The 72,089-nt window shown below is 38.5% G+C and overlaps 1 long non-coding RNA gene across 1 annotated transcript; it reads left to right on the top strand.

The window, feature by feature from the left end:
- Positions 1-44,856: 44,856 nt before the first annotated feature.
- Positions 44,857-48,306, top strand: LOC121907439. The gene is made up of 4 exons (XR_006098872.1): positions 44,857-45,239; positions 45,747-45,760; positions 46,871-46,945; positions 47,889-48,306. It is a non-coding gene; the product is annotated as an uncharacterized LOC121907439 (long non-coding RNA).
- Positions 48,307-72,089: the final 23,783 nt, after the last annotated feature.

Here is a 72,089-nt window from a genome sequence, read left to right as displayed (position 1 = left end):
CCACCCCGGTGTCCATTAGTATCTTTAGTAGACTCAGCACACAAGGGCTGACTGATGTCATCGTTTTCTGTATGACTTTCTTTGTCTTCAGTGACCAGACTCCTGCCGGGGTGCCTCTCTGAATTTATCCCTATGAACTGCCTGAAAAAAAAAGTGTGCTCAGAGAGGGTGTAAAAATGTTTTATTTATTAAGATAATAAGAATAAAAATAATAGTAATGGGACATCATCTAAATAAAATTAAGTTGTTTGGAGACGTTGGAATATAAAACAAAGTGAAATGAAACTCACCGTGTAATTTAGAGCAGTAGAATCACAAGTCCAGCTCCACTTTCAGAAATGTTGACTTGCCACTGTAATGAGAGATTATTTTAGCAACAGTACAGATGTAGCTAGTTAGCAAGACTCTGATTTCAAAACTTAATTCAAGTCCAATGCTTCTCGCATTTGATCTGAATAAAATTCAATTCAAGAAAACAATTTGAGGAAAAACTCCAAAATATCAAGATTGGTTAGTAAGTCAGACAGAATTTGAAAGAATAGATCTCGGGCTTAGTGAAAACTTATATACTAGTACAATAGCTTATTTTGTTTTATGTTGTAATCAGATGGCAAAGTACCAAATCATTATCATGACAGAAGTAAGGGCATATAGCACAATTCAGTTTGATTGGGAATGTAATGTATTTTGTTTATGCTACCAAGCAAAGCAAAAAGGAACTCACCTGTTGATTTGCTGGATGAAGATGGGTGAAAAATCCTGCTCTAATGTTCAGGAGGACATGTGCCAACTCTCTACTGTTGTTTGTGTCCCCAAAATGCAATGCAAAATACTGTTAAGTACTCTTTACTTTCCTCCAAGCAATCAATACTGTAAAATATCATTATCTTTCGTCTGAGCCATGTCATCAACCCAAAGTAACAGTAGTGTACTGCATTTAAAGATAACAGGATTATACTGTTGACATTTTGATGTAAAATAACAGTAATGTACAAAAACAATATAATTCAGGGAGGAGGTCACTATAACATGACAGAGCACGTACTGCAGTGTGGTATAATAATGCAGTGTCTTTGAAATTCCCAGTAGTCATAATGTGCCAGAATTAGCCGCCTGAATCTACTGAAAATAAAGGTGTTTTTTGCCTTCAACAAATTCTTACTTATTTTTTGATATGGTAGGAATTTCAACCAACCAGGATACAAAAGAATCTGACCCAGTAATCAGAATTGGAAATGGATTCATAATTTATAAAATATCAAACAATACCCAACTGTACTTGTCAGTGAGAATACTCTCCAGGTTTGGTGTGATTACGGACTAATTTCCAGTTACTAGAGTCTATGATCCTCTGAAAATGTGTTACAGCTGTGGTTTGGTGTGTGATGTGATATCTGATGGAGAAGCAAATGTGACTGTTTTGATATGGAACCACATGGGTTGAATTACAGTCAACTCTGGGACTTGGATTTACCGTAGGTGCAGCTGATTGAATTAGATTTCAGTGATGCTCACATTGATCCATTTCATGTATTTTGATATCTCACAGTGATAAGAAGGAGGACATTCTTAGAATTAATGTGTTCCTATACCCCTGTCATAACAGGAAAGCTATATAGACAGGTAAGCTTTAGTGAATAAGAGATCTCAGATGAGTCATGCAGTAACTTTGTATGGTCTTTCTGTCTGAACTGTCCCAACAGCATAAGCCAGACATTTATGGCGGTCAAAAAACACAAGCACTTAATTTGCAGCTACAATTTTACCCAGCTTCACTTAAAATTTTATGTGATTGGGAAAATAAATCCCATACCAAGCAGATTTAAATATTTTAAATGAGTGACCTCAGATGAGGTACACCAGTAAAACCAGTTTACTTCACGTCTAATGACATGGGCAGGAGGAGGTACGTGCGTGTGTGTCGGGGGGGGGGGGATGGGGGAATTTTGGGGAACAAAATGTACTGTACTTGTTCTGGCCTGATGCTAAGCACTTAAAGGCTTTTTTATGGTTAGAAGCGCTTTAAGAGTCCAATATCCCTATTCCAATGCTATAGTCCAGCAGAGCTTCAGCCTGTTGCGGTTGTCTTCAGCTGTTTGGAGGCCATAATGTGAGAGCTCTGGGCTTCTATCAGCCTCCCTTTGTCTCGTCCCACAGAGAGGCTCCTGTTGATGACTTATTTTGGAAACCAGAAGCACAGGCCTCTCAGCACTCAGGACTAGATGGCGAGTGACAGGGCCTGGCTGGCTGGAGCTTAAGTGTGTGAAAACTGGGAGCCTGATAACAGTTTTTGGGAACACATCCAAAAAATGACTGTAATTGTGACAGTTTTTTTGTGGCTTTGTGTTTTGTCTTCTTTTATTTTGATTTGTTTTTTTTTTTTTTTCTCAGTGGAACATGCTGTTATCATGCTCAGCGGGGGATTTCCGATGATAAAACAGGAGAACACAATTTACTTTTTAGTGCAGCCAATCACAGGACTTCCTTTTATAAAGTTGTTACTGCTGATGATGTGCTATTGTGTTCCTGTATTAGTCTCACTTGGCTGCATTCAGTTTGAGGTATTACTTGTTATCATTGTTACTGAAAGGATGCTTGTGTGAGCATGATGGGAAATGTTAATGTGGTACTGGTTATGTGGTATCGAGTATGAAACTCACAAATGCAATATAGTATGCAAATTAAATGTAGTTTATGAGTGAGACAGACAGTGAGAAATAAAGATCTAATCTAATCTCACAGCTCACATTTTCTACCAAAATACAGTGAAATTGCTTTTGTGCATGAACCCAAAGCTGGATAATTTTCTGTAGTTAGTCATATTTTTTTCTTTGAATGTAAGCAGACCATTTTAAAAAACTGGTAAAAAAAAACCAAAAAAACCCAAAAGCCCCCCCCCCCCCCCCCAAAAAACAAACAAACAAACAAACAAAAAAAAAATACAACTCTAATTCTGGACTATAAGCAGTTTAAAGGGGACCTGTTATGCTCATTTCCAGTTCTATATTCTTGGCTGGACTACAACAGCAGAGCCAGCCCTACACATGGGAATGTCTGTCCGTCGCTGACTGACTGACTGATTGACTCACTGAGTGATGAAGTTACATCATTGGTCAGCCAGCTGAGTATTGGAGTTTCCCCATTGGCCGTTGCTCTTTCAAAATGAATTAGCGCAAACAGTTTTCTATTGTTTTTCTATGTCCTCATGGTGCATTTACAGCGGTTCCACTAAATGTGGCCCATTCCAAATTTATCACACCCTAAGAGCACCCTGCGGCCGAGCAAGCTGATGCCCTACCTCGGTCTTCACCTGGACTCCCACAACATGGCTGCATGACTGTCGGAGGAGTATGTGGAGGCGTTGCTGTGGCTGACCTGGCACCTGGGCGGCAGGGAGCATCATGTTGCTCCGGGATGATGTCGGCAGCTCACCCAGTTGTGGTGTTCCTGGGGCTGCTGCACATGAAAAACATCCAATGTTGGTTTGCGCAGCCTCGGCTGCATCCAAGCCAGGACAAACAACGCAAGCTTGCAGAGTAGGAGACAAAACAGCTCTCCATGCGCCGGGAGGCATGAGGGAAAGTGCACAGTTACAGCACCCCAAATTGCAATCGCTCTGACAAAACACTCAATACAGAGAGAGTCTTAGAAAAACAGGAGACATCCGCTGATAGAAACAGATAATTAGAATAGTTATTATTAGAAATAAAATAAGTCATCTGCAAATAATAAGAACATTGCAGATTAACACATTATAAACACTACCATTGACTAGCTCTGTAACAAATTGGCCAAAGTTTCGCACAATGACTATACCCAGTCCAGCCATATACCAGTCTACCTAGTCTTATTAATCTGGGACTCCACTAGAGTAGCTTTGCATAATTTACAGTTCAAAAAACTCCTTATTTATCTTATACTGGCCCTTTATGCAGCCCCTCAGTTCAACCTCTGTCTCTTACAGGCAGTTTGAGCTCCTGTCTCTTTAAGGCCCCTCTTCCGATGAGCCCACTCTGTTCTGATTGGCCAGCCTTCTGGAAGCCTGCTGAGGGGCAGCCATATCAGAGTTGTGTTAAGTTACTGCTGATGAAAACCCAACATTTCCTGCTTTACTGCTTCATATTAAAAGCTTTTAAATGACTAAATAACGGGAGATTTTATTTTGAAGAATTTGCAGGAAACGGAACGTGTTCCTCACTGAATTAGCAAAGCTTCGTTTGTGGCGCTAAAAACAACATATTTGGAGCTATTTGTTTAGAGGATCAGTTAGAAGTAATGCAGGAAGGAATTGTACGGGCAGAAATAACCACAGTGATGATGATGTTTGATGAAGAGCTGCAGACAACCAGTACACTTCCATCAGGTAAACTACTTATTTTACTTTGCCGCACTGTGTAATGGAAAAACATTCACAGCATGCTAGCTCAACTCGAGTCATGGCTCGGCGTGACTACCACCTAAACAATGGAAAAACACCATAATGTTAGCAGAGCAGAGCAGTGAACTTGCGCACTGTGTGTGGAGCAGATGACCATATAAGGAAATACGTCACAAGCCGACATCGGCTCAGGCTGAAAGTAGAAAAAACTGTTTGAAATTTAGCAGTCTGTACTTCCACATTCATTTACCTCATTAGTTGACACTTTGACTACTTTTAATATGAACATCTGACATTGTAACATTATATATATGACTGAAAATAAGGAAAAGCATAATAGGTCCCCTTTAACAAGAAAAGTTCACCTTTCCACTCATCATTTAGGTCAATACAATTAAATCTTCTTAACACATTTAATATTGCTAATCTAACATGAAATGACATTAACAGCTTAGTATAAGTGACATTTCCATTATATGTTCTGTTGTTTATGCCACTTGATTGGAATGGAAGCAGACGACTGTGTTCACAGTAGACCATAACGTGAGATAAATAAATATACTAATTATCCATGTCTTTCCAATGGTGTGAAACTGATCTTATATTCCATACTAAATCCATCTGAATCCCTCCAAAGGTTTCTCTGCTGCATAATACTCTCATGATGTAAGACCAGCAATCCTGGCACAGGCTTTGTTTTAATCAGAAAATTCTGACTCCCTCTAATTAGGCTGGAGCAGGAACAGAGGTTTGTGTAACTAAATTGTCATGAAACACTGCCAGTTGCAGAGTTGTGATCCTGTCAATAGCCTTTCAATTAATCTAGCTGAGGAGTATTATAAGAGTTTTTATTGTTTTGGTAAGAGAAGCTCCTAATTAGGTCTATTTGTGAAACTTTCAGAGTTAGTTCAAATTGAAGTTCCAACTAACTAAGTTCCAACTTTAGCTTTCTTATATGAGAGACTAAAAATATTTTGATTAATTCTTAATGGCCTGTGTTACTCAAGGACATATTCCAGTGTGTTCATATCTGTCTCGTTACAATACTCACATATGAACACTGAAAGAGCTGTTGGTCAGGGTAATAATTTCTGCTCTTCACTCTGCCTGTGAAGTGATTCCCTTCTAATGTGAATGACTATTCACTACAAAAGCTTATTTGCACATTCCACATGAGTGGTCTCGAAGGTCCATGACATAAATTTCATCCTGTCTGCAAGAGTCCATATGCACTGTTTTCATGCAGCCCAACATTTATGACTGCATGGTCTGTACGTGCAGTACTTATGTGCTGACAAGCATGTGTGAACACTCCTCCACTCCTTAAGAAGTAGGGGACAAAATCTCTCTTAATCTTTGTTTCAGGAAGAAATGCATGTATGCATGAATCAGTGAAGTGGTGAAAGTCACCATCTTTTGAAGAGGGTTAGGGTCCTTGGGTTCCTGCTGAGCCATGCCAGATCAATACTTGCTGGTAGTCCCCTTACCTTAACCTGAACCTTAGCCCTAATCCCAATCAGTTATCTCTGTGATGCCTAACCTTAACATAAACTAAGACCTAACCCCAGTGCTACAGGAAACACATGGGGAAACATTATTCGAAGGGGAAACAGACCTTGACACAAGACCAGCAATAAACCAACACATGACTTTCAGGACCAGAATTTGTCTAACTCAGGCTGCTGAAGACTCATATTTTCTCCATCTGAGTTTCAGATTGCATTTTTGCACTGAATGATGGCTATGGATTTTGTCCTGTATTATTATTTTTTTTTACTGTGTAGTTGCATCTCTTCAGGGCCAGAAGAGGAATGATTACAGCAACCAACAGTTTATTAAATGTTAATATTGGCATGTGAGTATTGTACTAAAACCTACATGTAAAAATCCAAAATTATACTTTAAAATGGAGAACAAGTCAGTAAATCAAGTCTAGTTTAAGCTTTAGTCTATTGAAAGTCAGTTTGGAGTGTTGAGAGCTGTCCATGTTTCTGTTTTAACTCATTTGAAGTCTCTATTTTTTTCAACCTGTATTTTTTCAAAGTACATTTGTGCATGAAAGTTCTTTTCCAGCAAAGAGAGTGTTATGGGGTTAGATAGTACATAATTCAATATTACATCATCTGTAATATACTATATTTGCACTGTACTAAATCTGTGTCATCTTTGCAGTGCAGGCAGAGGTGACCAAAATCCTTAATGGATCATGCACATCTCCAGATCTATATTTTTTATTCTGGGGCTTTACTGGAAAATCTTTTCATGCTTTACAGTTTAAAAAAAAACTCCTTATTTATCTTCTACTGGCCCTTTATGCAGCCCTTCAGTTCACCCTCTGTCTGAAACAGGCCATTTTAGCTCCTGTCTCTTTAAGCCCCCCCTTCCTGATGAGCCCACTCTGTTCTGATAAGTTAGCTTCAGGAAGCTGCCCCTCTGCGGTTCTGGAGGCTACATAAACAAACAGTAGCAGTAGAATTTCACCTCTTATTCTCATTCTTTACTCAAAATATAAACTTCCCAAATACATCTGTACATGTCTGAACTGAAGTCTGATCAGTAATATGTATGTGGACAACGCCAACAACCCGAGCAACAACCTTAACAACAAAGGCTATGGAACAGATAGTCGTTTGTGGGCAAGACATCGGACATCATCACAGAGATAACACTGCAAACGAAGCGTTCAGAGCAGGCTCAAGTCTGGCCTTTAACTTGCAGGGAACATTTCATATATGTTCACCTCAAGTTTTGGAACTTTGACCATATTTAACATCCGACATTATAACAGTATATAAATAACAGAAAATCACAAAAAGCATCATATATCCCATTTAAATTCTGCCTGCATAGGCAAATCTTCTATTAGAGATTCCCATCACAAGTCTGGTTCAAGTGAAAATGTCAGACTGAAGTGGGCAGTTTGTCACCACCTTGAATTCCTTATGTTGTCAGGTCTGCTGGTACAATACCTACTGAGTGATTCAAACAAATGTCAGACTTTCAGTAGATGCTATACAGCAAAAGTATAAATTGTTTATCCTTGCATTTCTGCTAACTGGATAATGTAACTTTGAAGTATGGGAGTCAAAATAAAGTTACAGTGAAGCACAAATATCTACAGTGAAACACAGAATTCTTTTCAAGAAGAGTGCTCAACAATACATCAAGGAAAATGTAGTGACATTCATACACTTAGAGTCCAGGTTTAGTGTCACTTAAATTCCCAATAGATGCATATCTAAGGGAATACCTGTGATATACTGTATACAGTAAAGTCCAGTCCATCAAAATGATTAATTTCAATGGTATTAACACCCAGCTGCTTGCTTCATCACCACACAAAAGCACTGGATATGGCTTTAATCAACCAGTGTTCCACTCCTTATTCCGATACATTCACGTGCCAGAGAAAAGTCAAACCAATTGCTATGTGACTCTTTGGAGACTTGTTCATTTTATGTTTTAACGGGAGGGAACCAGGTTGTTGTCAGGATATTTCAGCCTCTGCAAAAGTCATTCACAGGCTACAGACGGCAGATATCCCCAGCAACCCTTAAAAATACATTGTGGAAAAGGAAATACATATTGTAAGACCAGATTAATCGCTTGTTATGATTAGCTAAGCAATTATCAACACAAACATTCAGTGAGGCCTCTACGTGTGTTCGTGCCACCGGGGTCTCCTGCTCAGTGGAGGCTGCTTCCTCTGCTTCTATGGCAACGAGTAAGCAAAGCTATCTCTCGTTTCAGAGCCCCATTGTTTTGTTTCACATTTTAAACAAGGGACCTTGTGTGCCCTGCTCAATATATTTCAAAATAATACTTTCAATAACAGGCATACTGTGAAGCAGTGCTTTGTTTTTTTTTTACTGCCGTTATGTATTGTTAATGACATTGAACTTAATGACACTTGTGAAGAGACACTTTCATAAGAGGAGTTAAAACTGCAAGCTACAAGAGTAAACACCATCATATATAGTATATTAATTTCATAACTATGCATGGAACTATTCCCCCTCCTTGATTGAATTATATTTCATCATCTTTGAGACATTTGTGTCTTTAGCTGCTGAAGAAGTAGAAATAATTTGCTTCCTCTCCTCAGCTGGAAAATTGGAATGGAAACCACCTGTGTTTGTGTGACATTCCTTTTGCTCAACGGTGCACTGTGCGGTTGGTTTGTGACCTGATTACCTTGTGCTGTGAAGGATTATCTTGTCTGTTTATGAAATTATGAAATTGTTAAACAGCTTCACACCACTCATTTTCCAGTGATGTAAGCACCTCCCTCTTCACTCCTCATCAAATTTCTTCTAGCTTCCTGCCCAAGTAGGACAAGAGCAGATCTGTTGCACACATGTACGCTCTGAACAACTAATTCATGTCTAGTTTGACACTTAGCATGGAAAGTCTTTTAAGTAAATGACTGATTGTTTATTTTAAGTTGGAAAAACATCATAGACAGCCTACAAGGGTTTTGGGGACCACATTATTTGAACAGTATATCATTACACGCATAAATGGACCGTGAATAGACTGCAATGTTTGTAAGTTTATTGTAAGTTGGAAAAAAAAAGATGCATACCGGTATGTGGGATGTGAAAACGATGCACAAGGGGAGATAAAAGTACCCAGAAGGGAAAAAAAGTTGTGTAAAATTAGAAAATAAATTAAATACAGACAAGCATGGCCATCAATAAAAAGCCTGATAGGAAAATGTCAGTCTTTTGTTTGAGATTTATCATACAATTAAGTATTTGCCCAGATCAACTGGAACAGTGGTCATCTAGATTTCAAAGCTTTGAGTGCAGTGTGACTAACTGAGACCTCAAGGGGCCTAATGGACTTATAAAGGAGGATGATTTTAAGTTCACTCCTAAGTTTGATTGGAGGCCAGTGAAGTGAAGCCAGGACAGGGGAAAAATGAGATTACTGTGGAGTCTCTCTCGTAGTCTTCCTGCTGGAAATTTGAATGAGCTGCAACTGAGCTTCATTTTGCCATGAAATGTTGTACAGACATTCATCAAATCCTGCTGACTTCGGTGATCCTTTGAACTTTTGCTCCAGCATCGTTAGCCGGTCAAAATGTTTCACTTCTTCAGTGAAATATCCTCACATCTACCAGATGAATATTGGGGGCAAGGGGCATTTTTGTCTTTATTATAAAGTTTGGAGATAGATACAGAAATTACTAGGAGAGAGAGAGATGGGTATGACACACTAGAAAACCAGACTCAAACTTGGAATGTTGTAGTTATGTGGCATGCACCTTAACTACTGGGTACCAGGACACCCCCCACCAGATAGATCGGCATAAAATTTTGTAGACACTCATGGTTTCCAAAGCATGTATCCTAATGAACTAAGGTCAAAATTTTATTTTGTCCAATATTTTCACTCAGGACCAAAAATCTGCAAAACTTTACGACAATTAGCTTTAGTAGTCCTTTGTGTTTAGTCCTAGAGTTTTAGTAATTAGCAAATGTTAACATGCTAACATGCTAAATTAAGATAGCGCTCAGAAAAAATGAAGAGAGCCATTATCTATCATGGACATTCCTCCATTGATCTGAAGATCTGGGCTCATAACACTCACAAGCAGAGGCGGTGAACTTGACTGGGGCAGCTGTGGCTCAGAGGTAGAGAGGGTTGTCTACTAATCGGAAGTTCGGCGGTTCGATTCCCGGCTGCTCCAGTCTGCATGTTGAAGTGTCCTCAAGCAAGATACTGAACCCCAAATAGCTCCCGATGGCTGTGGTGTGTGTGAGAGTGTGTGTGAATGCATTAGATTCTCCTCCTGATGAGTAGGTTGGCACCTGGGATGGTAGCCCCTGCCATCAGCGTATGAATGTGAATAGGTGAATGTTGGCATGCAGTGTAAAGCGCTTTGAGTGGTCGGAAGAGACTAAAAAGGCGCTTTATAAGTGCAGTTCATTTACCATTGCCGCCTCTTACAAATGGATGCAACATGGATATTCAGCCTGGGAACAGTATCTCCTCATGGACTTAATTAGCATTTTGAACTATCTCATTTCATCTAAACCTCGCCTGTAATATATAATGCTGTATATTTTGTCTAATCACCTTATTTTGACATATTTTGGCTTATTGAGTGGGCTACATCCAGACTGTTTTTTGGCATGTATGAATATACAATATACTTACATACAGTATATTGTACATTGTTCCTGTGTTAAATATGTCATTAAGCTCTTTATCAATAATGCGACCATCCCATCACTGCTTCCCAGTGTGATGTATTTCCTGGCTTTTTTCTATTTCTGGAGACACGTCAGCATAAACCTCTTGGTGCTGCTTGAGGAAGAGCGCCAAGCTTGAAACACATTGCAATCCAGAGTAGCTGATGATCTAAGCCTTTTTCTGTGTTCTTCATGCCATTTAGTGTCAGTATTCATGCACATATTGAGCATATTAAATTCTCTCACTTTTTTTTGCATCTGACAGCTCCCTTCCTTTTTTTTCTGGGTATTTTCACTGACCTGCTTGGGAAGCCGTTTTCCACTGTTTTCTTGTGGATCCCTGGAAACTAAGATAGTGACCATGGTAAACATCATATCTGCTAAACAGCTTGTTAACGTTATCATTGTGATGATGTTAGCATGGTAACATTATCATTCAACTCAAAGAACCGCTTATCCTAAGTACAGCCAGTATTTTTTTTGAAATTAGAAGTTATAACACATTCTGAAATATCTTCATACATTCAAATAAAATTTGTCATGTCAAAAATGACAATTCAGCATGGTCAGTGCTTGCAATTGTATTATGTAACTGTTATTACTGTCATGTAGAAATGTTAATTCTGACACTAATTCTTTGTAACATATAATTAATTATCTTAAAAATCATGTTATGCAAAAAAACATTTAAAAAAAACAACTTCTCTAAAAGAAGTACTGTACTGCACTCCTAACCCAGTCACTGGGGAGTACACATGTAGTCCAGTCTTAAGCTGCTGTTACACTATGCTGGGTCTGCAGGTGGAAGATATCACTACCAGTAACTTTAAATGCTAAACAGATGCCACTGGCAGAGGGTCTTTGTCCAATCACTGTTTGTTTAAATGACCATTTCCATATACAAACGAGAAGAATGTGTTTCCCATCGTAGATGGCAAAAAAAAAAAAATGCAGCATGTTGATTAGGTGGTAATAAGCTGTACTTGTAATTGTGTTGTTTATATGAAGATTCAAACCAACTTAAGGAAGCTCTGTGGACATAATGTGATTAACCACAGACTGAATTGTTTTCTAATCCAGTCTGCCATCCCGTTCACTTTTAACATTAAGCCTTTATTGATTACACATTCACAGTCACACTTAACAGCATTGTTTGTTTGTAACACAGCTTGTGTAACACATTGTTTGTAGGGCTGTTGAGGTTTTTTGAAATGTTACAATGACGGTGAGGGAAATTTGGTATGTAAGAGAGGATGCAGCACTTTTAAGAGCTAACACTAATGTGCTCTAAGGCCTCTTGAATTATTCTTAGTAGAGGTCATGACCTTTGACCTTCCCTGACATACCATCACAGATAACTGGTTGATTTGACTGGTGTTGTTAATTGTTTAAACGAGGTGATATATAGATCGCGGTAGCATCCAGACAACCGTGTCGTCCAGTGGAACAAAGAGGGCCAAACAATCAGAACCTAACTCAAGGAACTTGGGGTCAAGCTCCCAAAGGCATTCCCAAAATAAACTAAAGTAATGAGGTGTGTTTGGTTTTCAATCCAGCGAGTGAATGACATCTGAAATGAGAAACAGCAGGTGCTATTTCCCGCAAGGAAACGCAGAAGCAAGGCTTTTGTTGCACCCTGTCTGATGGCCATAGGCACAACAAGGCGGCTGGAAAGATTTCAAAGGGACTATATCAGAGCAGGGCTGGTTTCATGTTCTCCTGTCGTCCTTTGTAAATGTTCTGACCACACCTGCTGGAGAGAACGTTGAGGCTATACTATAACTTCCTTCCTAAACTGCTGCTTTACATCTATGTGATTTATATCGAACCTTTAGTATTTAGTCGACGTCTCATTCGAGAACAATACACAGCAAGTCACACTCTTCATAGCCTCATGTGTGACAGATACATTTAATGATTTTTAAAATTCATGTGCACCTAGAAAGTCAAAGTAAATCACTGAGGACATTTCATCTATTTTCACACTGAAGGTGGAATTAGAGTTAGGTAGGTAGCTTCTGTTTCTTTTTGTTGTTGTAGTTGTTGTGTGATGTGTTGAATTTAGTATGTGCTTGTATCATATTGAACTTGATGCTTCTACTTGTTTTTGCCCTTTTAGGAGTATCAGACAGCATTGTCCAGCTCTGCTCTGATTGGTTCAGCTTGAAAGTAGACTCTCAATCATGCAGATCACAATCGCCTGAATGTTGAATGCGATTTTGTCTACATATTGCTTATTCTGCTTTGTAATGGTGATCCGATAATGACTGACGAAGATCTGTTAGATTGAAACGTGGCTCAATTAAAATTGCTGGGAGCTATTACAGTGTGCAGATCTTTTGTCTGATTCTTGTTGTAATTGTTGTTTTCATTGAATGGTAGTCAGTATTCCTCTTCAGTAAAATTGTGGAACTTTAGAGACAGATTACAAAAAGAGTAGTCAAAATTGAAGTACCAGAGGCTGAGGTAACCTGACTTTTACTTCCTAGTTTGGGTCAAACTTCACAACAACTATGGTGTCTTTTTGTCTGACCCTGCCTGTGTCATTATGTCCATGTCTTTAAAACTCCATGCTCCCAGTTAGGATGGATTTCCATAAAAAAAACTGTAGTTTTCAAACCCAAACAGACCTTTCAAACAGACTTAAGAGAGGACATTATACAACTGTTTTCACAGGTTAGGTAGTACTCCACATGACAAATAAACTGAAAAAGATGGGATAGATTAAAATATATGATGAAGAGTCAAACTTGAGCCAGTCGTTTATAATATAAACTGTGCGTAGCTGTAACTAATATGTCTTTTAAAAAATGAACAACCTCTGATAGTGACCTGGAGAAAATCTGTGCCATAAATTCTTTCCCAGCAAATATTGAGACATCGAATGACTGTTGTCTAAACATTCCCCCAAGACGTCCCGAATGATTCAGATATTCCAAGGTTGCAAAGTGAAAGTTGTACTGACGTTACATGGTCGTCCACCCTGGATATTCCACGTAACTTGAGATATTTTGTTGCCACCATTAACAGGTATCTTTGGCTATTCTTCAAAGGTTTGTATATACAGTATGAATTCTGCAACTTTATATACCCTAGAGTAACAGTTTAATATACTTTATGTTCCAAAACATTCCAACAGATGTCTGTTTTAACAACATATCATAGGCTATTCCAGCTAATACTTATAATCAACAAATGATACATACACACCCATTAAGATTAATACAAGACATGCAATCATCCTCACAGAAACCTATAGTCAGTATTGAAATGCAACACTATTGTATTAAAATATAAAAAGATATATTGATGCAGTAACTACTAGATCGAGAACAGCATAACACTATGCAGCATACATGCATACAGTATGTGTGCAGCATACATGATGGCAGATACTTAAATAGAGCCATCTGTCGTCTTCTTCCAGCTGATATAATACCAACCAATATTTGCTGGTAGATGCGCAGGTACCTGTACTCCTACGCTGCTGTCAGCAGTCAGGATAATAGAACTTCCTGGTAGAAGAATGGGGAGAAGCTTCCTAGTAAAATGGTTGTCTGGTAAAGCACTAAGGGTGCACACTTGAAAACTGACGCTCAACACCTTCTTTCTGTTGTAAGCACATGTCATTGCGGCATGAATGAACAAATCCAATTCAGAGATTCTTAGAAAGGGGGGACGCTTTTAGACATCGGATCTGTTTTCCCAGTTCTTGACGTAGATAGTTGAACTTGGGTTCACCTAATATTGGTGAGATGACAGTTTAAGCAGATACCACATTCATTTATGGATGACTGCACTTTGTGATTACCGGGGGGAGCACTGGGAGGGCTAGGTAGGACAGTTATTTTCAGGCCCATAAAGTCTGGAGTGCAGGTCTGTGGAATAATCCACCACCCCAAAGGCCTCGCTACCTCCAGCGCAATAACAGCCTGTCTCCAACCTTAAAAATAGCTAGACGCTGGAACTCTCATTATAACCATCCATCCCTGCAGTGGAAAACGTCTGACAGAAGGAAGGAAAATAAAGTTTGTTTATAAACGAGGCACTTGTGCCCTGCCAACTTTTTCACTGAATGATTTCAGCTTTTCTCATGTCCAAGTGATAGGTGCGGGATGCCATATAATCCAACAGGAATATTAGAAAGGATTTGAATTTTTAGGGTTGACAGTGGAGTGGTGACTTTCCTTTTTGGTGATGTGCACAAATATAGACAATTGAGGTACAATAAATATATATTTTATTAATGTAACAACTTAAAATAAACAGTTTTTCTTTATTATCAGTAGCAAAGAAAAGCTGGCATCCATCTACATCATTAGTTTACAAATTAAAGCAAGTTTTACTCAAATTGCATGAGAGCTACAAAAAGTTAAGAATGTAATACGCAACCTTTTGTCTTCAGTACATTGTTGACATGATGGGCATGAATGATCTCCTGTTGAATCCACGTTTTTTGTCACATCAAATAGATCACAGTAGATAGGCCTCTACACTAAGCTGTTGGGAGCTGTTATAATCGGCTCAACTTTCAAGGGTCAAAAAAGGCAAAAAGAGTGTGAGAGAGAGGTTGAACACATACTGGGAGTTGGTGTGTGTATATGTAGGGGGTTGAGTTGCTGAGAGGCGGCCCTAGGCTGAGTTCTGCTAAATTCACACCAGCTGTAGTGATGTCAGTAGGCAGTGTGTCGAATATTCCGGCTCAGAAGCTTCGGCCAGGGTTGTGTGTAAATCTGTGTATTCAGGTGCGTTATGTGAAGTCATCTCGAGCGAAGCGGCCAAACTCGGGGTCCACAGGGAAGCTGGTGTTCCCAGGCCAAAACCTTTCTTCTTCTACCATCCCCATTCACTCATCATTTTCATACTGTCTTAGTCTCTCCAACTCTTTCTTCCTCTGTTTGAGTTGCTGTTCCTCCTCCTGCAGGTCAAACTCTTCCACTCTTGACTTTTTGTCACTTTCCCACCCTGCTCCTATTCTCTGACAATTTTTTTTCCAGCTCTCACGGTCACCTCTCCAGGGTAAAATAAAAATATAAGATCTCTTGCCACCACAAGAGCAAATCGTTTTCAATTTCATCATTATTCAGTCTCAGAAGCTGTCTGATGTAGATGTGATATATCACATCTACACCCATATCGTTTTGTCCTTGCTTGATGTAATGTCAGAGGTGTGAAGGTGTAAACGCCAAGAAGTGATGTCACTATGCTTCTTCCAGAAGGCGTTATGATGCTTAGTCATGCGCTTCCCGATATTTTACACATTCATCACTTGTGCAGGACTTTCGCTCAGGATCCATGTAAGAGACAGAGGGGTCCTATCACAGGACAGTAAGGTATTTTACTTTGCTTTAGAACGTTTTAGAATGCCAACGTTACGTAGAAGTAAAGATTTAGTTACTGTCTGATGCAGAGAACCACTCAAAACAGTCCTGAACACTAATCTGAATCTTTTTTTTTTTTTTTTTTTTTTTTTTTTGGGGGGGGGGGGGGGTCATAGAGGTATCCTTTGCTGTACAGATGACTTTATTGTAACATATCTTGTATACACTAATTGTAACTGTCTCTTCTACCATACAACAGAAGACAGAAAAATGTTCAAACAGTATAATCAGTATAGTTGATTGATTGATTGAGTTGATTGACTGATTTTACTAAAAAACCCTAGGTAACAGTTTTACACTGCACATACTGCTCAGATAAAATGTGTGATTTCTCTTCAACACACTTGATCTGCAGCTAGTTTTCATAAAAAATGATTTATATTCAGACAGCAGCACTACCCTTAAGGAAAATGCTTAGAATACACAGTTATGTCTCATGTCTAAAATGCATAGGCGGGAAGGCCACCTTCTTTTGCACCTTTTTTTTTTTTGTTGGTTTTCTCACGTTGAGTCTTTGTACATCATGAACACTGCAGTTCCAAGGATGTATGCCATGTGTGGACCATGTCTTGGACTGCCCGCTGATTGTTTCTCTTTCTTTCTTAGTGTGTACAGTTTTATTGTGTATGTTAAATTTGTGCCCACACTACAAACAAATTTCTCTCTGGGATAATAACAAAGTCAATCATCACACTTCTATCTCATTATCAATCATAAATACTATAATTCAGTCAACATTGAATGTTTAGGTGTATTCCTCAAGTAAAGATTGTTTACTTTTTGTTGCTTTATGTGATCAGTTTCCTGTACTGCTGCTGTGATGTGTTGACCATAAAAGCTGCAATTCACACTTGTAGCTTATAGCTTATAGCTTAAGCTATTGTATAAGCAAACAGTACTGAAATCTAGTCTCTTCACCCCTTGTGTGAATTGCGTTCTCATGTTTTTTTCTCTTGTGTGTATGTGTACTATGTCCTCTTTCCAGGTCCTTGCGGTAGAGAGGAGGTTGTGTGACTCAGGTCCTAACAATGTTTGGTGGCAACTAGAAGCTGCTCGATGTCCCATATCCATATTTTTATTCTTTTTATATGTTCACTCTGCATTTAACTATCAATCATTCTGTTTTGCTTGTCAATTTACTATTGTTATTTCTGTCTTTTTTATATATACAACATCTATTGAATGTCTGTCCGTCCTCAGAATCCCTACTTTGTTTCTCATCCTCAAGTTTCTTCCTTTTTTTTCCCTATTTAAAGTTTTTTCATTATCCAGATCACAGATGGAAGGATAGAGGGCATCCCATGCTGTAAAATTTAAAGTCATTTCGAGGCAATTTTGTGATTTTTGGCCACATAAATAAAATTGACTTGAAATCTTACAGGATTTATGTCGGTTCATTTCTGAAATATTCAAAATACAGAGTAATTTCGTAGTTTGAAAAGGCTTCATTTCACAGTCAACATAGAGGTAACCTTGGGTAACAAGAGTTCAACACAATATATCTAGGATTTTGCCTCCCACTTATAATCAAAAACATCTTGTTTGGATGAGAATCTAAGAGGGAATAAGTGTGCACCCCACTGCTCTGATTCTCGTGGTTAGTCGCACCATCTGTATCTAAAGAGGATAGAGTTTCATTGCGTATTTTCATGAACAATACAGATGCTCAGTTTCCCAATTTATTGCATAAGCTGACCTGCCCATGTGGTTCTACACAGTAGGAGATCTAGTTGAACTGTGATTCAATTATTTTCGTGGTCTATTTGACATTTTTTTAGATTTAAAAAGCAAAACCAGATACAGTACATCTGGATCATGGAAGTATCAAGAGCTTTCTGAAGGAAACTGTGCATAATGTTGATAGGGGTGTTCAATGCTGTCCTTTTGCCGCCCACACTGGGAAACTGCTGAAATCACAGAGGCAAATCTCCAGTTAATTTAGTCATAGGACAGGAGCAGGAAGTGATCGTGTGGACGGGATGTTTATATTACTAAAAGTTTGTTACTCTAACCTTGTGAATTGAGGTGCAGGAGTCCCAGATGAGCAAAATAGGTGTGTATGTGTGTGTGTGTGTTCACGGGTGGAGGGGTGAGGGCATGCAAAGGTTGTGCACCACTGTCAGATGAAAAGAAAATACCTCAGAGTATTGGGTTACAGTAAATCTAATTAGAGGATTACTGTTGTGATAAGGATTGGAAAGCTTGTTTAGCTGTTCGTATTCTCGTTCTACTTCAATTACACACTGGGTTGGTCTTGATGTAATGCATATAATTATCTTGTAATTATACCTTTAGAGGATGTTTAGTAATGCAATATGCCATTTTGCAACTGCAAGTTAAGGCCACAGTGTTAGAGGGAGGCAGATGAGTGCCAACACAAAATGGTAACTTCAAGATGTAATCTGCAGCTCTTCTACCAGCAATTCTGCTGCTTATATTACAACCAATAGAAAACGGACAGGGGCGGACTTTACCATTAGGCAAGGGACGCAACTCCCTGCCCCCAACTAAGAGAGGCCCCAAAGAGTACAGGTTTATTGTTTAGAATGAAAAACATAAAATGATGTTACTATTCTAACTGAGAGATACTGTATATACCCTGCAATACTTACAAAACTCCCTCAAAGTGGGTCTTTTATCATTGTGCCATTCCTGGTGCAGCTTTGCATACAGGTGATATGCTAATTCTTCCTATTAACATCTGAGGCACTATGATTTCAAAGATCATGGTATGGATTAAAATGGTTAGTTTTAGGCACAAAAACCACTGGGTTAGGTTAGGGAAAAATCATGATTTTGGTTAAAAAAGTAAAATGCAGTAGAAATGTCCCAACATCTAAAAATGCCCCGTTTAATGGCATTAGAATACCTGACATGACAGTCAAAATGTCCAGTAAACATGTCCCAACATCACAGTAGAGGGTTGGTGGTCTCAAATGGTGCGCCTCTGCTGCTTGTGCAACTTTTTGCCAACAAACTATCAAGCCATTCACCCAACCCGCCTCCTCCTATTAAGCCAAAATCACCTTATAAAATAAACATAAGCAATCAATCAAACATAATGGCATGAAATGACACCTGAAAAGCTTAAAATGCGTAGTGATAACATGCAAAATGACAAGAAATTGGCATGTTATTCATGACTGATCAATGGACCATTCCATAACTAGATGAGCTAATGCAGCTACACTGCACACAACTTATTTGTTGCCAAAGACGCTAAATCTCAGATGTTAAAGCGATGAAATAATGTGCAATTCATCACAACATCAAAAATGTGAAATAATTTATGTCTGTGAAAAAGGGAAAAAAAAGATAGTTGATAAACAAAGATAAGGATGATATGAGAATTACAGGAAAGAGGAAGAGTGAGTGTGCAGCAACATGCTGGTCCCAGTAAGTATTTTAGATCCTTAACTTAGAAACATTCCAATGAAATGTTATCACACTTTGTGTAAGGAAAAATGTTAATGCAGGACTCTGTTATATTTAACGGCTGCGTTTTGCAGTGTGTTATTGCTAGTTTTACTTAACTAAAGGCTTTGTGTACTTCTTCTACCACTGCCAATACCAACGAGCAATGGAGGCCCCATGCCTGAGTTTGCCTGCGGCCCACAAATCACTAAATTTGGGGGCCCCGATAACAGACTGAGGCATGCAACTAGTAATTGGATTAAAGTCAAGTTGAAATTAAACTTTATTCTTTGGTGTTTGTTTTGACTGAATTGTAATCACCAAAAAGAATAAATGCCAATTTGAATATACACAGATGTTATAAATAATAAGCACTCTAATAGTAAATAAATGTTATTTTCTTATTTCAAGTAAAATAAGAGCTGCATATAAAAATAAAATACATAACAGAGCATTTGAAAAAATGTGCATCTTAAAATAAGGTGGATCAATCATACTGGGCTCTTAGATAGTTTATTTTCTGTGCCTTCAGTTCAGATTTGAGTGGGTATGTTTGCTTAGAAGATTTGTGCTTTGTCTCATAGTGGAGCTTCACAATCACCACAGTCTCGGATCATATGACACATATTGGTTTTGAATTGCACGTGGTAAGAATGTAGGGATGTGCAGAGAGCCCAGTATTTGTGTTTATATTCGAATAAAAGTGGAAATAGGTGTAAAAATCCTGTTTTTGTTTTTATTATGCTTTTAATTTTAGGATATTAAAGTTTTACAATAAGTGTTCATGAATAAACTATCTTATGAAGGAGGTCCCCACCAGGGGTATGCCTGAAAACAAATACATTATTCGACAAAGCACAAATAGTGGGTTTTTTATGGATATTTGTTTCATACAAATATTTTAAAAATTATTTGATTTTGGGAGGAAAAAGAAACATGTCAAATACCAGCGTGAAGGTTGGTTACATTGTTATCTCAGTCTCTCTCCTCTGCTCCGCTGTTAGGTCTGTCAGCAGGTCTCAACGAGGTGAATCACAGCCACCTCCTACATGACGCACATTTCCTAATATGGACGTCTCTCCCGGAGTTGGGGGTGTTTCCCAGAGATAGAGCTGAGCTACTGACACATGCAAAGTGCTCCCAAGGGACTCTCCATAACCTGTTGTTCCCCTTCTCCTTTCCACAAAGTTAGGTTGTAAAAAATAGGCAAATCACCTTTGAAGTTCTCACATACACGTTAAACGGTGTGCTGTCTCTGTGTTATGGGTGTATTAGGTAGAGGTTAAAATATTTGTACAAAATAAATGTTAATATAATAAAAAACCCACTATTCGTGCTCTACCAAATAATGTATTTGGATTCGGACCCATCCTTTAAGAATGAACGTGTAAGAGTCTTTCTATTCTTAATTAAAAGCTTTGTTTTCATAGATTTGATTGGCTGAGTAGCATCATGTGAGAAGATTTACAACGCGTGCAATTGGTCTGTGAGTTTTGTGGGCCTGCTAAACCAAGTGCCGTAAAAGCTAGAAAAACTGCTCTGGTTAAAATAGAAATGTTTTGTCATAATTTAATAATTCTCAATAATTTCTCTGTTATAATGAATTCACATTCGACACTGCACTTCCTTGGGTTTATGGTATAAATACAGAAACAACACCTGATTGGCTGCTGTATGTTGCAGCTATGCATCTGTGCGGCTGCCTTATTGGAGAGGTCAAGATCTGCTAAATCTTTTCTTTTAAAGATATCTTGAATATTTATCATCTAAACAACTTCACACTCCACACTGCACTTCCTTGGGTCCTCGGCAATACACCTGCCAAGTGTGAAGTAGATCAGATGAACGGTTGTTGAGAAAAGTGATGGACAGACAGACTCCTTCATTTATAGTTAGATTTATCTGCCGCGATAGCTCTCACTACATTAGTGTTCTCAGAGGTGTGAATTTTTTGTTTCCAGCTGACAATGTTGGTAATGGTAATTTGACTGGTGATGTATCTGTGTGGGTGGTTACTGAAAGTTTCCAATGGCTGCACAAGCACTTAACCAGTAGGAGGGCTGTTGGTGTTAGCCGTTATCCCATCTGTGATTTGAGCTCTCACTTCATTTCTCCATGACTGCATTACTCCATGTTGTCATTCAAATCATAGGGCAACGCACATAGTGCTGAGATTACAAGACTACTTGTTGCTGTGAGTTCTGACAGTCTGGTTATTTATCACCACATCTGGATGCATTAAAGAAAGACAGTTAATGCTAGCTAGACCCCCCTAGAGTGTGGAAGAACTGATGATGACTCAGATTGTGTTGAAAAAGAAAAAAACTTAAGTAACATCTAGTGGCAATCAGTGCTAGGGTTAGCAAGCTAAGCTAATTACCTTCTACTTTCCACTGGTAAGCCTGAGTGGAATACAAACTTCACAGCATGATGGGTCCTCCAAATGTTGAAATGTTATAAATGGAAAAATCTCTGGATTTGACAGTTAATGATGTGTGGATTATTTCAGTAGCACAATGCGTAATGGAAGTTGGATTAGCAGATATAAGTCAACCGCGACCATAACTGCCACCCAGAAGCTTGAGGTTTAGACACTGTTTTCACAAATATGTCATAAAACAGTGAAAAATGGAAAAAAAAAACATGCATAATAGCTGCAGTATCATTATAATTGGCATTTCCTTACACAACAATGGTGAGGATAATTAAAATTTCAGTTAGACTTTAAGTTATTCTTTATATTTTGTATTAATTTATATTATCATGTGGCCATCATAGGGTTAAAAACCAAGCAGGATCCTCAAATGGTCAGAATGTCAAATCCATACTGCAGCTTTTATAAGCAATGATATCATCTAGCAATTACACTGAGTCCATGTGACAGAAAAACTGATCGTTTGTATTATTTTGATAAGACTCAAAGGTCACCCAGGGATGTCCTGTGTTAACAGAGGTGTGTTTGGATACACTCACTCAGCCCATCCTGTGACGTATTTTCTGAATGAGTCTCTGTGGAGACAGGATGACAGAAAAACTGTACTATTCCTGTTCCTTATGACTCAAATCCAGCTGATATCAGGATCAGATCCGCTGACCCACTGCACATAAAGTCACAATGACGGCATGAGATTAAAAAAACAGTACGATACCAGACCTTGTGCTCTGTCTGTTGAAGTCAGGGATGTTCTGCTTATATGGTTTGGGTTTGGGTTTGGGTTTGGCTATAGTTGCAATAATTTTCTGGGTGACTATCAGAGTTGAATACAGGGAAATCGGATCCCATTTTTTCCTGCAAGTTCTAACCAAAATTTAGTCCCTTTTTCTGAGAAAATTCCAGCGGAAACTGAGGACTTTTGGAATGCATTTCCTTGTATGTTTGTATGTGCCTGCATGTTTGCTAAATACAATCCTACTGCAACAAAGCTGCCATCTACAAACCTCTTTAATGCTTACTGTCACTTAAGTAACTGGATCAAGTTCGTAGTGGTTTCCTCAAGTTACTTTTCATGGTAAAATGGCAATGGTGACAGTCCAGTGCATAAAACAGATAGCAAAATATTTTTCAACAAGTGGCTTGATCAGAGATGCAGGCCTCCATCCCTCCAGAAGGGATTGCGTAATCATTCAAAAGCACACCAGTATGTACATCAGTCAGTCAATGGATGAGGGTGTTCATAACAGTGTGACACTCACACAGACCTGATTCTGTCTTTAGTTCAGTAGTTCAGTAACACTCATATGGAAGCACTGTTTCTAAGGTTAATAGCAAAGAAGCCACTTACAGAGTTTTCAGAGTTTTAAAGACTTTCTGTCAGTATTCAACCAGGATGTAACATAAGCCCTTTTCAGACATGGACTACGTCACATTTCTGGCTTCTTCAAGTTGTTAAAGTGATGGCTCAGACATATTCCTCTTAATGTTCCTTGCGGTTTTATTCAGATATGACAAGACATTTAAAGAGACAATGAATCCTTGCGCAATATTTGACACCTTGTGAGTGAGAGAGAGAGAAAGAGGTGAGTTGAAAATGCTATGATAGCACAGAAAAATACTTTTTTTGTTCATTGACAGGCTGCATCACTGATGGATTTGAAAATGTATTTTTACAGTTGAAGCCTTAAATAATGACTATCATGAGCATGAGGGATGCTGGACATTAAGAAGCTACACTTTTATTTTCCTTTTTGCTCACATGCCATATGTAAAGACGCTCATATGCTCCACAACAGCCAGTCAGACACATAAAAACTGATAAAGAGGGTAAACTGAAACACAGATCATCAATCTATCCGTAAGTTTTGGCATCATGATGTTTCGACCTCAAAGGCAGTGTATTTGAAAAGGAACTGTTGTTTCACTGAAAAGGAATTCTGATTTTTTAGGAAGAGAGTGATATATTCCCAGGAAGTAACAGCTTTAAAATCACTGGGAGAATACCTCGGGTGATGACATTTAACTGTCTGGGACCCATTTCAAACTAATAAAAACGATAAAAACAAAAAACATGAAAACACACAGGGGCCTGTGTAAGTGAGTGTGGATGTGTGTGTGTGTGTGTGTGTGTGTTTGTGTGTCTGTGCATGCAAGATCTTTTGAATGCCTTAGATGCTCATTGTGATACTAGTATACACCACCGGTGTAATTATAATCCCAGAAACTGACAGAGTCATTAATGTTTACAGCCCCTCATGATGGACATGTCAGTCTTTGGCTACGCATGGCCATTTAATATATGATCAAGCAAAGGGATAAGAGGTCACGCTCACCCCCAAGAGACATATCTGTATACATGCCTCGCGAGCTTTGCGGTGTGGAAACCTCGCCGCCACGGAGGCTACTTGGCACAACCTCTGCATTCTTTTCTTGACCATCACCATTGGATTCCACAGGGGCACTGCCCTTAAACAGTATACCGCTGTCCATCTTGCCAGTTTACTGACTTAAATTCCTGCATGGTTTCCACCCTCCGCCCTATGGTCAAAAGCAACATCCTTTTGCCAGTCCTTGAGTTGAACGACTGTTCCCAGTGGTTATGAGGCAGTTTATCCGCATTGGCACTGCTGCCAGCCATGCCAGCGTCCATGTTACTGCTGGTATTATATTACCATTGTCTCCAGACAGCGCCTTTAAACATTAGCAGGGCCTTTTTTTATTGGGTGTGTTGAGTTACAAGAGATGTAGCAGTGAGATGGAGAAACTGTGCTGGTGCGAGGGATTAGCTCACACAAAGGATGTACTGCTGTGCACACTGCTATCACACTGACTATCTTTATTTGGTGTGTGGGATCGAAAAAAAAAAAAAATCTGTCTTTGCTTTTTCATTCGAGGCTACAAAAACAAAAAGCAGCTGACATAGTGCCAAAGAAAATTCTTACATGTCACTAATTGTCAAGAAACGCTATCTGCTGGACATGTCTATTCAGTATCCAAAACAAACACTGCCACTGCTGACATCAAGATATGTGCTGTCTGCACTGAAGTACCAACCTGACAAATGGCCCAACCCTCCCCTGTTTTAGAATACCAAGCTTCTTCTTTAGCTCTTTTAATACATAGTTTCGTGCTCGTGTCCACATCTGTTTTTATTGCACTCTTTAATGTAAAATTATAAAACAATCTTTCATCCAGCCTTTTTTAGCTGTCTTTCTTTCTCTCTGTTTGTGTCTGTCAATGTTTCTCCCCCTCCCTCCCTTCTCCTCTTGTAAATAATGTGCTCTCGTGGTCTTTGCCATCGCTCTTGATTAAAAGGGTAAATAAAAAATGAGCTGAATGAGCAAACGTCTATCTCCTGAATATTTAACTCCCCTGCACAATCACTAACTTTCTAAGATTTAGATGGCAGAGACATCATTTTACAATTACCTCATTTCAGGTTTAGGCATTAAGGCCATAAAACTCAGTGAAGTCCCAATTGAGTCTTGGAGAGTCAATGTCAGTGTGAGCAAAGAGATGACAGTCCAGATCTCCATTGACCCATACACACTGGTGGACCACCTGCCAACACAGACTTTCAAAATGACGTGACAGGCGCTGTCTCAACCCTCCGCCAAGTACCACATTGGGGATTTGAGGGGAGGTGTAACACCCATGCAGTCATCCACATCTCCAAATTGCTTCCAACATCTCATTAATGTGTTAAGTGTCAGTGATATGAAAATGGTGATCGCCTAAAGTAAAATGAAGTTGCACTGCTAACATGCATTTGCTCTTACACGAGACAGGCAGAGGCATGCATTTTTAATCTTTGCAGCTTCCAAGACTCCGATGTCAGTTCCAAAAAAAATAAACCAGAACAAGCAGGGGCCACATGACAAAGTCTCGAGCTTAATAGAAGATGGTGTCAGCATGCAGACAGTATAGAGCCTGCTTAACTTTTTTTTTTTCTTTTTATCCATCAAAATCTTCAGCTCAAGGTGAGTAGAGTTAAGCACTTTACTCTTTCAGCCTCACCTCTTCATTCTTTCTGCAGCGGTGGCTCTCGACTGTTGAGATGAGTTTCATTTGCACAAAGTGGAAACCAAAACAAAACCAACAACACTGGCAACACATGTAGAGGCTGATACGCAAAACTGTTGTGGTGCTGCTGAAATTACTCCACCACTCATGTCGCCCTGTTGCCACAGCAACCCTAACTGGCCTAAGCAGCTCAAAAATGGATGGTTGAATGGACAAAAAAATTACTTCGCCTACACATTAATCTGTTTTAATAAATGCTACAATTTTCTAGATATGTCAACAAATCCAACTATATTTTTCAATTAATTTCATACATGCCATCTCAGAAACAAACCCCTCATTCTAATTCCCTCTATTGGGGAAAAAGTCACAGCATATAAACCACAGCAAAGACTTGACGAAATGTTATAGGCAGCCACAGCGAAAAAAACAAAAAAACACCTATTACTCAGAGGCAGTGACTTTGCACTTCATTCAAGAACTACATGTGTTACCAAGTGTTTATGAGTCCCAGTGAGTGGCCTTGTGGGACGTGGGAGTGGAGGGCAAGGGCACAACAAAATGAAGCAGTCTGCTTTAATAGGTGTGTTCTGGGATAGACGGACAAGTTACAAGTCTAAGAGTGGCCAGTTTGTCGTGCTGAGAAGTGAACTGGCAGCAGTAACAGGCCAGGCCAGTGATTACTGTATGAAAAAGGCATCAAACAAAGATACTTCTGCTGAACAGAGGTTTGCAAAAACCTTAAAAAAAACCATGAAATGTCAGCATAATGTAGTTGTTTGATTAAAGCAGGTGAACTTTGGCTGAATTCAGCATTTATATTACTGCTGGTCCTTCAGAACTGATTCATAAATCTATGAAGTGTTGAGTATTTAGTGTCCTAAATGACTGTCTGCTGGATGGCTCTAGACAGGGAACTAACATTATTCTGTCAAATTAATGCAAATTAATTCATGCTATATACCTGTCCCACAAATAAACATTAAATAAATAAGAATGGGGGCCAGAACATGATAAATTTCATCCTTTTGGCTTCTGCTTTTTTCTCAAAGGACAACACAGGACATGCAATATAAAGAGGAAATATGTAAGCTTTTGAATTCTGGGTCAGACTGTATAATCAGTTTTCTGATTCAGCATAATCTTTGACCTCAGTCTGTCGTTAGCGGCGCATGTAACAATTTACCAAAATGCACCTTAGGAATTGCAGTTAACCTCTTCCCTTAAGATTTTATGCACACAGGCTTCCACCTTTGACTTTTTGTTAAAGAACCAGATGTTCTCTAACGCAATTGTTAATCTTTTGTACTGATGATTCAGCTGCGAGAGTTTCATGGCAATCTGTCCAAGCCTTGAACAGTCACATCCAACTACAGTCACATCCAACTGTCAGTCACCTACTATTGTCTATGAGAAAATGAACAGGACTTTTACTGTAATTCCAGAACCAGGGGCGCCTGAAATAAGTTCTCACTCTTTGCAACTTTACAGCAATGAGTAATAAAATAAAATAAAACAATCAACAGAAACAAATTAACAAGCAGCAATTACAGAGATGTAGTACGTGGTGTCCTACATCCCCCAAAAGGAATTCCTCACAACCATGTACTGTACTTCTTTAATTAAGGCCCTTACGGTATGTTTAGGATTCCTTTCTCATGACACAATTGAGTTTTCAAAAGAGTATTTAATGAAAGAGTTATTACATTTCCATTATCATTATCGTCATTATAATAACAAGCTAATGATCAGGTCTCGTGAGTGTATCTCTGACTCTCACACACGCAGACACACCTACACAGACATATACCCAGGGGCAATCTGTGGAAACATGCCCCCGACTATCTTGATCTCATGTGTGAACAGAGGTTTGGCTCCCCTCTGTTTGGGCTTGTATCACACAAAGTCCCAAAGAGAAATGGTTCGAACATGACCTCATCAGCCAGAACAAAAGACAGCGTGAAGCAGAGAAGAGAGAGGCGCTGGGAGGAGCAGAGCTGCCTCAAGGGAGCCAGGGCTAAAGCCTCTGCCGATGTTTTAGAGATTAGGATTTGGGAAGTAAATACGTCTAATTGGGAGTGGAAGGGAGGAAGGAAGGAAGGAAGGGAGGTGAGTGGGTGGGAGGGAAATTCACAGTGGAAGGAAGGTAGCAATAGCTATATAAGGAGATGGTAAAATTTAAGCTGGTCAAACTAAGCTTCAAAAGAGGATTAGCTGGCTCTCATTAAGTTTCTCAATGCTTACTTTCTCTCAGTTGGTCTGTCTGCTGTTCCCCCAAATATATATGACTTTTATATCCTAATTTGGACAATTTACTATAATGTGATATTTAAGTTCAGTTTACCAGAGCAACATCATAAACCTTCAGAAGCACATTTGTGGTGGATGTCTGCCCTTTGTCAAGGCTGGTTTGGTCTCTCCTCTTCCTCATGCATAACTGTTTGGCACAGCTGTTGAAAGTTACAAAATGATTGATATGCCTGGTTGAAAAGTAAATAATTAATCACCACAACATGTTTTAGTTTATCCCTTTTACATATTGGAACATTTTTGCTTGTATGAATGAAAACAGCAGGTGGGGTTGGATACTCCCTCGCTGTCATTACATGCCATTATTGTTCTATTAGAATATCGGTCCTAAAAATGGATTAATTACCCACCATATTGGCCAGTAACTTGACATCACCGACCTTGGTTAACTTTTAACAACATCTCAAGTCTTGAGTACAATATATTTTTAAAGACTTCAAGAGCCATATAATGTTACTATTTTCACACCCTAGCAGTGTGCCCTAGCAGTCTGCAATGACAGACACAGAGAAAGCAACCCCAGACTATGGACTGGGAACCAAGTGCTCCCAGTGCGCAAAAATAATCATAAAAGGTTTAATATTGCTGTAGTTTCTTCCAGCAGATTTTGTGCTGCAAGATCAGATAATTTGGTGGGGAAAAAATAACTAGGCTGTGAACTGTGTGTCTGAACATTTCACTCATGCGTTCAGTATCAAAATTTTTGCAACATGCCAAACATGTTAATCAACAAACAATTAGTCATTATATTTAGAGAAAATGTATTTCAGCCAGCATTATGTTTCTTGTTTTTTTTTTTTTTTTTGCTGCAATTTAGTTGTATGTGAATGTAATATCTAGAAGACAGGGTTGCATAAACTGTTTGTGTAAGGAATCTAATGCTGTCCTTCTAACTCTCCAAAGTCCACGAGACGTTCCTTTCTAAATGTCCTTATATTTAATCCAGGCTGCTTGCTGCCTTTAGGATATGGTTTTGCTTAAAATACAGCTGAGTGCTTTATCGTTGATGCTGGGGCCACTGAAAAGGAGTTAATCCAAGTTCATCTATTTTTGCATCTCCCTCTTGATGCATTTGATGTTTTACGTACTAAATAGCATGATACACTTTGGTAATTATTTGTGGTAATTGACATATAAAATGGATAAAAAAATGTATCTTGGCAGTCAGCATGTAAGCATTCACTGTCATGGTTCATGTGTTTGTTTGGATTATAGTTTCCAGATGTTGTGGTTTCTGTCCGTGCACTGCACTAGATAGCTGAGTTGTTGATATTAAGATTTAAGGATATTAAAATTTAAGGTTCTCTTTCACAGGCCAGAAAACAAATGGTTTGCCCTGTTTCCCAGATTGTTTTTGGATACAGTGACGCATTTTCAAAGATCTAGTGTTTAGAGGAGAAAGATACTTTCTTGCTATTTTACCTGACAGTATCCAAATATTTTACATTTTATAATCTATATAATCTATTGCACTTTCACACTTTTTTCATACTACAATTAGGAGTTAAATTTAAAAAATTTTGACAATATTGTGGACATACATACGGCAATGATACAACATAGAAGTACATTGTATTTCTTACATTTATTCATGGACTATCTTGGAGTCTGAAAGTGTACCTACATCTTCTCTTTTCCATCAACAGCCAAATAAATAGGCTGTTTTTTGCTATTCAAAACTTGTCAATATGAACTAAACAGAAATGTTTGTTTTTTTTCGCAAAGGTATTGTGCAAGATTGACAAGACAAAATTTTGTCAATTTGAAAAGGCTTTTTTCAAGTAGATGACATGAAAAGAAGACATGTGCATATGATAAAAATAGAAAATGCCATCAATTCTGTTGGCAAAAACTCAGAAAAATTGTCTTAGCTATATACCCTTTTTGAAAAGCACTGGCTAATATGGCAGCACTTTTAGTACTATCAATCACTGCAACTCACATATTTACACAAGTATGAGTATATATCCTTCATCAATGCATGAAGATGAAGGAAACAGAATGATTTGGAAATCCCTAAGCATGCACTTTGCCTTGCTTACACTGAAGTTTCATATGCCTAAAATGGACCTACTTTCAAAAGGTGGAAAAAGCACTTGCTGTCCTCAATTATGTTGTTTTAGGACAAAGAACAACCTTTGTTCACTGTCATGTTGAGTAATGCCGACCACTACTTTAAACAGTTTTTAGACAACAGTGGAGATCAGTGAGTTCCAGAATTTAAGCTGTGTCTGGCAATGGGTAGCTAAATGAGTCAGAGGGAAGAGAAATACTTTATTACATTAAGAAAACCCTCTAAAAATCCTTTAAAAAGAGATTAAACCGTGTACAAAAACACACTGATACTGTGCACGCACAATAACGTCAGAAAAACCTCACACTGGCTTTTAACTCCATCTATCCTGTAAATCATTCATGTGCATGATTCTTTACTGACCTGAGTTACCTGTAAGGCTTGTTGCTTGTTTATGATATGGATTATCAGTGATGGCATATAAAGTCAATAGGGTCTTATGTGATTTTGTTTTGTTCTATCAAGTTCTTTGACCTAAAGTATATTAAATCTCTTTGTAGGATGGTAGGATACATTGACCTGACATGTCAAATAAAAGATGTGGTTGCAGGAGTGAGTCAGGAGGCAGACTGCTGGATGCACAAGAGTACTATACACCATGATGTACCATGAAAAATGCTATTGCAGTAGTCAAGTCGGTATGTAATGACAGCATGTATCAGAATTTCAGCAGTAGAAAAGGAGAGAGATTGGCAGAACAGCACAGATGGAAAAAAAGATTGTTTTGGTAATGAGATCCGTATGTTGTTCAAATAAAATGGCATGAATGGTGATACAGAAGTTGGGCGTGGTTTTAGTGAGGGCTTTGGATTTTACTTTGATTAAATTTGCTTGTATCCATGATTTAATTTCTGTGAGGCAGTTGGTCAGGGTGAAGTGAGTCACAGTGATGATGGATTAAGTGGATATGTAGAATTGAACATCATCGGCGTAGCAGTGATGTTTTATTGTTTTTAATTATTTACAAGGAATATGATTTACATACAGTAACTTCTGCTCTAAAGATAATGTTCTGGTGACATGTTTACCACCAAATGAACATAAATTTGAAGAAAGATCTTATCATTATCATTCCTAAGTCTTCTATTTTGAATCCCTGGGTTGTATTTTCAACATTTGATTGAACTTGTGTAAGGGTTATTATGTTAGTTCTTGTACTAACTAGGTCTTCTTGTCTTCTAGGTTGCCATCAGGATACTTTCAATCATTGAAGGTTTCATTAGATACAGGGCTGAAAAGGCCTTGTTCATGGCAATAAAACTGTACAAGGATTGAAAATGCAGGGTATAATAAACATCAAGCAATCTTCAGTTTATCTGACTGACATCGAAACCATCCCTGAAAGATTTTATCAGCTGTCGTTGATAAAGTAATTCTAGTAAATGTATTTAGCACTAGCTACAACAGAATCCAGAAAGACACACACTCTGTTTTTGGTATTCAGATACAAAAACTGCTGTGTGTTTTTGCCAAATAGAAAGACAAAGAGTTGTGTGTGGCTTTCTTCACAGAAACCATCTAGCTGCAATCAATCATTACAACTATAAACTTAAACTGCCAATAGTTGAATAATTCATCTTGATCCTATTTTATGTACTAGTAATATTACATAAAATAGTAGTTTATAATAGCTATACAGAGACTAAATTGGCACAATATTTAGTTTATAGGGGAATTCATCTAAATATACTTAAGATGAACCTGTACATGCACTACTTTTTTACTTTAAAAATTCCCATCCATGAGAAATTTGGGAATGCGTATTCACTAGTGTATTTGTAGTGCACATCAAAAGTAAACTGAAAGTACTATCTTATTGTGTGAAATAACCCATTAAAGTATCACATATAAAATGTGTATGTTTATATATTTGTTTTATAATACATACTTATTTAGAGCCATAAAATTTGGAGTATTACGTGTAATGTATTCAAGCGTCTTTCTTTGGTTTGGTACACCTTGTGCACCAAGTAATTTCTTGAATAAGCAGAATCCAATCTACTCAATATAAAATACATAAATCCTAAAGTGTGATTTTCACCCACACAGCTTTGACAGTGGGACAGTTGCTGTCTGCTATGTCATTGATCCATTTTGTAAGTCAAAATGGGACTACAGATTTTGGTCCAAAAAACTTCATGTATAAATAATCAAGCTACTGAATGGACATTGCATTGATTTTTTTTTTTTTTTTTGGCAGCTGTTGTTTTAAGGTCAACAATGGACTTTAAATCTCAATCTTTAAGCCAACGTATGTGAAAAGTCCTTAAAGTGCTCAGAAATCTGGAAATGTGAACATCTACAATTACATGAAAACTCAATCTGCTGAGGGAGCTGAAAAGCTCTAGACTAGCAACTAAATGGACATTGTGGTGAGATTGTTTTGTTGTTTCAGAGTTTCAAGAATGAACTTGCACACAGTACCAGTCAAAACACTAAAGGTGTGTCCAAACTTTTGACTGGTACTGTGTGCACGGTGTTTGTCCTGCGAGGCAATAGTATGAATCTAGGCGCTTGTTGGACACTGTGACTGTTTTCACAGCACTGGTAAACATTTTGAATACATATTTTGACATGACATAACCAGAGAAACTGACATGATCCATAATGGTCATTGGTTCACAGGCATGCTCCAGAACATTTTAAATGCACAATGAAAATGCTGATGGTCCCAACCTTCCATCCAGCATTACAAATTAGAGATGACAGGCCTCAGGATTCTTGCAACCACATTTCACAAAGAGTATGGCAATTCTTGGTTCTGTCGTTCTAAAGAAATTCAGTGTGTACTTGTCAAGGTTGAACAACGGTGTGGTAAAGGCGGTAATGAGTTTTCTCGGATTCATTTAAATCAAGAACTCATCTTCGTTTTGTTATAGATCTCTGAAAGTGAAATAAACAAGGCCAAAAGCAGATGAAGTCCTTTTCCTTCTTGCACTTCATAGTAAAACAAATACCCTCTGGCAAGTCTGAAACAATCCTGATCCTCAGTTTACTTCTTTTTATCTATAAAGCTCAGTAAACACTTTACTACTGTAGATCAACTGGATTTAGGCCAATGGCACCATAGTGTACACTGCGTAACACTGGTCCCAATACTATTTCAGTGTACTTGAACTCCCCTAAACTCATGCACTCAAAGACGTCGGAAGGAATGAGAAAATGATACCTAGGAAAACATTCCACAAGGGGACCCTGCTCATGCTCAGGCTGGCGTCCTAGGCATACCCTGCATATCCGATGAAGCCGTACGAGCATATTAGCATTCTACTGACATGGGAAGGTAACTGGACACGAGGGAATGCCTCTAGAGCTGCAACAAGAGATGGTAAGCATTTATTTACAGGCATGCTGCTGCCAGAGATGAGCCAATATATATTTCTATGGAGCCTCACTGTGGCAAGGAAAAGCCACAAAACATGGGCAGATTATTATGAACAGCGTACAGAAGAGAAATACCTTTTATATTTGAAATTTTGTTAAAGGAATAGTTTGGCATTTTGGGAAACACACTTATTCGCTTTCTTATGAAGAGTTACATGAGGAGATCCATACCACTGTCATATCTGTCCATTAAATGTGGTGCCTTAAGAGTCTCTGCTGGTTGCCTGGGAACCTCATGGTGATGACAAGACTCGAGGAATTCACTGCACCCGGCCAAGAAATAGTTCAACACATAACCTACTGTAAATCCACAACTTGTCGTTTTTGTCCTTAGGTTTGTGTATGGATTTAACAAACAAGATGTGTTGATTAGTGAGCTTTAGGGTGCTGGTAGGGGAATTTGGTTACCTTTGGACAGAGCCAGCTGCTTTATATGGACAGATACGAAAGTGATATCAATTTTCTCATCTAACTTTTGTCAGGAGAGCAACTAAGTGTATTTCCTGAAATGTCAAATAATAATCTGCTTAACAGTTTTTTTTGGCCACTTGGGTGCAGCAGAAACAGGTTGTGAAGACAACACTGACATATCATCACCTTTTAAGTTTATATGTTGAACTTGTCAGCAACAGTTTCTCATTTAAACATCACATGGTTATGGAGCAACATTATCATTCATTTAGAGTCGCGTTTCTGTCCACTTGGTGAATGTAAGTCCAGTATTCCCTCTCTTTTAGGTCACTAGAGGAGAATATCTCTTTAGCTGCTAAATGCTCCATTATGTTCATCAGCTAATCACTAACTTTGTCTGTCTGCCATTTGGTGCTGAGAAGAGAGTCTACAATGGGTTTTTAGAGCTTTTTCTCTGAAAGCAGCTGCCTGCCGCGACCAAAAGCAACGCTATGAGAGTGCTGAGAGTGAACCAAAATAGTAAAGTTGCAGCCATACAGTTAAACCATTAGCTGAGAATCGCTACAAATATCTGTAAAGCAGAGGGGAGCTGCAGAGTCGCTGATAATTCTCTGTAAGTTCATCATTATGTGCGACACCTCTGACATTGCACATTGTCATTTGATACATTATTATTATTAAAAAAAATTGATTATAACTGCTTTAGAGAATAAAAAGCTTGTGAGTACAGCTTAATGGCTTTGCTTTTGGCAGTTTTTTGTTAGTGTTCAATATAAGCTAAGACTGTGTGTTTCTGATTATGTCATCAATATACACAAACAGGGCAACTGTCATGCTATGCATTTAAAAAGATACAGTAAATATATTTATGGATTTTAAGAGGGTTATATATCTATATATCCATGGAAAAGTTTTTACAGGTATAATTGTTTTGAGACATTGGAGTCATTTCTGCTCCCCTGAGGGTTTTCTCTTGGTGTCTATTGAAGGCACCCTCATCAGTCTCTCACACTGTATAACAATATGTTCAGATAGCTAGATTTACATGTGTATTTTGGCAAATCCATATTTGTGCGCTTCAGTTGTGTCATAAAAAAATGTGCTCTGGCATGGAAAAGACAGGCATATATATTAACACACACAAGAACTTGAACACACAGTACTGAAAAGGTCACCAAGGTTTTCCCAGTTCACAGCTCAGCCCAACAGTATAGGCTTAACCTTAAGTGCACTCTAAATGCATCACATTTTTCTTCAACATTTGGACCACAGCGGAATACTTTTAATAGCATAAAAAGTGATGCTCTCCAAAATTCCTGTGTGGTGAAGTTTGAGAGACAGCTTGCGCCGAATGTCAGACAGCTTTTGAGCTTGTTGCACAGGGGCCGTGATCCTGGGCCCCACACGTGACAGCTAACTCATCAATCATTCCCGCATATTCTTAAGTAAAATCTCTTTGTGCTGAAACATGTTTGTTTTTGTTTTTTTTTCATTTTAGGTACACTGTTATGCCTGGTTCTGGAGTAACAGACCTGGTGGAAGATGATCCTGGCTTTACTCAGCTGTATTGTTCGTCTAAGACTGAAGGTTTAAGTGGGAGGGCCCTGCCTTTAGTTTCAGGTACCTTACAGCGATTGGAATGAACTCAACCATACACATGTGAAGCATGTGATATACTATACATTTTGCGACTACAGATGGGGTCAATTTTAAATGTCTTAACAACATAAGAAAGACATTTTGACCTTCGATTCCCACCCAACAACATTGTTACAAAAAATGAAATCAGTGGGACATTTTTCCCTAACTGATGACCTCATGCTTCAGAGATGTCTGACGTCATTATGGGAGCTCTCTCTTTTAGACAGAGAAATCCCCACAGGTTTCTGATCAGGACTTGCCAGGTTTCGATAAAGGAGGTTCCATCCCCACCCCAAGTCTCCATAGAGATTGAGCTGACTAATAAAAATAGCTTGGCTGCTCTGTTTACCCACAGTGGGATGTTGCTTCAGTTTCCTCCTCTCCATCTCTCACTCAGTCTTTATGTTTAAGTGATGGAACTGAAGTGACTTATTTCTTTTTGTTTTGTATGTAAAAATCTTTGCAAATTTTGTTTTAACTAAGGTATTGCCTAAGTTGCTGTGGATATTTTGCTGCTGAAGATCTCCATCTTCATGAGGGTTATAAATGATTTGTTTATGTACAGTATTTGTGCATGTGCACTTTTCATGAGGGATCGGAGTCTAGTGGTTAGACAAAGGGCTCCAAGCAGCAAGGAAATCAAAGCCAGATGGGTGCTCTCAGTGACTGTCTATACTTTCAAAGTGAATGAGAATGGGCCATAAACGTCAGGATGGACCAATAAACGTCAAGTTGAGAAGACAGATAATAGGTGGCAGGTGAAGTTCATGGAGGTATGATGATCCCTTTCTTCAGGCAAAATGAGAAAAAAAGATGTAAAAAGAAGAAAAAGGAGGTAGCTTCCTATTTTTAGCTATTTTCCTGTCTTATCTGACCATGAAATATTTTATGTTGACATTTGAATATCCCCAGTATCATAGAGAGATGAGAATAACAGTAATTTTAACAGTAGTTTTGTTTTACATACATGTATTTTAAAGATAAGTTTCCAGTTTCTGGTTCAGAAGTTGTTGGCTGGAGGAACAGGTCATTATTTTCCATAAATATTCATCTTTGTCTAAGGTCATATTAAAAATATATGAAAAGATGATGAATAGTTTATGAAATGTTTGGGTGGGATGCGGAGGGAGTCATCAACAGCTAAAGTTCACAATAGAATACGTAGAATATATTAAATCCATTGAATTTTATGGCTTCTGATGTTCTTGGAGAGATCATCATGCAGCTCTGTTTTACAGCTGAGAAATTATAGGCATTGAGAATATCAGATAAAGTGAAATGAGTGGGAAAGTTTGACACAAATATTAGTTCTTTGTTTTTGTTAAATTTCTTATGTTAAAATCAGGATTTACCTGCAACAAATTTGCAAATTTTAATCAGTGTTACCGTTTATGAGACTGGGTGAGCGAAAGTCATAACCCCTGAAATATATTATGTAACACCAACAGTGTTGTTCATCTTTTTGTTTTGAATGTTACCACTTGTCAGCCGGTGATGTTGTAGCTACAATAAATGCTGGTGAGCTGATGATCATCATAAATTCCCCAGAGCTTGTTTCTCAGGTAGCATGCTAAACCTGTCTCTGTGACCATAATGCCTGACAGAACTGGTTAAATCTAACAGCAGTGACAGTTTGTTATGTCATTATTACTCATCCTTTTAACATAACAAAAATATCTCAGTGTTAGTCCACTGACTTTCCACTGGCCTAATTTTGGAAGAGAGCTGTCTCTCTCGCTGTGTTTCAGGTCTGCCACACCTCTCTCTGGGTGCTTGGATCACCCACACCTGAAATTCATTTGCTTGTCAGTGGAGCTGTATATCAACCCCCAATGCTCCTTGTTATTTGGGCACTGAGCTGTTTGTTGGGCTGGTGCCGCTGTTGTCACGCTTGTTGCTATTGAAACTCTGTGTTTTTGATAGCACCTTGATACGGCTCTGTTTATCTTATCCTTTATCTTTGCTAAATAGTTGGTAGAAGTACCTTGTTGAACTAGTAACTTTAAAGAAGTCTCGTAGGGGTTCTTTGTCATTTATTTTGTTTCCCCTTCTTTTCTGTTTGGCTGTTAGTTAGGGAGCTAGTATTGTTTTTCTATTTGATTCTGTCAACCAACTAGGCTTTTAATTTTCTAGTTAGTGTGGGGATTTTCTGTTTATTATTTTATTATTTAGACCCTGACACCATATTTGCTTCTATTTCTGCAATTTTAGTTGGTTTATCTCTGTTAATCATTTTCTGTAAATAAACGTCATTCATTGTTACACTTTAAGTGTTTTAGCAGCCTTTTCTTGCCATTTTGATTCCATTTTTGCAAAGGTTTTGGATAAACTTGTTTTGTTACTCCCTGTGTTCCCCTAGAAATTAAATAAAGGTCATAACACATAGCAACAAAAAGAAAATATGACATATGAGAAAATATGAATATGAACTGAGATGAAAGAACTCTTTAACAAGAAACCATTTCATTCTAAGAAGAAAAGATGTCAGTATAAGAAGGAAGGCTTGGCCTTGTATTTATCAAATATCTCAGAATCTCCTGGGAAACCCTGGTCAGAGTTAGACAATGAATATTTCTGACTCAGAGTAGTTATTTAGGGGTAATTTATGAACTACTTTGAAGTACTACGCATTTTTTCTTTGTTACAATGTGAAAGAAAAACAAAATTAAATCCAGAAAACAGTGTCTCATGTATGACAAGCTGATTGCACAAAAGTAACAGCTGAAATATTTTACATGAACTGAAAATTGCACACATGACTTCAGTCTAGTGCTGCATCATTGGCTATGTAGCCAGTGCACCTGTTTGTTTTACAGTATTATGGTCTAGCTGGGTCTGTGTGCCATTCATACTGTGGCCATAAAGGGCCATTAAATCAAGGATGTATAACCATTATGTGTACAATACTGCAAAAACTGCCACCACTCTTCCACGGCTGTCCTCGCCTGTTTAATTTGGATAAAGAAAAATGCAATCAGTTTTACTGTTGTCATATATTGAATGTGTAGCCACTAGCCAGTAAAGCAATGTCCCTCCTGGGCCACTGTAGGGCTAGACAGGCCTTTGCACCTCCTTACTTCTGTGTTTCCAATTTGTTTGATTTAATATATGAGCCGTACCGATGAGCCCTCGGTATGCTGCTTTTCCTCTCTGGTCCCTGGGGCGACAGATTGTGACTGTTATGTGTAATGCCCTGGTAGGTGTTAATTTTAGCTATTAAGTTGAGGCATAGCTGCTTTGTGCTTTTAGCTCTGTTTTATGTTAGCTGTGTCCCAATTTAGGGGCTGCATCCTTCAAAGGCTACATTTGAAGACCAAATACATCACAGCAGCACGACAAGGCCATCCCATTTCGAAGGCTCTTTCAAATTTTGAGAAACGCAGCCTTCTTTTCCTGAATTTGGAGGATCCAACGGCTAGATTCTTTGCGGCCCAACCTATCCCAAGATTCATTGCACACCAGTGATGATTCGATTTTTTCAAAAAAAGGAATCGTGTCTCCAACTCTAACTGCAGCCAACGATTATACTTTGTCATTATTAGTCTTCACTAAACAAGGACCATGCACAAAAAATAACCTCAAAATGAGAAGAAATGATTGATGCCAGATTTAGCTATTAGCTAATTTCCATCTGCAGTCCCTGGGCAGGTACACACAGAACAGTTACCAGATAATAAAAACATTCATTTATATGTTACACCATTACATAGTCTCTATTACACTAACAATTCTACAGACAAATATAAAAACACACATCAACATATAAATACCAGCACATTCATCCAGTACAACTACAGAATCACAATTCATTACAATTTAAAATCTGAATCACTGTAAAATTAATGTTGACATGATGGATTGCTCAATATCCATTTTTTTGCACCTTGGGAAAAACGAAAGTCTGTGCAAGTTTTTAGCTCAGCTGGAAGCATATTCCAATGTTTGATGACTGTAAATGAAAAAGCAGATTGTGCAAAGGCAGTCGACCGCAGAAGGATGTTTACGTCTGAGTTTAGAGCAGATCGAGAGGTTTTGCTCATTTGCTTAGAGCTCTTCAATGGTGGAAAGGCAGCATTGTGAGTTATCTTGAATACCAATCGAACTTCTGAAAACAGAATGAGATTTTCAAAACTTAAGAGCCTGTATATGTTTCAATGATAGTGGTTTAATGATTTCCTGTCAAAAACTTTAAAGGCTTGTTTAAAAAGAATTTCAGTTGGTTTCAGCACAGTCTCACTGGCCTGTGACCAGCAGGACATATAATAATGAAGATGTGAAAAAAGCATAGCATGCAAAAATGTTTTTGATGCTTCTATTGTTAATGAGTTCCTAGTATGTCTAAATTTAATTGTTATATTCCAATTTTTTACTCATCTTTTTCATACTAAGTCAAGTAGGAATCCTAAATATTTAACCTCATTAATGTTTTTGATTATTTGTCCATTAACACTAAGCTGTGGATACATGGTTTGTTTTTGTTTATTAGCAAAATAAATCGTCACTGTTTTTTTTGGGGGGGGTAGGGGTTGTATTTAATTTAAGACAAGAGTCACTCAGCCATTTAGCAACTTTATGAAGCATTAATGAGAGCTTAGTGGCTACTTGTTCAGCATCTCGCCCATGAATGTAGACGACTGTGTCATCAACATACATCTGAATATCCACATCCTCACAAACAGATGGGAGACGACTGATGTATAAACTGAACAACAATGGCTCGAAAATAGAGCCTTGTGGCACTCCCATTGTGCAAAATTTTATTGATGACAATTCATTATTGATACGAACACATTGTGAACAACCAGATAAATAAGACCTTATCCAATTCAGTGTACTAGCTGAAAGTTTGAATTTGGACAATTTTGATGGAAGTATTGGATAACTCACTGTATCAAATGCTTTATGCAGGTCATGAAACAGTGCTCCTACCACCCCTCCTTATCTAATTTAGACTTAATTACTTCCAAGAAAAAAAATTGCTTTAGCCTTCCTTAATTGTGTTGTAACTTTATTTCTGAGACTTTTGTAAAGTGATCTGTTTACAAACTTGATTTTAAAGATTTTTAAGGGCTGCATTCCGCTTTTTCATTAATTGCCATAGGGCATCATTAAACCATGGTAACAGTTGTCTACTCATTTGCCTTTGTATATTTAGCTATGGTTTGTTTTGATGTAGACCTTAAATTATCACAAGCCCACTCACAATTTTTTACCATATGTTCAATCAGTCCAGTCAGTTTGCCTTAATTCATTATCTAATATTCCCAGGTCTTGCTTTGGAATATATGATTTTTTTTCCCCCTTCTGTTATATTTCAATTTTTGTAGCACATCTCGGATAGTTTCCTAGCAACTAAAGTGAGTATGTGACTGGAAATACCTGTAATGAGATTGTATGTTTTTGAGACGCAAACCACTTTATTTGTAAAAATTAAATCCAACAAGGTTTGCAAGGATTTTATAATTCTTGTTGAACTTTTAATCATTTGAGTCATCTGAAATCCTTTACTAATATCCTTTAACTTTAATTTTTAACCACATTTTTTATCTAACCAGTTAAAGTTAAAATTACCCATTAAGAATACTTCTTTACCATCACACTGTTGAAGAACACCAGTAAAATGATCAAAGAAAACTTCCTTTGCAGTTGACAGTCGATACAATACAATTACATTAAAAGACATTTCTGGGGGGAGGATTATGGTCACTCCAACACATTCAAGAGTGTCACAAGAAAATTCCATTAGTTTACTTTGAAGGCTTTCCTTAACATAAACCATAACACCCCCTCCTTTACCATGAGAGCAATCTCATCTATAGATATTATATCCCGGGATATTAACATCAGATGGAATTGCATGGTTTAACCAGGTTTCAGAAAGACATAAATAATCAAGGTTTGAATCTGTTAATAACTGTTCAAGTTGTTCCATTTTTGATAAGATGCCTCTGACATTTAAGTGTCCACAAAAATACCCTTAGGTTTAACATTTGAATCCCATAACACCTTTGCAGGATTTACAGTTTGAAACATTTTCATTTTCTGTTGTTTTGTCTCGACGACATTGCAAATAGTGCACTGAAACTTTAATAATTGTTCATCATTAGCTTCTTGTAATTTGAGTTCAGGATGGATGACAGAGTTACCTTGTAGCATTGTAGCATTATAATGATCTGTGTGGGTCTGCAGGTCAGAACCGTGGTTTGTCCAGCCACAGCACAGCCATGTGAGGCTTGGGTGCAACTGATCGAAAATCACAGCTCCACAATGGCAAGACGCCACCTCGGTTAACGCCATGGACACTGAGCAAAGATTAAACGGCTTCCAACCCACCACTCCTTCACAGAGCATGGATGTATCCTGAAAACCGTCACTTGGCATTTGCTGAGCATGGACAGGGCCAGGATTTAGATGAATGTCCCCGCTAAGAAGCAGAATCACGCAACAAAACCCAGCAAACTCTCCATTTCCAGACCAAAAAGTTCTGCTCTTAACATGACCAGACGTCCAAGTAAATGATTTCTGGGGGATTTTTTGTCTGTTCTGCTGTGTCACCTTTTCAGATCTTCCTAAGTTTGCATCTCCGTTTTAACATGATAAGTGTTTCCCTTTTCTCTTATTTTCTCTCTGTGATTAGGACAATTCTGGAGAAAACTGGCCTGCTAGACAAGATGACTCCCCTGCAAGCAAAAAACAAACAAACAAACAAACAAACAAACAAAAAACAAAAAAAACAAAGGGACAATTAAAAAAAATGTATGTACATATGATTTTAAATTGAAATCATATTTATTTTAATCATGCAAGTTAATATACACACTTTTGCTGAAATTAGCTTGCTGCTGCTGCTGCTTCTGCTGCTGTTGTTGTTGTTGTTGTCAACTGCCATGATTGATTTCCTCTCCTTAGGATTGCAACTGTCTAGGGTCAGGAGAGGGTGTGAGTGGGAAACCCACTACTGCAACTTGGCCATGGTTTGTCCTCATGGATGAGGTGTTGGGACAGAGGCATTCCACCACACCCCCTGTCCTAATTGCCTCCATCCCTGAGGACACACCAGGGCCAAGTACAACAGTGGATGACCAGGAGGAGGAAGAAAGCCAGCCAAAGCCACTTAAGAGAAAGAGAGAAAGAGGATGAGCTTCTTCAGCTCAGGAAGGAAGACATGAGAGAATGGATAGACACTTCCCTCTACTCAAGAGATTAGATGAAAAATAAAAAAAAATGTTGAATGAATGAATTAAAATTGTTAGTAAATAAATAAAGTAATTGTTAAATACACTGTTTATTTCATTCATTTATTACAGCGGCCTTTACAACTATTTACAACATGAATAAAGTACATAAGATGTGGAATAACAGGGTGTCTGCAGGTCCTCAAAAAGTCTTAAGTTAAATTTTATAAATATTAGGCCTTAGAAAATGTGTTCATGTATATTTTGGTTCAGCTGAGCAGGGAGTCCCTGGTGGTGCTGCTGAACCAGGATGGGCTGCCACAATAAAGACCCTGATGTCTTCTGTCATCATCTGAAGTGGTCTCCAGAGCGTGTCTGGGGATGCATCTCTCCACTGTCCACCGCATCGTCCATCAATTGGGTTTGCAGGGCTGAGTCAATCGACGGCTGCTGTGTCACTAAGATGTTTTCAGAAAGAGGCAAGAATAAAAGACAGTGCATACAAAATACTACTTCACAACCTTATTATGACAAAAGAAATCTCAACATCAAATATTTCAACAGGCAAAATAAAATAGCCGTGGGGGTACCTCCTCCAGGACAAACACCTCTGTGGACAGCTGGTCATGCCAGGGAGCACCACTGACTGTCTCTAAACCATTCTCCCCATTCTTCCCCATTCTCATCCTCTTCCACATCCTCCTCACACTCATCCTCCAGGGCCACGATGTCACCAGCCCCAAAACAGATGTTATGGAGGACAGCACATGCTGTTATGACCTGAAATGGTAAAATGGTAAAAAAAAAAAAAAAAGGTTAAAAAAGAAAAGAAATTATACCTCCTGAAAAATAATTCATCCTGTTTTATTTACTTCAGTATTCTAACAAAGTCCTATTGAGTGATTACTTACGTGAGGTACAAAGGTGTGGTGCACCTCCAGCGCTGCAGGAAGATGGCCCGGAACCTGGTTTTCATCATCCCAAAAGCATGCTCTATAATGGAGTGTGCCCTGGAATGGTGGCCATTTAAATGCTGGGCTCTCACACCCTGTACTGGCCTCTTGTAGGAAGTGATGAGGGGGAGTGGGTGTTGGAGGCACAGGTATCCTCTGCAAGGATGAAGTGCCCTGGAGGAAGGTTGAGTGAACTCCTGTACAGTGGGCTGTGGCAGAGCACTCTTGAGTCATGGACTGACCCAGGCCAGCCCACATAGGTGTCAATGAAGCAGCCCTGATGGTCACAGACAGCCTGCAGGATGATTGAAGGGAACAGTTTCCTGTTCCTGTATTACTGATCATCAGGGCCGCTCAGTGGCTTGATGTGGACATGGCAGCTTTCATGAAGGCTCTGTGTCTTGCCAGCCCTGCAAACCCACGGGATACTGCCTCCAGGGCTTCCACGGTCTTTGGGAGGTGGATGACCTTGTGGCAAATGGCCACCACCTCCTCAGTGATTCTGTGGACCATGCGGTAGACAGTGGAACGAGGCATTCCAAACATTCTGGAGACCACCCTGTATAATGCCCCACTTGCCAGCCAGAAGAGAAACAACAGGGTCTCAATTGTGGCACCCCATCCGTGTCTCCGTTCCTGGTTGAGAAGGTCCAGCAGCACCGCCAGGGCCTCCCTGCTCAGCTGAAAATCAGGCCGTGTGTCCTGCTGGTTCAAAAACCTGTCCAGCACAGGGACACTCAGGTTTACCCTTCAGTATAGGAGTCTGGGCTGGTTTAGGGAAAGAAGAAGATAGAGAAATATCTATCTATCTATCTATCTATCTATCTCAACTTGTTTTAGCTGATTAATGACAAGACCCTTTTTAATATTATAGTAAGGTTGGGGCTATTTTAAATATATTTAATATTTAAATTATATTGTCAAAGTTAAATGACATTAGCCATATAAACTATGTTAACTAACTGTAGTTAACTAGCTAAGGTCAGAATTACTGTTGGCTAAAAGTACACAGCTTAACCAGTCTTAATATACCTGGCCATGGTCCTCTCTCAGCCTGAGATACTGGTGGTGAAGCATCTCCATTTCCTCTAATAAATGGTAAAACAAAAAGTAAATAAAACAAAAATTTATGGCTCCATGTCCACTAGATGTGTCCTGATTGTCAACTGCAGCTGTCAAGGTTGCTAGGCGACAGGAGCGGTGTTTCGTGATGCAAGGGTAAGGGCAGGAACAGCTGGTGACGCAAATAAGAAATCCTCCGTAGACCAGACCATCTCATTCAATAACACTCGGTTCGGCCTCCGCAGTCTACGAAGGAAACGCCTTTTGTAGACCGCGTCCTTCGAGGATGCGGCCCCTGAATTGGGATACAGCTATACTCTAGGTCCCTCTCCAAAGCAACCCCCGCTTCAACTTGTTGAACCATCTGTATGAGTATTGCGCAATAATCAGGCAGGAGATGTAAATGCCGATGTTATATTTGTTTATATTATACATTTGTTTGGCAGCTTATTAATTAATTTAATCTGTTTTCTTGTAGACTCTGACTGCTGTTTTGTATAATTGTTAATACAGTTGCTTTGTTTTTGTTTTATCTCTGTTCTATTCTCATCTACATTATTTAGCCTTCAGTTCCATTAGGTGGTTTCTGTTAGTTCAGTTAGTCATAGTTTCTTTTGTTCTAGATATTCTAGTTCAGCACCTTTGTGGCGCTCATTGCTTTCCTCCAAGCAGTTAATAACATAGATCATTGTAGCTGCCACATGGCGCTAATGTTGTCAATTTAACTTGTTTTCTCTGCTACCCAGACATTGGGGATTTGGTGATAGAGTTTCTCACCTGTGCTTCACACCCTCATAATTGTGTGTTTGGTGGTAATTTTTGCACTTCCTTCACAATTTGCATTCTTTTCTCTTTTTTTCCCTTCTTTTTTTTGCTTTGCTGTGTGTATGTTTTGTGTGTGTGTAGGGCATAGGAGTGTGGTGAGTACTCTGTCTCAGTATAAATCCTCCCCTCACGATCCACAGCAACGTTGTATTGTAAAGTTGTTGTTTGTTTTTTTTTTAAACCAATTAAATTTAATAAATTTCCTGTTTTTATATTTTGTTTAATTGCTAGTTGTTGTTTAATTGTTTAATTAAGTAATCAGTTCTGTAATCTTGGGGGAATTCTTTGTCTCTGTCTATCATTTACTGTCACATGTATCATTATACAGGATCTGTGGGCTTTTAGCTGGTTTGAGTTGCATATTAAAGGGTCAGTGTAACTTGACATTTTAAAACCAAATCCGGGCCCTACCACAGCCCAGCCACATATGGTTTTCTATGTTAGTGTCCTGATTCACAATAACAACGGAGTTTAGTAGCAGTGCAGGTAGCCAAGAAGTTTAGAATTCAGAGAGAAAGTTTTCATTTTGGCAGATGATTTCAATTTAGTCTTAATATTTTGACTAAAATGCATATTAGTCGCATTTTAATCTTTTAATTTTTGTTAGTTTTAGTTAAAGAAAGCAAAAAACATTTTATTCTAATTTTAGTCAATTAATTTTTACAATATTTAGTCAAATTTTAGAAAGCTTTTACAGTTTTATTAGTGTTATTCACTACTGGTGTGTCCTGCGAAAAGCATCAGCAAGTCATGCAAAGCTCTCAGCTTTTGCCCTGCACTGGGAAGCATCCCATGTCAAGTCATCTGCAATCTGGCAGAGAGTGTTGTTCACTTGAGGAAGGCGTTTGATCACGGTAAATGTACTTAACCAATAAGTGGTGCAGTCAGTCACAACAATGAGGCCGCACTTCTGCTACATTCTCTTTGCTACAGAGGACTTCCGAAACAGCTTCACCACTGACCTTATTTTGTCTAGGAGTCACTGAGCACTTGTCTCTTTTTGCACCATGTTCAACACAAGCTCTCTCCATATCCACATGGCACTATACCGAGGTAGAGATAAACGTAAGAAGACACAAATAGACATGGCTTAATGATGACCACTCAGTTTGGCTCTTACTTTAGCACTTGGAGAATAGATTTCAGGGGCAAAACTGAGGCATTCAAGGACCTATAACTATAGAAACTATGTTTTTACCATGTAGGGCTTTCACCAGCTTTGCCTTTGCAAATAGAGGACATAAAAGAGAGAAGAGGCAAGAATGAACAGAAGAGAAAAGGTAAAGAGGATGGAATTGAAGAGAAGAAGAAAGAGGCCTGTTGTAGAAAAAACTTTTTTTTATTTGCAAAAATATTTTTTTAAAGCTTTGCATAAACTGTGAGCCTGTTATTTATAAAATATGAAAACACATTCTAATTAGAGTCATTAGTCATATTTGCCATCATCAGTTTTAAGTTTTAATTTTATGTCAATAAAAAGGAAAACTAAAATAGATAGTTACATTTTTTACACTTTTTTATCTTTTATTGGTGAGAAATCAAAACAGAAAATAGTGATTTTACAGATACAACAATGATAGGAACAGATAAACTACATAAGGACAGACAAAGGTTGATGCACAAAACATAATATAATATGTACAAAAAACAAGGCAAACCAAACAAAGATGAAAATATCACAGTAGTCATAACAGTCATAACAATAATATGGTAATATGCAAATCGGTTACCATGGTTTTAAGGTAGTGTGGCATCAAAATGTTTCAACTGTTAAAACTGACACATGTGTATGATTATATGTGTATGAGAGAAATCAAACAAACAAAAAAAAGTTAATAGTTATATTACTTACCTTTGGTCTGCATTCCCCAGCTCATTAGTGTCTCTCTCACATCCTGTGCCGGTGCTTCTCTTCCTGTGTGACATGACCGAAAGCTGCAACCATAATACTCTTATTGTCCATGGTGACTGTTAGGATCTGAATTCTGATTCCCGTATATTGTAAAAGGACATCTCACAAGCTACTTCTTTTAGTGTTTTATGTAATGTATGACCCTGACTCCAACATCTATGCATCAAATTTGACATTGTGTAAGACACTGCAATATTTGTTTGGCAAATGCTGATGACTCAGCTCATATTTGCATCTGATCCACACCGTTGTAATGTAATGGAATACCCTGACAAATTGACAGCGCCCAATATTGTTCTATTTTCCTGCAGAGCCATGCCAGAAGCGGAGTTTTGACTACAATCCAATCAGTCATTCAAAGCGAGTGAGCCAAGAACCTGTCCACACTGGAACAACAGTCTTTCTTTGGGAGTGCAGGACCTTGTCATACTGTTTACATGCTGTGTCTTTGGCTTGCTAAGTCAGGTTTTCAGCACACCCTGTGTGTGCTAGCTTGTAGACCAAACATTTTGTTTTCCAAATGAAGAAATGTACATTTTGTTTGGTTCAGTTAATATTGTGAGTGTCTTCCTTTGACCTTTGTGATTTTATCTGTGTAATTTGTACATGTTTTAGTTGGGGTCTGCCTCTATCTACTGTTTTCTCCCAAAGATGTTCAGTGAATCATTATGTTGCTCGGCCCTCTCGGTTCATTTGGAATAAATGTGATTTTGAATTAGTGAGAAATAGAGAGAATAAAACTAGTCCTCCCTGTGTAATAGGAAAAGTGTGGATGTGTTCATGCAATGGAAAACATAGCTGAAATGCAGAATTCCTCACGCTCGTCATTCTATATTAGGCAACTGCACAGTAAGGTACATTAACAATACAGTGAGTGAGTCAACCATTTTTCCAGATCAACATGAGAGCATGTGACATGATCAGCAGTTTTTGATGAACAGAGAAACCACAGAAATCTTTTCATCCAATGTTCACCACTCTATTGGGCACTGATGACACCACTGAAGTAGAATTTGTTTGAGTTTTTCTTTAAACACCCTGAAACTACCATTCAGATACTCTTTCATCCACTGACAGGCCGGTAGTGGTCAAGCTTAGAATTTTAAAATAAATTAACTTTTTTTCAAAACCTGCAAAGTTTTCCCTTGTGAATTCTAATTTGAGGCATACTGTAAGCCACAAGTGTCATCACCTGCGAAGCAGAACCTGAATGTTGTTTTAGTCTCCTCATTTGTGACCTATAAAAGTTATTCATAGAATAAAAATAAAGAACTGCAAGTAAGAACAGCCGATGATGCATCAAGTAGATGGCAGTGAACCCAAATTTGTTTCAGTGAAGTATCAGTAGCTACAGTTGACCGAATACTACCAGAGCCCAGCAGCAATACGACCTCAGGTATGTGCTTCTGGCCTGCAGAATAAAAGCGGCAAATTTATTTCCCGCAACAACACGGGTCATTCCAAAAACCCTTATGGAACGATGACTTCAGGAACAGGGAGACAGATTACCAGTTAGTGTGATGATTAAGTACAGTACAGGCCAACAGTAAGAAGAAAGATGTTACTGCTGATGTGACACAGGCACAAAGCCTGGAGGCATATTCACATATCAGGTTTCATTTTAAAACAGCACTTTTTTTTTGCCTTGTCAAAATCACAAGAACTTCAAATAGATTTTGTTCTTATCTGTGGTCAAGTTTGTATAAAATATCTATATAACTATTAGCCTCATTCAGAAAACACTGTGCTAGCACTTGGACAACACCTTTTTCCCATGTTGGCAGTGTTTTCAGTCCTTTCCCATATAAATTCACAGCAGCAGATGCTGAATGTTGCATATTCATCACTCAAAATGGGGTGACCATGGTAACTCTGTACACGGTATAGTTTTTAAAAATGCAATCAAGAAAAATAATTTTAAAACAGAGCTTTCTACAGTGTTGCAAGTCGACATCTGCATACTCTATTATGATTTATGGCATCATGGTCTTTTCTTTGAATGATAACTTCACTCAGTTGTCTCATTGTCCACATATCACTTGCAGTTAAGCAAGTGATATGTTATCAGTTCATTGTAACTTCTTTCAACAGCGATAGTTGTAGTCTCTAGTCTCATCTGCAGTTGCTCTGTCAACAGCTGTATGAGGAGACAATCCATGCATATGTTTGGAGAGGATATACTGTACCTGCGCTATCGTCTGCTTGTGGGAATCTGGTGTAGGTAAAGTGAGAGCCCTTTTGCTCCCACAGACAGGATAATATGCCATTTCATATGATATTTTCTCAGCCCCTGAGGCAGCTAATTGTGATGCACTACACCAACACTAAGAAACCCATGTAACCACAAATGGAGGTGGAATATTTAATTTATTCATATCTGGGATTAAGATCCTTCACACCCACTCTATATGTAACCATAAAAATGTAATCGAGTAATTACAGGTTTCAATGAATAAATTCAACCACCACATAATTCCCTCTTATTTATGTTTACGCCTCCATCAGAGAAGCTCAAAATTTGTGTTCTTGGGAGGTCAGTTTTATGCTGTAACCCTCAGTGATGTGACCGCAAGAAAGCTCTGGTTTGTATCACTGTCTTGCGAGCAGCTGGGGTCATTCTGTGCACTATCGATGTAGTCCAGATCTCCACTTGAACTTACAGCGTGAGTACATGACATAGTTTACCAGAAAAGAGGGCTTTTGCACATATGGTTCTCCTCTTTTATACTGTCAAAGCCAAAGCTGAAAGTGTTTCTAATTTGTCAGCTTCACGTGGCAAATTCTCCAAGTTTACATGAAGATTATTTTCAATATTTACCGGTAAAACTAAATCATATTATTTTATTAATATGGCAGAATTTTAGCTAACAATTTTAATTAGCAATTCTACTTCAAGATATAAAATTGACATTATATTATGTCAATGTGTATCATTTATATCATACACATATTGTTATTTTTTAATATTTTAATATAACATTATCTGAGGGTGTGAAACTTGAGAGAAACAGGGATTTATAAGGCATGGAAGGTTTGATAAAAGACGTCATGCAGTTGCATTATGGGAAATGTAGGATCCAGTGTTTTTGGAGCTTAACTCATACTAGGGACTAAAGGTCAGGACTTCTCAGCTTCTGCTCTGCTTTGATCCTTGACCACGATTCTTTTAAAAATCTGTCCCCCAACTGTACAGAAGTGCAATACTAAATTCTATTAATTTTAGTTATTTAAATTCATTAGCTTGAATAATTTGATTTCTGAAGGATACAGACAGTTTTGTTGGGAAGCACTGAGTCATGGGAACTCTATCCTAACTCATCTCCATGATTATTTTATATAATGTGAAGGGGAAATGCAGACGATGCTATTAATCATGTATCTATTGAATGTGTCCAATAAAGTTTTTTTCCATAACAGCTGGATTTTCCTCTTTAAAATTGATGTTATGCATGGATTAATTTGTGGCTATAATTCTGTTAACTGTTAACTGAACAAAAACACAGATCCACTGAGTTCCCTTTGGTGAGTTTTGTGTGGCTCTGTGTGGGAGACCAAGAGAAACAGTAAAAAAAAACAGAAACTGGATGAAAAACAGAGAAAACAGATGATAAATGGCACTCTAGGGTCCAACATTGAGGTTGTTTTTGGTCGAGGTGGGCGCTTCTTTTTTATGTCAAGATGGCACATCAACCTTTGCAGAGTGCTGTCTTTGCCAACTCGTCACTTGGCGTGCCGAACAAGTCTTGGAAACTTAGATATGTTGCATTCAAGTCGTAATAAGCACACATGCACTGTACACGTGTTTTGACACATGAATAGACATACACTGAAATGTCCAATTTGTCATCACAGCTAAGAAGAGGCCATTTAATTCTGTTCAATCTGAAACAGCTCTATTTGTTCCCCGAATGATCTTACTGTACTTCTTAAAACAATACGTACTTAAGCTTTCAAAATGATAAATAAAATCTAAGAATGACTGTGAAACGTACAGTGAGTCTCCTTCTCTCTATTTAGTATAAACTTCCCTTAAAGAGTCAGTTTTAGAAGTCATTGCCTAGCACATTTGACATGAGCAGGATTTCATAGAATGTCAAACATTTCTCTATGATAGTGTTGACAAGTAACAAGTCCAATAGCCAGCAGTAGAGCACGATAAGGTCCATGACAGCTGATCAGTGATTTTTTATTTTTCGTCTATCCAAAGTGTGATATGTATTCTGTTCACCTTACCATCAAATTGTGTAACTGCAATTATGTCTCTATTATTTTATGGACACATAATTTCCTTTGGTTTACATATATATCTTGACTGAATGTCTTCTCACTATTTGTTTCCAGAGTTTTCAACCTCAGCTCACGGTCTTCCTAAATGCACGGACTATGGAACAATTTGCCCTTCCATAAAGTTGGGGGACTCACAAGACATTTATTCACAATGTCAGATTTTATTGCACTTTGTCACATTTTGCTCTTACCAATACACCAACTTTTCCTTTTTGCAATGTTTTCAGATTTTCTGCATTTACACTCAGGATTTGTTACGCACAACTTGAAAATGTGAATAAGAACAGCTGGTTGGAAACGCGCATATCATTGTAAAATCTACACCATGAAGTACTCAGTGAACTCAGTGAAAAGCTCATTGAAAAGCATAAATTAGGGGATGAATAGAAGAAAATTTCATAACCATTGGAACAAATGAAAAGAGTATGGCACAACTGTAAATCTGCCGAGAACAGGCCATCCTCAATAACTGAGTGAGCGTGCAACAAGGAGACTAGTGAGGCCACCAAAAGATCTATGACAATTCAGAATGAGTTACACGCTTTAAAGGCTGAGATTGGAGAGACTGTGCATACAGTATAACAGTTGGTCGGATGCTTCACCAGTCGCAGCTTTATGGGCGAGTGACAAAGAGAAAGCCGCTCTTTCTCTCGCATGACATCTCGGCTACAGTTTGCCAGAAGGCACGTGGGCGACTCTGAAGTCAGCTGGAAGAAGGTTCAATGGTCTGATGAGACTGAAATTGAGCTTATTGGCCATCAGACTAAACACCATGTTTTGTGTAAGCCAAATACTGCACATCCTATTGAACATACAGTACCATCCCCACCATGAAGCCTGGTGGTGGCAGCATCATGCTGTAGGGATGCTTCTCTGCTGCAGGTCCTGGAAGGGAAGAAGGTAAAATGAATGCAGCAAATTACAGGGAAATCATGGAGAGAAACTTGATGCAGTCTGCAAGTTGTTAGAAGATTTGTTTTCCAGCAAGACACTGAGCTTAAGTATAAAGCCGAAGCAACAGGAATGGCTTAAAAAAAAAAAATGTTTATGTCCTGTAATGGTCGAGCCAGTTAGAGTCCAGAACTCAATCTAATCGAGGATTTGTGGCTGGACTTAAAAAAGGCTGTTCACTTACAATCTCCATGCAGCCTGACAGAGCTTAAGCAGTTTTGCAAAGAAGAATGGGGGGAAAATTGCAGTGTCCAGATGTGCAAAGCTGATAGAGGCCTATCCAAACAGACTCAAGGCTGTAATTGCTGCCAAAAACACATCTACTAAATAATGACTTGGAAGGGGAAAATACTTATGCAAACAAGTATTTTGTACTTTATATTTGTAATTAATTTAGAGATCTGTTTTCACTTTGACACTGGTGTCTTTTTCTGTTGATCAGTGTCTAAAAAGCGTCATTAAATAAATTTATGTTGATTTAATCTTGTAAAACAATACAGCATTTATAGACAGACACAGAGTAAACTCATACTCAGTACGTTTTCAATTAATTACAAAAATCTTTTCCATTCTTTAATTAATAAATAGCAGACATGATTTATGGGGAATTAACCTCAAATTTAAATATTTACCTATACAAACTTAACTTTGGAAAATGCAAGTTCTACAAAATATTCAAGTCCAGATTGCTTGCAGTATTCAATTTTTCAGGAAAAACTTCTGAGACAGCAACATCATGTCCCCTCAGGAGAGCCATGCTGTGTCATTGTGGGCTGGAAGCTGCAGCTGTGTTGAAGTTCCTACTGATGTCGATTGGTTCTGCCGTGTCATTGTTACCAGATGATGGCCACAATGCTACAGTGCTGTGCCTTTGGCCTCGAAATAAAGCACCCCCTCCTAGAGTCCAATTCCTGGCCCAAGTGCAACCATTCTGGTGCAGACCCCCTGGGCGTGTGAATCCTCTGGCAAGTGCCCATTTAGGGGCAGAAGGGGTGAGGACATGGCCACAACCAGTGGGAACACCTGCAGTTCTGGGATGAGCCAGTACTGCACTCTGCCAGGGGCCATTTGAGGGCAGTTTGAGAGAGTTTGGCATGAAGCCAAAGGAAGTTTTATAAAGGGAACTGGCACAATATCAAGGCAAAAGTAACAAAAGTAAGAGTACAAGGGAGCAACCATGGTGTAGAGAATTGGTCCCCTTTTTGGGTTGGTAACCAATTATAACAGTGGAGGGTTGTCTCAGGTCAGTCAATGATAAAATGAACAAGCCTTAACACTTGTGGCTGACAGACACAAAACAGTCACCCTGGGGCTCTTGAACTGCTTTTAACTCAGTAGACCATGAAATCCTACTCCAGACTACAAAAATATATAGCACGCAATACAGACAGACACAACTTCGGTCATATTGGAGAGCCACTAAAAATAGTTCCGCACACACTAAATATTTAAAATAACATTTCTTATCCTGGAAATTTCAAAAATGCTGCTACCTTACTGTACATGTTACACACACTCTTTTAGAGAGTAGAAAAATCAGTGAGATGAAGCGTTTGTTGTTACACCAGTGTTACATTAGAATGATATTTGTGTAAGCTTACACATTAAAAACAGATTTTTTTTTTTTTTTGTCAACCTGTGTGTGTGTGTATGTGTACACAAGTGCAAGAGACACAAGGTTGTCCACGTTCCTCCTTGTCCAGGCATATCAAAGGCAGGTGCCAACCCTTGTGTTCCTGCCAGCCTGATACTATGCCAGATTCCAAAGGTTAACAAGATTCTGCACTCTGCAACCAGACACAGACAATAGTGCCATTCTTCTCTTTCCACATACCTTCTTTGGATCTCCTTTCCAGAACCTCCTTGTTGTGTAGCACAAAACCAGGCTTGTGTGATTTGAACCCAGGAACGTGCCGAGGAAAAAATGATCGTGACATTTGCGTGTAATAACACTTTTTTACTTTATAAGGGGGAAATCCTTCTTTAGATTACCATGAAAATGACACTATCCAAAATGCAACTTAGTTTTTTTTTTATTTTGTTGCTTTAAAAATATAAATATAAATACTGTATATAAATATATAATCACTCACAAGAGAACAGAAGCTCTGATCAAAATGTTAATATGCTCATCTGAATCACCTTCAGTATTAACTTGCTCAGCTGGGTTTCGCCTCCCAGGCAACATACTGTACACTCTGTCCTGTCTTCTTGGTGGTGTTTATTGGGGGCTGTATGCAGCCTGAGAGGAAGGCTGAAGACATAAAGTCCCACCATCTCTTGTGCTGAAAAATAAAAATTTCATCCATTTTTATTTACAGATAATTCTCCTAAAATGACTCTGGAACTGATCATCACAGATAATGCAGTAAAGGGCAGTGGTCTTTGTAGTTAGTGGTTTGAATTTCTTGCCAAACATTTTTTAGAGGACATAATAATATTATTTATCACAAAGTATGAGGTCTTAATTAAGGAAATTATATGTGATTTTAGGGTTATAGGCTTTATTATTGAACCTTATTAAAGTTTAAGCAACTAACATTTCAAATGTAAGACTCTGGTCTTACCAGAGTTGGTCTCACCAATTCCTCAGAAAACATACAGAGAAAAATATCTGGCTGTTTCGCTGCTAAACTCTCCACTATGTTTGCCCTTGTCTGTCCGCTGTTTGTTGCACACAGTCAATTTATCAGGGTTTACCACAGACAACAGCTTCCTACGGCTTCCGTCTAGAAATAAGACTGATGACAAGACTGAGCCACAGAACTGAGGAAGAGGAACTGCAAAATCTCTGTGGGTTCGTCACTACACGCAAACCCCTTTTCACATTACACACGTTCATCAGTCATTTGATGAACTGTAAAGAAAAAAAAATGAATAGCACTGCTTTAAATATCAGTCACAGCACAAACGTACAAACTGGCTGTTTAACTAGAATTATTTTTGTACTGCTAATTGTTTTTGAAGTTTGCAGCACTTGGAAAAACTGTTAAAACTACACATTGACTGCACTATATTTAGTTACATCATGACAGACTTATACATTTGTCCTTGTGACTAATTTTCCAAATCAGATCATACTATAGTAAAGTAATTCATGTCAAAAACTGATTCAGAGACATTAAAAAACAAGATACAATCATTCGAGTAAAATAAACCCATTCTGTTGATTTAGTTCACGTCAACAGTAATGAATGCACCTGTTTTGTTCGCATGCAAAAACATCCTCTAATTAAGCACTGACTGCTGTATTTGATTATGGTCTTGGCTTTGTTCTGTTCTGTTTTTATTGAGCAGTACGGATATAATACTGTCATACAGATGGTTTCTCAGAAAATAGAATTAATGTGTGTGATTACCAGTAAAAGATAAAGCGGATAAATACAATAATATTTGACAAAGTAATTCAAAATATGTACCATATAAGTGGGAACAAATGTTAACTTGACCCACTCTACACCACTGCCATATTTTTTCACATCTGTGTCCGTCTCCAACTTACCTATTTATTATTTATTATGCTGTGAAGTCACAGTCTATAAAAGGTGGAATACCCGTCAGACTGAGTTAGACTACACACACAGCACTTGTTAAATATGTGTATGTCTGCTGGGTTATATGTCGGTATTTCTCTGAATAATAAATGTATTAATTGCCATGTAGACACTTGAACCAGAAGAAAATGTTAAGATACCAAAAAGAGGTTACAATTAAAGTAGTCAGCAGGGCTAATAAATGTTTTTATATGAGACATGCATGCTCCAGCCTTTCTCTTCACTGAAAACATGAGCCACTGTGTTCCATTACAGCCATAAACACCTAGCTGCTTTGCTGACATGAACTATGGCACTTTGGATTTGAGCTGTCTGAACATGTACGCATGCACACGAACACAGTACATGTACGCACAAACACAGACTGGGCTGCGTTACAGTCGGGATTGAGTTTCAGTATAGTTCTATGTGAGATCCTGCAGAGATTTGGAGCCAAGGACACGAGTGCAGCTCCACAGTTTAATTGCCTTACCTTCTCCTTTTTAACTCTCAGCTATTAGAGCCAAACAGCCTAGTACCATCCATCTGCCAGTTTCCAAGGCTTCTTCTCCTTAACCTGTCTTGGGGAAAAGCAGCTAATTTCTAAAAATGAACACACAAAAAAAGAACAGGCACAAACCCTGCAAAAATAAGGATTATTCCAAATTCTGGGGCGACTCGGTAGTCACTTTCTTTGCATTCAACCCCATTTTCCCATCAAAACAACCTGAAATATGCATGAATTGAATAAAATGCTGAAATTTGTTCCATGCTGACTCGATAACATGACGCAGTTTCACACACACACACACACACACACACACACACACACATTCACTCTGAAATAGTTCTTTAACGGTAGGTCACAGGAGTAAACCTAAGTTTCTGGAAACATCTTGAGTGTTTTGTGTCACGGCACATGACCCTGAAAGTGTAGAGTGTGGCCATGAAGAGTTGCACCTGGTGGGCAACAATGCTAAGGTACACCGTGGCATTCAAAGTATGTTCAGTTTCTGTGTGTATCAGTTCTGGTACTTTTTGTTCTGTGTGTAAAAGTCAGGATGGCTACGTGCTTTTAGCACAAAATTTACAATTAGCATGTTTAAACAGAATATGCAGCATAAATATGCAACAGACCAGGTATTTGTCCAAATATGACGATCATGTGCCCCCACTTGGAGTGAAACACTGAGTGGTTTTCTGCTTTTGTAGGCTATCCACTTCAAGGTTTGACAAGCTGTGACTGTAGAGATGCTGTCAGTTAGCTGTTTTACACACTTTTACACATTTGTGAGCCCTCATGATAGCTTGATGGAGTCTGGCTGTTTCCACTCAGATCTCTCTCAATGGAAAAATGTGTTCAGCCACATAACCCAGCAGGACACTTACAGTTTATCTGAGATGTGCAGACCAAACATATCTTCCACTAACAAGAATCTCAACATTTAGTTGACATTATTTGGAGGAGCCAACTGTTTAATATTACCAAGCATCCTGAATTAAGTGGCAGCTGTAGATCTGTATATAATAACGTCTGTTGTTATCTCTATGTGATGAGGTACACCTTTAATAAGATTTTGAATTTATTTATTTTGTCAGTGGTTTGAGTAATATCATAGAAATTACCACAATGTAAGTTAAAGAAAAAAAAATCAAGTACAGTGATTTTTATGTGTATGGCCATAGGTGAGGAGAGTGAAGATCTACAGTTAGACATTTTGGGAAATATGGTCATTTGCTTTCTTGTCGACAGACCAGAAGATCGATACCACTCTTATTTATGTCCATTAAATATGAAGAGGAGACTGTTAGCTTAGCACAAAGACTGGAAACAGGATGGAAATTGCTTGCCTGGCTCTGTCTGTCATTGTGTTCAAAGACTTGACTGGGTAAAAGAACACAAGTTACTCACAAACCTTCCATTAAGCTTTTCGGTTTAACCTCATACTTACAAGGTACTTGAGAATGATGGCTGACAACTAAAATATATCAACAGTTGGAAACATCAACAGCAAAATGTTTCAGTTTGTGGATACATGAGTAAAGTCAGGATTGTAAGTTCTTTGTATTCCTGGCTCATGATAGAAACTGTTGGCTTGGGTTTCAAGTGGCATTTGTGGGTGGCTATTGCAAACCCCTGGACAAGTTAAAAAGCTTAGCTCTTACGAAATGTCACTCAGACATGAAGTCAGAGTCTAACCAATGGACCAGCAGCAATTCATCATCTGAAGCGTTTCTGTTACACCTCTCATGTATTTACTTCACGGTCTGCAGCGAAAGAGAATGGACTCTTGTTCTGCACTACGAAGGTGTGTGTCAGATAGAGTCCAGCACAGGTAGGTACCCACAGCTTCTCTGACGTCGGGCATTTCACAAGGATTAGGAAAATGTCAAACAACGTAAACCTATCCCTATAGACAACCATCAGTGGGAGTAAAAGAACAAAGGAAAAACGTCATTTTAGATTTCACAACACATCCTCATACCGAAACGACAGAACTGTCTATTTCCAATGACTTTCAAAACGACCTATATGAGTGTTTTCAGCACCTTCTAGAGGACGGATGGGGGCCAGAAGAGCAACCCACAGGGCCTTTTGATAATATAATTATGTTTTATGGTGTGACAGTGCTGTGGTTAAGGTCTGGTTAGACTTAGGCACCAAAACCACTTGGTTAAGGTTAGGTCTGGTTAGGTTTAAGCACAAAAACCACTTGGTTGGGGCTAGGCAAAGATCATCGTTTGGACAGCCGAGTTGTGACGAATCACAGTGTAAAACACTAGTGAAATGCATTGCCTCTCATAGGGAAAAGTACACCTGTGATCTCCTGCAGAGGTCACCTGAACAGCATCACTTCCCCGGGTCATAATAATAATGGCCACTAGATGGCATAAACGTAACCATAAGTTGTTTTGCGGGCCAAAATTTTTGACCTGTACTGTCATTTTTCTTGTGAGAACAAGCTAAATTTCAAGATAAATCACATCCATCTTCTCTGTAGTGCTCACTCAAACATAAGACACAGAATCCTGTATATACAGCATGTCCTAATCATTTGCTTCTGTCTCTGCCTCAAATACTGCGAAGCTCTTCCAAATGGACGATGAATATATTAAATACAGACATGTAATCATCTATTAACATAAAACAACAGTCAACATCCATTTTATTTTAATTCATACACTTCTTGGCAGTGGTGTTCATTTACTCAAGTACTGTATTTCCGCACAATTTTGTACTTGCATACAATTTTGAGGTACTTGTGCTTTACTTGAGAATTTCCGTTTTATGCTAATTAATACCTTTATTCCACTATATCTCAGAATATTTCCTTTTTAAAAATATTCAAGTTTTTGCTGTAGTTACTAGTTTTTTTGCTAATTGAAGATTTTACATACAAAACACATGGCAGGCTTATATAATACATTTAACTGTTATAGATTAAACTACCCAGAAATATAAAGTAGTTCAAAACAGCTCCACGTTGGCCAAAGACAACAATAAAGTGCTTCTCACACATTAATGCATCAGTAATACACACTTACAGGGAGCATTTTTCTGCAATATGTACTTTTACTTTTGTAATTCTGTAAGATTTTGAATGCGGGACCTTTGTTTTGAACTGTTATAATGCTGTTTTTACTTCAGTTCAATTTTCTACATGGCAAGAGAATCTGTAAATCAGCAACTCTTGTTCTTAACTGTTGGGTCGTGGTCCAAAAGTGAACCACTGGTCAATTCTGAATGGGTCATAAGTATTTGGCATGACTTCATTAAAAAAAACAGAAGAAAAAGTAAACAAAACTTTCAAACAGCACTTTTATTCACGTTTAATTGAAGCAAAATTTCCCACTTCCTTGTTCGATACAGTGCCAAAACAACATTCAAGTAGCCTTCTGTTGCCAGCTCTGTCAATGATATGACCCACCTTGCCTGTCCGTTGACTGTTGACCTTTTTCCAGACTATTTGCTGCTCGTAGCTGAGACATGGGAGAAACTAACTGCACAACAGGTGAACACATGTATAACACAGAATATATTAAACTTGGTTTGATAAACATGAAAAAATAAAAAAAACAAACATATTATGTAGTTAAGTAGAGGCCTGGTTTGAAACCAATCTTGAAAAAACTTTTCCTCTCTACCATTTTACCATTTTCAACATTATTACCCTGTTCTTTTTATCACACCTATTTACATGTTATGCTTTATTAGATTAGACAGCTCTATTAATCCCTAAAGGGGAAACTCATTTGCCACCAAATCAACTCATGCAGACAGCAAACAATATAGACAATGCATTCACAGTCACAACAAATATATAACACCATAAAAAGCCATTTGAGACATGATTACTAGCTGAAGCAAACAATATAGACATTGCGTTCACAGTACACAACAAATAAATAACCTCATAAAGCCATTTAGACATGACTGACAGCTGAAATGTGCTATGGATCTAAACCACATCTAAAAGAGTTCATTAAAAAATCTGACTGCTGCTGGAACAAAAGACCTTCTGAGTCGTTCAGTTGAACAATGAGGCATCACTAGTCGCTCACTGAATGAGCCTCTGAGTATGTCACAAACACTGTGTAATGCATGGCCTTCAAAGTACAGAACCGTTTTTATTTTGGCCCTTGTTCTCTTTTCTACAGTGACCTCAAGTGAGTCTGGGGTAAAGCCAATCACAGAGCCAGCATAAAAGAGGACACTAGCTAAGATTCCCTGATAAAAAACATGGAGAATCTTCTTGCTGATATCAAAGGATCTAAGCTTCCTCAAGAAAAATAGTCTTGATTGAGTCTTCTTGAATACAACCTCAGAGTTCTTTTTTTAAATTCACTGTCCAGGTAGAAACCAAGATATTTGTAAGATTGGACAATTTCTAGTAGCCCAGATAAGCCTAAATTTTGTGTTTTTCTGGGGTTTTTTAACATTGGTTTTGAGCCCTCCTCTCCGTCCTGTTTATGTGTCGAAGTCTGTTCCACTTCAAACAGTTTTTCCCTCTCATTAGAATAGTGTGGTATCCTTGTCGCTCAGATATCAACAGACTTAAATGTGACGGTGTGCTGCATTGTGGCAGCAGAGGCCACTGTTGCAGCTGTTTAGCAAAGTAACATAGTCTCGCTTTTAAACTAATTAGCATTAACCTTAAAACCCTGTCATACCAGCCTGAAAATCTGCATTTTACTGCTTTCTGTGGTGTACTACACCTATGAGTGCACACCTAGCATGAGACAGGAAAAGCAACATATTCAGAGTATATTCACAATTAAGGCTGGCCGTCAGTTATGATTGATCACCATCATTATTTAAGTCACATTTTATTGCCTTCAGTGTTATTCTCTCCTGCATTTTAAGCTTCTTTAATGATGACAACAGCCTCAGGTGTAACCAACCTCAGCAGTAATCAGCCACAGCTGTACTTAGCCTAAGTTGTGCTTTGTACTGAATGCTTTCATGTTATATATATATCTACTAATATATATTAAAATATAAGGCCCTTGCTTGAAACCACACATGGCGCTGATCTGATCGGGAGTGTGCTGGTTGGCTTCAGTTACATGTTGGACACTTCACAACTTTTGGCTTGCCAAATCTCTGGGTTTCACTCCTACAAACAACCAACTTGGGGGATTTGGTTCCCCAGTAATTGTTGTGTGCGATCATTGCTGGGCTCTCCCCTGCTTTTTGCCATGCCCAAGTGGCCATTGTTGTAGTGTTGTTCCCAAGCTGTAATCATAGGCAGATGGCTGCGGGCCTCTCTGCTCGATCTTGATGGGGCTTTCCCCACACAAATAAATGAGGTCTGCTCATGGAGAGAGGTGTGATGTAAGGTGTTAGCTAAGCAGAATGCTTATTTCTAAATTCCGAGTCATCTAGATTTTGGATGTTGAGTTTGATTCTTTGCCATTTGGCTATGAAAATAATTTTGGGAAGGATCACAGCTACTTTAGCTATGATTATAACTTGCATATAACTGAAGAGGTCACAGGATGGCCTTGAGGAAGAAAAACAGAACAGAGTCTGGACAGTCTTCCATTCAAGTTCATTCAGTGTCTATTTCTTTCCTGGAGTGCCAGCCCTTTACATTTTTGATCTTGGCAGTTTGAATATGCACAAGAGGAAGAGATTAGTGGCAATGAGACAAGTGATTCAACATCAAAAGTACCCTGTGGAGTTTTCTTGTAAAGAAAGTAATATTAACATTCAGAGTTAATCATGAGAACATATCGTATTTATCCTTGAGGCCTATCAAAAGTGTTAATGGCATTTCCTTCCTCAAAGACAATTTCAAAGCTGATTTGTAATATTTGAAATCCTGCATCGTTTTTATCAGTGTTTACATCAGCTAGCAGTCTTCTCCTTTCCTGCCTTTGTCAGCACATTGCAACATTTCTTGGCACGTGACTGGTGACAACTATGAATCAGTGGAATTAGGTGAAAACTCTTGGCAGGAGTGTGTATCACTGTACATGCATCCCTGTGTGTGTGTGTGTGTGTGTGTGTGTGTGCCCTGGTAAAACAACACAGTGGCTGCTTTTAAAAACCTTGCTCTATAGCACCACAGGGTACCTTTAAAATGGAACCCAGAATCATAAAGAGTGGCTGGGGGTAAAGACCCTTGATTCCTGACTGTCTGGTGATTCTCTGTCACAGGTCTTACAGACTTATGCCGCTGAAGCAACTGTCCACACACTGAACCATCCAGGGCAAAGCTAGCAATTTGCATTTCTCATACTTCCATATGTTCACCACAGACTCCAAACTGACCTTTTCAGTGATGTAGCTGCTCCTGCAGTTGTGTTTGTTAGCTTTACTGGCCACAAAGCGGGTCAGGTTCAGCTTCTACTGACAAAACATTGAAATGCAATCAAAATTTGTGGTTTGTAACAACTTACAGCACATTGCATGGTGAGGATTATCACTCAAGCAGAGCTGGAGTTGCTTAAACACTCATCGAGCCTAGTTCAGAGGAGTACACTGAACATGTCCCACAGGCCTGAGGGAAATTAGTGGATTTTATCCCATGCTCGTAAATTAAACTCAGGCTCAATGCAAAAATGCCACGTTTGTTTGATTACATATGGCCACATGTGGGATGTTTTGATGGCCCAATCAAAATATTTTTTCATGATATCTGTGGTGGCAAGCTGTTTGTGGAGTGATTCCAGCACACACACACAAAAAAAAAGAAATTGGAAGGCATCAGCGATTTTCCTCAAAATTATTGTGTTCTGCCTGAGGAAAAACACAGAAATTGCCAACTCATTGAACTCCTTGTCCATGAAAGTTTAAAAACACTCTCACAGCCCTCTCTCTGTTACCCTTGATTTTTTAATCATTCATCACCTCATACATGTGCACGTTTGTTTTCTTTTCTCAATTGTTATGGTCACAGGTTGCCATTTGACATTTTTGATTGATTGCCAAGCTTTAAGAAAGCAAGTCTTATCTAACATGATGTGTGTAAGAGGGCAGATACCAGATGACAGTAGAGATACGGGCACAAGAGAGTGCTGTGCTGCTGCGAAGAGCAACTTTTTTGTTGAGAAATTGATGGTCAATGAATGATAACCCTCACCCCCCCCCCCCCAAGTATTTTGGCTCAGTTTGTGTCTTTTTGTTTACCTGAATGAACTGAAATCAACACCATGCTCAGTGCACGGTTGGTGACATGAGTGGATGGTGGTTTGATTATTAAATTAGGTTTAAGTGAATGTTTTTCTTCTAAAATTACCCATAGCTGAGCTCCATATCAGGCTGGTTATTCATTAGTATTTTGTAATGTTTTCTAACCTGCTGGTGACGCTCCTCCAGTTACTATTTCAATGGTGAAATACAATTTCTGGACAAGCAAAGAGAACGATGTGCCAAGAGCCGAGGGGAACTAAGGCCATGGAGTGGCTAATGATAGAGTGCAGTAAAGTGTCTACAATGAAGTCATGTGAGGTCAGGTGTGGGAATCCCAGTATGAAGCACGGAAAGAGAACAGTGATAGAAGGCAGGGTGGGGGCAGTGACATTCCAGAAAAGGTGAAGTCAGAGTTTTTAAAGAGAGGAGGGAAAGCGAGAGAAAAACAGCGAAAAGAACACCAAAAGTATCAAAAGCTATTAAGCAGATAAATTATTTTTCTAGAAGAGCAATAAAAGGTATTCAACATTCCCACACTGAATCACAGGATCTGATTCCCGGAAAAGTCTTCCAACCCACACATCCCTTTGGCCATGAGATACCTTAGTGTTAATTTACCACTCTCCGTTTCACCTCCAAGAAAAAAGAACACTTGATATCGTTTGTCTAATGAGCTATGACTCACATCTAAATGTGAAAGTCTTTTATTGCTGTTACTCTTTCCCCTATTCTCTCTTTACCCTTCTCCTCATAATGTGCTGATTTGTATAGGAGTGGGAAAAGATGAGGACCGAGTCATGAGAAAGTTATATGCTTCATTAAGAGGCCGCTCTCCCCGAGCATGGCCCAGTGGATGATTTACTCCTACGTGCCTTTTATTGTGTACAAGAGCTGTGGGGTTTCATTTGATTTAGGATGGCCAACATGGCGTAGAAAGTGTGGCACACACATAAGCTATATGAAGCGTATCGCGGGTTGTAGGGTTGAGATCGTATAATACTATGCACATTTTTTCTCAGGATTTCCATTTATCTCACTTTATACGATTAAATACAAGCACCCAGTGGTCTACGCAGCACCTACGGAAAATATAACCTATTTTGCATAAGCTGCACTTTTAACAGCATAAATTAAAAATAAAATACAGTTACTGGGAATTCACACAAGACTTCAGCGGTATTTAAATGCTACCAAAGCACCTCAATGTGCAGAGACACCGAAGGTTTAAAGTAAATCGTGGTTGGTACAACAGGGAAGACAAGGTGCATTATGCAATTTCTGAAAAAAGAAATGTAACACCCTTAAGCAAGATATCACATCTTTTCCTACAACAACATAGAGCTCTGACTAGCTACAGAAATCTAACAATAGCACTGACGCATATTTCAACCCAAACTCCACCTGTGGTGTGTCAGTCAATGAGATCATTTATTCTTCTTAAAGACAAACTGTCACTTTCTTTCCCTCTTGTCTCTCTAACACTCTGTGGCTTTTTTTTTCCCCCTGTCCTTTTACTCTCAGGACAATACATCTTTCTGGCTCTCTAAGTAGATCCTGGGCGTTTGTCCCAGCCCCAGTGCCTTTCCCCCTGGGTATTTATGAAGTCTTTGTACTACATTTATCACACCATGACATGTCCTCCTTGACAAAGCAAATCAGTTCTTCATATTAATGGAATTTCAATATGGTACAATGCAGCCATCCATGTCTATCTCTAAACATATGACCTCCGCTGGGAAAAAGAAAGAATTTATGTCTAAGCACCTCTCATAAGGCCTTTTCAGACATCTGTATCATTGCTAGCTTAATCCATCTGTTGAAGTGGTGGATATTTGGCATTCAAACATACTGTAGGTTGCTGTTACATAAATGTTCTGTAATGGTTCTTTTTAAAAAATGACAGGACCATTACAGATTGCGCTGAAATGCTTGTACAACATTAAGCACCTGGTGCACAAGAGGAGGCACAAAGCTAGTTAGGTTGTGACTTTTATTCAAATCCTTTTTTTTTCCTTCACATGTGTGTAAGCTGTATTCATCAAAATCAGGTGTATGTGTTTTGTGAGACGTGTGTGAGATTGATCTGACATGTTTGATGTGCAGTATAAAGCCTGTTTAAAGGGAGATTAATGGGTTGACAATTTTATTGTTTTTGTTTTTTTTTCCTTCTTCTTTTGCTCTGCATCATGAGGGGAATTCTTCATCTTCTTCAGGGTAATAATAATAATAATAAACTTTATTTATATAGCAATTTTAATAACAATTTTACAAAGTGCTTTACAAAAAGAAAATAAAACCAGACAAGAATCAAATAAATAAAAGCATATATCAAACATTTCCAAAAGCTTTTACAAAGAGAAAAGTTTTAAGAAGAGATTAAAAAGATGCATGTTTGAGTTCAGCAGGCAACTCTAATAGCAAATGCCCGATCACCCTTAGTCACCAACTGTGACCTGGGAGTAACCAGCAGGGCTCCATCTGCGGATCTTAATGGCTTAGAGGACACATACCAGGTCAATAAGTCAGAGATGTGTATACATGCTAGGCCGTTTAAAGCCTTAAAAGTGAACAGTAAGATTTTATCATCAATGCGAATTTTAACAGGAAGACAGTGTAGAAAAACTCCTTCATTGAGGTTAATGCACCACTATGATCAGGCAATGGACGATAGCTATTCCAAATTCCAATCTGACTAAAGTGGCAGCTGCCCTGGCTTGGTTGTCAATGTGGAAGTACCTTAAAGTGCAACACAGATGGTCGCTAGATGCTTGTTCCAAAAAATCCCTTGTTCCAATTGACTCCCATTCAGAGAGCGCCAACTTCTCTTTAGAAATACGAAGTTCATAATCTGACATAATTTAATGGTCTCAATCGCTAAATTCAGGCCCTCTAAAAAGTGTGCCGGCGGTCATTTTTGGTATTATTGCTCCATAACTAAAGTTATTGTTGCAGTTTTTCAGTAAATTTAATGTTACTTGATTACGATACCTACTGTGTTAGCACATTTTAGCTAAAGTAGCTAACGTTAGCCCAGTATCCAGTGCTCAGTGTTCCTGGTAAGCTAGCATTAGTTTTGGTCGGAGGTAGCGGGGCATGTTTCCAGAGCGTGAAAGGCTCCAAACGGAAAAGAACATAAGCAACAATTCTGGAATTCGTCATACGGTATACTTCATACTTTTTCTTTATACTTTATATGCAGCCTGTGATCCAAACTCTTCTCCTCCATGGTTCCTTGATGATGGGGAGTTACGTAACTCAAGTAGAATTGTTTTCCGTCTTCAAAAATTGCTTGAAGACCTACCTCTTCTAAGAATACCTAGCGCCCAACGTGCACCTTTCCTTTTGCCATGCACTTACTGTTTTATTACATGAACCTGCAACCTTGTGGCACTTGCCTCCGGCAGGATATGAAACTGAGTGACTGTACCTAATTTCTATGTTGCTTTAGAAAAAAGCATCTGTCAAATGAATAAACGGTCATAAAATTATAAAAACCCTGTAACTGATTTTATCATAGTTCACAGTGCTTCGTTCTTGGGAGGGTGGAACAACACACATCTACTATATTTCATTCACTGTTGTATAGCATGTCTGAAAACGTTGGTGGAACTTTCACTTTGTGTTTTAATACACTTGGGTTTTGCAATTTCACTACCCACATGTTGATTAAATACGCTTAAGGCTGAGTTTAGACACATAATAAAAAGTTCTTCTGATGACTTGTTCCAGTTTGAGTAATATCTCAATAAATCACAGTTAATGTAGTGTAACCCATGAACCAAATCAGCACCGTATCAGTACAAAGGTGAAGTAGTGGTGAGGGAACCACTTCTAATGTGCTAATGGAATTAAGCCATCAAACAACGTTGGGGGTCATTTCCCAGAATTGTTATTTTTGTGTCGAAACTCCATATCATATTTCCAGGTACGTGTTTTTTCAGGTTGACAAGTGAATAACAACAAATGGTTCACTCAGTTTTTTTCTTTTTTCTCACCACATTACCTCTCATTTTATAATTCAAAGCAAAACATTTTATAGTCATTGAAGTTAAATGCACACTATTGACATTCAAGAACATTTTCTGTTTCTTTAAGTCAAAGTATTCCTGTCAACAGGACCATGTCAACTGAGTGCAAAGGCATTAGTCCATGTTTTTATTAAACCAGAGGTATTTGCTCTTTGAAAATGGAGACAGTGAAACACGAGGATATTCACTGAGTGACTTCTCTGAATCTCTTATCCTTCAGATCCAAATGAAAAAGTTGCTCCACCTAAAATGTTTTATAAATAAAACAAATGAAGATCTTATCTTATGTTGTCATTTTAGTGAATGTGCAGTGTCACAGCATCGAAACAGCAAGCAGACATTAGGATAATTGTGCTGAGCTAGCGTTTTGGCAGGCCATCCGCTATCTGTTCTGGATTGAGTTTATATAGAGGGAGGGGGGGGTCAGGCGTCAGCCACTGTGTAAGTCTGAGTTTACACTGAGAGAGGCACGAAGGAACCCGTCTCTCGCTGCATTCAACATTTTTAGTATGCAGATTGTAGTCTTCGCATATACAAAATGATCCCTGAACAGTGCAATAAAAGCCTTGTTGAGAGGACAAAGACATACAAACAGCCTAAAATATACCGTGAGTTTTACAATGTTACACTCCATTTCTGAAAAACAGTGAAACTGGACCAAATGAAAAATGAATTGCCTTTCTCCAAGAAGCCTCAGAGGTAAACACTGGCGAAGCAAAGTCAATATTTACTGCATTTGAGGCTTTTATTTCAACAGGCCAGGAACTGCGGGGCCATATTTGACCCCTCTCATTGTCTGGAGTCTGTTTCTGTGTTGTTTATCTCTTGAGCACTGTACTTAGTCAACCCTTGCACTCAGGTCACATTCATGTAGAGATCTTCTGTTTGCTTCTTTTTGACAAATGCTGATCAAGATGAGAAATTGTCAATTAGCAACTACAGTTAACAGGGCCGGTATCTGAAAAGTAGAGTTTGACTGCCAGAAGCAGCTTTTACATTTGCCATTTACACTCACAGAATTTCCATCCAATAGCTTTGTATGTAATACATTAGCTGTGTTATCATTGGCTCCCAGCACAAGAACCCCCGATGACAAATATGGTTGCACAATCAGATTGTAGTAGGATGAATATAAACTGCATCCAAGTTAAGCATGCAAACTTGGAATCTGCTTACAGTCAACTGTGGCACAGCGGAGATTTTTCCGATACGTCAGCGTTTTTTCTGTCAGGGGATTTAAACATCTTAAAAGCCAATTAGAGATGTTGGCGGTTTTATTTTGAATGAATCCAAATCTTTCAGTTTCATCAAAGTTTCCCATATGCTTGCTCAGCATTAGTACCAGATGTCACTAGCAGAGAGCACAGAGAGGCTGATGATGTGACCAGAGGCTGATGTAGTATGTTACAACTTCCTGAATATAATGACCCCAGCTTAAATGTCATTATCTTAACTTGCTGTGGCACTTTACTCTCAATCTCTTTACCTTACATTGGCCTTTAACTGTAGAAGGGTGAGAAGATTTCATCACTGTTCTGTGAAACTGAGTCATACTGTGCTTTTTTTTAAGTGGTGGTGTGAGACATTTACTGCTAGAAATGAAAAAGAGACTAATCTGCCATGGCAAAATGCAAATACACAGCTGTCAACTCAAAGCATAAAGCTGGTTGTATTCTTTATTTTTCTTATCAACCAATTAAATGAAAATACCCTAAAAGTTAGTCCATCTGTCAATACATAGCAACTTCCCTAAGCTGTCTGCAGTAAACTTTAAAGTCACACTTGCTGTATATACTTTTATTTTACTTTTTTTAAAGGCTCAGTAATATCCTAAAAAATCCAGTATAGTTTTTAGCAAATGTTACTCAAACAGAAGCAAATAGCTCTCTTTTTTTTTCGGGAGGGGGCGTATTTTCAGCTGTGGATTAATACGCATTTGGTGCACTAATGAGTATTTATCAAAGCCTGATGGTGTACTGTGCGTGCAGTTTAGTCAAAATAAACTGCGGTGGCCATGTTCATCATAATGAAGGAACATGTCACTGAGTGCAACTGTGTGGCTCACTGATGTGTTTTTAATCGTTTTTGGACAATGATGGAGGAAGGAAGGAATAAGAAATATCCGGCTTTGCCTTCGCAGGCAATATTTGTCAGTTGGTAGGATAAATTAATTGTTGGTCTCAGTCCTTTTTTTTTTTTTTGACAAAGTGCATAAGGCAACAGAAAAAAAGATTTAAAGTATATATCACAATAACACTATACACAATAACTTTTGCACAATAACATATACACAATAACTTTTGGGTCACGGTTACACAAGCAAAGTGTGAGTGAAACGTGAGCCATTATGCAGCTGGTGTAGGCAACTCTACTGATGGAAAGTGAAGTGCATCTGTTCCATCAGATGTGCATGAGACGAAGTATTTAAAAAGGTGTCTAGTGTGTGAAAAAGTTAGCATATCAAATTCAGGGCCTGTACATGATCTGTGAAGCATCACCACAACCTTTTTATTGGTGTTATTGTACCTAATAAAGCTACTGTATTGCTAACTAAATCTACTATGAAATACATTCATATGGTGGCTTTTGTGTTGCTTTTACAGGGGATGAAACAATGGTTGGCAAGGCACCGATTATTTACTATTTTTTGTTCTCATTTTTGTTACATGAATTTTTGGTGTGGGCCTCTTAAAGTATTTAATATGAGCAAACAAATAAATAAATAAATTCCAGCACTGTGAACACTGTGCTGCCAGCAAAAACAGATTGTGTTAAGTCTCTTTTTTGTGGTTTATGTTTTGTTTTTATGGTGGGTGGAGTAATGTTTCATAAAAGTATTTTTTTATTTTTTGTTATATGTTTTTTTAAGTGTGTGTGTGTGTCACCCTTTAAATTAATAAAAAGAAGGTCACTGCAAACAATTGAAAGGTGGATGTGCCTCTACAACTATCCATGTGTATTGGATTGGAGATTGACTGGTCTGTGATTTTTAATGGGTAATTCTCATGTAGCTTATTGTCTTTAATAGGAAAAATGGATGTTTGTTTTTATGTCATTATCAGTAAATCTGTGGTGCAACACTGTTCCCACTCAGCTTTCAGTTTCACTTATTCCTTCCTCTCTTCACTAAGTTACTCAACTATCCTTTACCTGCCTTGGTCTCTGGTTTTGACATGTTTTTACAGAATTCCACCCTATGCCTCTTTCTCTACATTTGTTTCATTCCTGTCCTCTGTCTCCTCACTGCTACTATCTGAATCTGCAAGGCAGGGTATGTCCAGTTGGTCTGCAGGTTTCCTTTTTTTTTAACTTTTGCTTCCCTGTGGATGCAGACCTGTTCTACCTCATGAGAAAAGAAGAATTTTCAACTTGGGGTTCTTTGTTTGAACTTGTCCAATGTGCAATTATGCTGGATCATTTGTTCTTGTTACGTGGGTGGTAAGTAGGTGTGTCGTTAAGCTAATTATATATGTGGGTAGGTTGGGGGCATGACAGGGTCTCTTGGCAGGGGAGTCTAATATGAGAAGAAGAAAAAAAGGCAACTGTTAAGTGGTGCCAAGGGTGCGAGTGCATCTTGCAAACATCCATGTGTGAGTGAGGTTTTTTTGTAATGCTACAGAGAGCAATCACTCAGACTTCGAGAATCCAGTTCCATTCTGTCTCTCCTATGTCCTCATTTCCCAATCTGTCATCGCTCTATCTCATTCCAGCTCTCGCCTCTTTCTCAGCAGTCTCTGTCTCCACTGGCCTTTTGGCCTGGTGTGTCTGTCACGTACCGAGGGACAGACTATGTGGCCAAGAGGCTCCATCCTCAGGGATCTTAAACTTTTCTCACCATAACAAGGGCTGGTGCTGTCAAAAAGTACAGTGGCTATTCAGTTTCTATGTGGACAAGGCTTTTATAGGGTACTGTTATGAAGGACGACACTTAACAATGGCCACATCACAGCTTGTCTGGTTATGAAGCCCAGGGTAATAGGTCAAGCCAAGAGCTAGAAAAACGGAGCTAACCTTTATTGTAGTTAATGTAATGTATATTTTGAAGGGATGCTTAAAGCTGCAAGTTTTTTAAGT

Source organism: Thunnus maccoyii, chromosome 11 (genome assembly GCF_910596095.1).
Source record: "Thunnus maccoyii chromosome 11, fThuMac1.1, whole genome shotgun sequence".
Classification (NCBI taxonomy): Eukaryota; Metazoa; Chordata; class Actinopteri; order Scombriformes; family Scombridae; genus Thunnus; species Thunnus maccoyii.
The sequence above is the reverse complement of the archived record's forward strand: the minus strand, read 5'-3'. Positions and strand labels throughout refer to the sequence as shown.